This window comes from Nerophis lumbriciformis, linkage group LG17 (genome assembly GCF_033978685.3).
Source record: "Nerophis lumbriciformis linkage group LG17, RoL_Nlum_v2.1, whole genome shotgun sequence".
NCBI classification, from domain to species: domain Eukaryota; kingdom Metazoa; phylum Chordata; class Actinopteri; order Syngnathiformes; family Syngnathidae; genus Nerophis; species Nerophis lumbriciformis.
This window is the reverse complement of record NC_084564.2, coordinates 818,340-890,428: the sequence shown is the minus strand read 5'-3', so window position 1 is coordinate 890,428 and position 72,089 is coordinate 818,340. Positions and strand designations below refer to the sequence as shown.

Genomic DNA, 72,089 nt, shown 5'->3' with positions numbered 1-72,089 from the left:
CCGGTACACATTTACTACACAGACACATACATATACACACATATTACTACACAGACACATACATATACACACATATTACTACACAGACACATACATATACACACATATTACTACACAAACACATACATATACACACATATTACTACACAGACACATACATATATACAGTATGTACATATATACACACATATTACTACACCCACACATACATACAGTATGTACATATATACACACATTACTACACAGACACATACATATATACACATTTTACTACACAGACATACACATACATACAGTATGTACATATATACACACATATTACTACACAGACACATACATATATACACATTTTAATACACAGACACACACATTCATACAGTATGTACGTATATATATATATACATATACACAACACACATATTACTACACAGACACATACATATACACGCATATTACTACACTGACACACACGTACATACAGTATATACATATATACACACATATTACTACACAAAAACACACATACATACAGTATGTACATATATACACATTTACTACACAAACACATACATATTACTACACAGACACATACATATACACACATATTACTACACAAACACATACATATACACACATATTACTACACAGACACATACATATATACAGTATGTACATATATACACACATATTACTACACCCACACATACATACAGTATGTACATATATACACACATTACTACACAGACACATACATATATACACATTTTACTACACAGACATACACATACATACAGTATGTACATATATACACACATATTACTACACAGACACATACATATATACACATTTTAATACACAGACACACACATTCATACAGTATGTACGTATATATATATATACATATACACAACACACATATTACTACACAGACACATACATATACACGCATATTACTACACTGACACACACGTACATACAGTATATACATATATACACACATATTACTACACAAAAACACACATACATACAGTATGTACATATATACACATTTACTACACAAACACATACATATTACTACACAGACACATACATATACACACATATTACTACACAAACACATACATATACACACATATTACTACACAGACACATACATATACACACTTATTACTACACAGACACATACATATACACACTTATTACTACACAGACACATACATATACACACATATTACGACACAGACACATACATATTACTACACAAACACATACATATTACTACACAGACACATACATATTACTACACAGACACATACATATTACTACACAGACACATACATATTACTACACAGACACATACATATTACTACACAGACACATACATATTACTACACAGACACATACATATTATTACACAGACACATACATATTACTACACAGACACATACATATTATTACACAAACACATACATATTACTACACAGACACATACATATTATTACACAAACACATACATATTACTACACAGACACACACATATTACTACACAGACACAAACATATACACACATATTACGACACAGACACATACATATACACACTTATTACTACACAGACACATACATATACACACATATTACTACACAGACACATACATATACACACATATTACGACACAGACACATACATATTACTACACAGACACATACATATTACTACACAGACACATACATATTACTACACAGACACATACATATTACTACACAGACACATACATATTACTACACAGACACATACATATTACTACACAGACACATACATATTACTACACAGACACAATTATTACTACACTTACACATTACTACACAGACACATACATATACACACATAAACAGATTATGAGTATGTTCTAAATAACCAACGTTGTGAATGATCCACACTGCTCTTTTCTGTAATATGATCAGAGGATGAATTGTGTTGTGGTAAGTATTCCCCCATACTTCAACACAGTATGTCAGGTATGGCAGTACCAAGGTGCAGTTTAGAGTATATAAGGTATGGCAGTACCAAGGTGCAGTAAAGAGTACGCAGTGCATTTTCATTGAGGTATAGTTTTGCTTTCTTTATAATTGAGAGGCTTTTGGAGGTTTTTGTTTGAATGTGTCTGACATGAGCTTTCCATGATAGTTTACTATCAATTATTACTCCCAAAAATGTATTCTCATTTACCATTTCAATTTGGGTACCATCAATACTTATTTTCTGTTCAGACGTTATGTTGCCATTTCCAAACATCACTATCTTAGATTTATTTATATTCAAAGATCATTTATTTGTGTCCATCTATTTTTTTTACTATGTTTAGTTCTGTGTTTACTGTATTTATGAGCTCATTATAGTCATCACTACTGTAGAATATATATATGTGTCGTCTGCAAATAGTATACATTTCAGTACTTTGGATGTACATTAAACAGTTTTGGCCCCAACACGGACCCTTGGGGGACACCACAAGCAATGCCAAGAGTATCAGATAAAAATGGACCCATTTTAAGAAACTGTACACATATCATTTATGCTCCATATACACACATATAATAAAGTAATGGCGTATTATAGGATGTATGAAAATGTGTGTCCTAAAAAGAAGAGGTGTGTGTAAAGCAGATGTTATTATTAGAATGTTCTAGCACACATGTTGAAAGATGAGTCAGCACAGGAAGGATGACTTTGATCAACCTTCACTGCCATGAAGTCTGGTGACTCACAGGCGGTCATGTGATGTGTTGCTAGCGCTGGTGTGTCACAGAGTGTGTGGGCGCTGAGAGTTCAGGAGTTCAGTGAAGGCACCACCATCACATTTATCATGAATGAAGGACTTTGTGTCACTTTGTTTGGACTTCATGGGAAGTGATATGTTACTATGTGTTACTATGTAACACCTGATTGTAACTTCATGTCATGTTTACTACATTGTTTGTATCAATGTACAAACATTATTTATTATTATTACTACTAGTATTATTACTATTATTATTGTTACTGTTATTATTATTATTACTATTACTATTATTACTATTATTATTATTACTATTATTGTTAATGTTATTATTATTACTATTACTATTATCATTATTATTGTTATTATTATTATTACTACTATTACTATTATTATTATTATTAATTTTACTATAATTATTATTATTATTATTATTATTATTATTATTCCGGCACACAACTTTGGTGCTCTCCACAGCCCAGTTTTCCTTTGATCAGAACTGTTTGAGTATTAAAACGTTCAGCTCGACCGGGAAATGTAAGTTCCCCAATTTTTTAATTTTTTTAAAATAAATATCCCGGATTACCCAGAATTCCTGGTTTTCCAGGAAATTTTCACCATCCAAAATGAATGAGCCATTTTTTAAAATCTTGCACAACTCTACATTTCTCACCTGATTTGAACCATTCTACCACCCACACACTCCACTCACCTTGGACAATCAAACTACCATTTTCCAAGTTCCAAAAAATTCCAGGAATTCTCAGAATTCCCGGTTTTCCAAAGACCTATTTTCACCTCTTCCTGGAAAGTTTTCATAGTCCACATTTTTCAATCGTTTTTGACCATTCCACCTTCAAAACATTCCTTTTTTTTTTTTGTACAAATACCCAGTTTTCTCAAAATTCCAGGAATTACCCAATTGCCAATTCAAACTGTTACTACGTCAACATTTTTCAACCGTTTTCAAAAATTCTGACACCAACCCAGGACAATTGTGCTAAAGTCAATATTTAAAAAAATTCCCAGTTTGCCCCAAATTCCCAAATTTCCAGGAAATTTGCATTCAAATGAATGGTTCTACAATGCCCTCAATTCTCCAAAAAAATGTTTTAAACCAGATTCCGACCTTTCAACCATCCACACACACTACTCTTCCAATATATATATATATAACACAAAACATGTTTTCCCATTCCCCGAAGTCCAGATTTTCCTGGAATTTCCTGAAACTTTTTCCCCATTGATAATGAATGGGCAATGTACAATATACTGTATATCCCACATTTCTCATCCGAATCCAACATCCACACACTCCACTCACCTTGGACAATCAAACTACCATTTTCCAAGTTCCAAAAAATTCCAGGAATTCTCAGAATTCCCAGTTTTCCAAAGACCTATTTTCACCTCTTCCTGGAAAGTTTTCATAGTCCACATTTTTCAATCGTTTTTGACCATTCCACCTTCAAAACATTCCTTTTAGTTTCCTTTTTTTTTCTGTACGAATACCCAGTTTTCTCAAAATTCCAGGAATTACCCAATTGCCAATTCAAACTGTTACTACGTCAACATTTTTCAACCGTTTTCAAAAATTCTGACACCAACCCAGGACAATTGTGCTAAAGTCAATATTTTCAAAAATTCCCGGTTTGCCCCAAATTCCCAGGAAATTTGCATTCAAATGAATGGTTCTACAATGCCCACAATTCTCCCAAAAAATGTTTTAAACCAGATTCCGACCTTTCAACCATCCACACATGTTTTCCCTTTCCCCAAAGTCCAGATTTTCCTGGAATTTCCTGAAACTTTTTCCCCATTGATAATGAATGGGCAATGTACAATATACTGTATATCCCACATTTCTCATCCGATTCCAACATCCACACACTCCACTCACCTTGGACAATCAAACTACCATTTTCCAAGTTCCAAAAAATTCCAGGAATTCTCAGAATTCCCGGTTTTCCAAAGACCTATTTTCACCTCTTCCTGGAAAGTTTTCATAGTCCACATTTTTCAATCGTTTTTGACCATTCTACCTTCAAAACATTCCTTTTAGTTTCCTTTTTTTTCTGTACGAATACCCAGTTTTCTCAAAATTCCAGGAATTACCCAATTGCCAATTCAAACTGTTACTACGTCAACATTTTTCAAGCGTTTTCAAAAATTCTGACACCAACCCAGGACAATTGTGCTAAAGTCAATATTTTCAAAAATTCCCAGTTTGCCCCAAATTTCCAGGAAATTTGCATTCAAATGAATGGTTCTACAATGCCCTAAATTCTCCAAAAAAATGTTTTAAACCAGATTCCGACCTTTCAACCATCCACACACACTACTCTTCCAATATATATATATAACACAAAACATGTTTTCCCTTTGCCCAAAGTCCAGATTTTCCTGGAATTTCCTGAAACTTTTTCCCCATTGAAAATGAATGGGCAATGTACAATATACTGTATATCCCACATTTCTCATCCCATTCCAACATCCACACACTCCACTCACCTTGGACAATCAAACTACCATTTTCCAAGTTCCAAAAAATTCCAGGAATTCTCAGAATTCCCGGTTTTCCAAAGACCTATTTTCACCTCTTCCTGGGAAGTTTTCATAGTCCACATTTTTCAATCGTTTTTGACCATTCCACCTTCAAAACATTCCTTTTAGTTTCTTTTTTTTTCTGTACGAATACCCAGTTTTCTCAAAATTCCAGGAATTACCCAATTGCCAATTCAAACTGTTACTACGTCAACATTTTTCAACCGTTTTCAAAAATTCTGACACCAACCCAGGACAATTGTGCTAAAGTCAATATTTTCAAAAATTCCCGGTTTGCCCCAAATTCCCAAGTTTCCAGGAAATTTGCATTCAAATTAATCGACGTACTCATGGTTCTACAATGCCCTAAATCCTCCAAAAAATGTTTTAAACCCGATTCTGACCTTTCAACCATCCACACACACTACTCTTCCAATATATATAACACAAAACATGTTTTCCCTTTCTCCAAAGTCCAGATTTTCCTGGAATTTCCTGAAACTTTTTCCCCATTGAAAATGAATGGGCAATGTACAATATACTGTATATCCCACATTTCTCATCCCATTCCAACATCCACACACTCCACTCACCTTGGACAATCAAACTACCATTTTCCAAGTTCAAAAAAAATTCCAGGAATTCAGAACATTCCCCTTAGTTGGGACAACAAACGGTCCTATTTTTTCCCCGTACAAATTCCCAGTGTTGTCAAAATTCCAGGAATTAGCCATTGTCAATTAAAATTTATATATATATATATATATCATATATATTTTTAAAAATTCCCGGTTTCCACAAGTTACCAGGAAATCTCCTTTCAAATGAATGGATGTATTCATAGTTCTACAATGCCCTAAATTCTCAAAATTTTACACCACTTTTAAACCCGATTCCAACCTTTCAACCATCCACACACTAATCTTCATATATATCCCTTTCCCAAAATTCCCGGTTTTCCTGGAATTCCCCGGAATGTTCTCCCCATTGAAAATGAATGGTCAATATAAAATCTACTGTATATCCCACATTTCTCATCCGATTCCAACCATTCCAACATCCCCACACTCCACTCCCCTCGGACAATCAAACTACTAATTTCCAAGTTCCAAAAAATTCCAGGAATTTCCAAATATCCCGGTTTTCCAAAGCCCTATTTTGACCTCTTCCTGGAAAGTTTTCACAGTCCACATTTTTCAATCCTTTTTTGACCATTCCACCGTCAAAACATTGCTCTTAGTTTTCTATTTTTCTCCCGTACAATTTCCCAGTTTTCTCAAAATTCCAGGAATTACAAACTGTTACTTAGTCAACATTTTTCAACCGTTTTCAAAAATTCTGACACCGAACCCAGGACAATTGTGCTAGTATCAATATTTTAATTCCCGGTTTCCCCAAAATTCCCAAATTTCCAGGAAATGTACACTGAAATGAATGGACATATTCATAGTTGTACAATGTACAATTCTCAAAAAACATTTTTTAAACCCGATTCCGACCTTTCAACCATCCACACACTACTCTTCACATATATCCCTTTCCTAAAATTCCCGGTTTTCCTGGAATGTTCTCCCCATTGAAAATGAATGGTCAATATAAAATCTACTGTATATCCCACATTTCTCATCCGATTCCAACCATTCCAACATCCCCACACTCCACTCCCCTCAGACAATCAAACTACTAATTTCCAAGTTCCAAAAAATTCCAGGAATTTCCAGATATCCCGGTTTTCCAAAGCCCTATTTTGACCTCTTCCTGGAAAGTTTTCACAGTCCACATTTTTCAATCCTTTTTGACCATTCCACCGTCAAAACATTGCTCTTAGTTTTCTATTTTTCTCCCGTACAATTTCCCAGTTTTCTCAAAATTCCAGGAATTACAAACTGTTACTTAGTCAACATTTTTCAACCGCTTTCAAAAATTCTGACACCGAACCCAGGGCAACTGTGCTAGTATCAATATTTTCATTCCCGGTTTCCCCCAAATTCCCAAATTTCCAGGAAATTTACACTGAAATGAATGGACATATTCATAGTTGTACAATGTACAATTCTCAAAAAACATTTTTTAACCCGATTCCAACCTTTCAACCATCCACACACTAATCTTCATATATATCTCTTTCCCAAAATTCCCGGTTTTCCTGGAATTTCCCGGAATTTTCTCCCCATTGAAAATGAATGGTCAATATACAATCTACTGTATATCCCACATTTCCCATCCGATTACAACCATTCCAACATCCCCACACTCCACTCCCCTCGGACAATCAAACTACTAATTTCCAAGTTCAAAAAAATTCCAGGAATTTCCAGATATCCCGGTTTTCCAAAGCCTTATTTTGACCTCTTCCTGGAAAGTTTTCACAGTCCACATTTTTCAATTCTATTTGACCATTCCACCGTCAAAACATTGCTCTTAGTTTTCTATTTTTGTCCCGTACAAATTCCCAGTTTTCTCAAAATTCCAGGAATTACCCATTGTCAATTCAAACTGTTACTTAGTCAACATTTTTCAACCGTTTTCAAAAATTCTGACACCGAACCCAGGACAATTGTGCCAGTATCAATATTTTCATTCCCGGTTTCCCCCAAATTCCCAAATTTCCAGGAAATTTACACTGAAATGAATGGACATATTCATAGTTGTACAATGTACAATTCTCAAAAAACATTTTTTAAACCCGATTCCGACCTTTCAACCATCCACACACTACTCTTCACATAGATCCCTTTCCTAAAATTCCCGGTTTTCCTGGAATGTTCTCCCCAATGAAAATGAATGGGCAATATACAGTCGACACATTTGTCACCCGATTCGAAGCGTTCCACCATCCACACACTCCACTCACCTTGGACAATCAAACATTTGGTGTGTGGGTGGTTTACGCCCATCGGGCACTCACAAACTGCCAATTGTGGTTTCTGCATGTCGTACTACCAATACGGAATAAATGACGTAGCATGCTAACATCGGCCTCTCCCGTCCCCAGGAGCTAGTTCTCAGGAACCAGCTGCCCACCAGTATGGATCAAGATGGCGGCACCAACCCTGTGTCCTCCCCCATGGCCCAGGACGCCCGCACCATGACCGCTAACAGCTCGGACCCATTCCTCAACAGGTTGGTCGTCAGAAAGGATGTTTTTGACAAAACCAGAGAGAGAGAGAGAGAGAGAGAGAGAGAGAGAGCGGTCCAGTCAGTAGACAGGCGTCCTAATTCCCCCCCCCCCCCCGCCCCCACGCTCACAATGGCCTCATTCATGGCGTTTGTGCTGAACTCTGCCTACATGCGCTAATTCCAGTCGTGATACCAACTTCCTGTTTGTGTCCCTCAGCGGGACGTACCACTCCAGGGACGAGAGCACGGACAGCGGCTTGAGCATGAGCAGCTACAGCGTGCCCCGCACCCCCGATGACTTCCTCAACAGCGTGGACGAGATGGACACAGGTATGGCTGACGCTCCTTCTGGCCGATACTGCTGTGATGTCACAAGTTTGATAAGGAAAGTGGCCTGCGAGGGGCCTCCAACGTTATTATAGACATCTAATAGCTGCAACTTTGTCACCATCTGGTGGACAACGTGAGTAATGCAGGTTAATGATCATGAATTGCAATTATTATAGACATCTAATAGCTGCAACTTTGTCACCATCTGGTGGACAACGTGAGTAATGCAGGTTAATGATCATGAATTGCAATCCAATCAAAACAAACTTCCCTAGTCATGACGCAAAAGAACCAACACAGAAAGTCAACACACACAACACAACCTGCTCAATGAGTTTTGTGGATATTATAAAAAAAAATGTCCAAACACCGCACATAATTTAACATAACACCTATTTAAATCCCATGCAATGCATGATGGGAAAAATGCCAAACTCTCTCCCCACTTTTAGCTGATTGACCACAAAACTTTAAAGTAAACAAAATAGGAGTCAAACTTTCACATGCTCTTAATATCTCATTCATCTTGCCGTGCCAGCAACTTGAGGGTTCCAGGTTCAACCCCCGCTCCCCCCGCTGTGTCCTTAGGGCAAGACACTGGCCCCCCAGTGCCACCCACACTGCTTTAACTGGAACTTAAAGATGTAGATCATGGCTGTCACCATGTAAAGTGCTTTGAGTCTCCAGAGGAAAGTGCTATATAAATATAATTCACTTCACTAATTCCCATATATACACACACACATATTTATATAAAACATATATATAACGCATATACACACACACATATATATATATATATATATATATATATATATATATATATATATATATATATATATAAATAAATATATATACAGTATAACGTATATACACACACACGTTAGCCGCTAGCTTGTTAGCTAAGACGCTACATTGCGTTAAGAATACAGTTGCTGGCTTCAAACTGTTCAGCCTATACGGGAATCGCAAGCTTTCCATCAACAAATTCCAAAAATTTCCAGATTTCCCACAATTCCAGGTTTTCCGGGACATTTTTCCCATTCAAAATGAATTGGCCATTTTTCAAACTTCCACCATTTCCACATTTTTCAACCTATTCAAACCATTCTACCTTCAACACATTCCACGTATCCTTATCATTTTTTCAAGTTTCAAAAAAATTCCAGGAATTCCCATTTTTTTCAAACCCTATTTCCACCCTTTTTTCTGTCGACTACTCCTTCCACATTATTCAACCCACTTCAACCGTCCACCGTCAAAAAATTCCTCTTAATCAGGACAAAAAACAAAGTTGTTTTTTGAACTGGAAAATTTCCCGGTTTCCCAGGAGTTCCGTAATACCATTTTTCAATTACAAATGTTACTACTTCAGCATTTCTCCACTGTTTTGGAAAACTCCAACACCAACCATTTCAACTCATTCAGAACATTCAAAAAAATTTTGCATTTAAAAAAAAAAATTCCCTCTTTTCCCGAAATTCCCAAATTTCCATGAAATGGGACATTTTTCAAAGTTCCACAGTTCCCACATTTCCTATGTTCCAACTTCAACATATTCAGCCTGTTCAGCAATTGTGTGCTCCCTTTAAACAATTATTTTAAAAATTCCCGGATTTCCAAGAATTCACGGTTTTCCGGGACATTTTCCCCATTCAAAATCAATTATCCATCTTTCAAACGTCCACAATCCCCACATTTTTCAACCGATTCAAACCATTCCACCTTCAACACATTCCACTCATCCTGGAAATTCAATTGATAATTTTTCAAGTTGAAAGAAATTCCAGGAATTCCGAGAATTCCCATTTTTTTCAAACCCTATTTTCACCCTTTTTTCTGGCGACTACTCCTTCCACATTTTTCAACCCACTTCAACCGTTCCACCGTCAGAACATTCCTCTTAATCAGTAACAAATACCAGTTTTCCCGAAATCCCAGGAATTCCGTAATACCATTTCATCAAATTTCCAAATTTTTCGACCGATTCAAACCATTCCACCTTCAACACATTCCACTCATCCTGGAAATTCAAATGATAATTTTTCAAGTTGAAAAAAATTCCAGGAATTCTGAGAATTCCTGTTTTTTTCAAACCCTATTTCCACCCTTTTTTCTGGCGACTACTCCTTCCACATTTTTTCAACCCACTTCAACCGTCCACCGTCAAAAAATTCCTCTTAATCAGGACAAAAAACAAAGTTGTTTTTTGAACTGGAAAAATTCCCGGTTTCCCAGGAATTCCGTAATACCATTTTTCAATTACAAATGTTACTACTTCAGCATTTCTCCACTGTTTTGGAAAATTCCAACACCAACCATTTCAACTCATTCAGAACTTTAACATTTTTTTTTAGCATTTTCAAAAAAATTCCCTCTTTTCCCGAAATTCCCAAATTTCCATGAAATGGGACATTTTTCAAAGTTCCACAGTTCCTACATTTCCTATGTTCCAACTTCAACATATTCAGCCTGTTCAGCAATTGTGTGCTCCCTTTAAACAATTATTTAAAAAATTCCCGGATTTCCAAGAATTCACGGTTTTCCGGGACATTTTCCCCATTCAAAATGAATTATCCATCTTTCAAACGTCCACAATTCCCACATTTTTCAACCGATTCAAACCATTCCACCTTCAACACATTCCACTCATCCTGGAAATTCAAATGATAATTTTTCAAATTGAAAGAAATTCCAGGAATTCCAAGAATTCCCATTTTTTTCAGACCCTATTTTCACCCTTTTTTTTGGCGACTACTCCTTCCACATTTTTCAACCCACTTCAACCGTTCCACCGTCAGAACATTCCTCTTAATCAGGAACAATTACCGGTTTTCCCGAAATCCCAGGAATTCCGTAATACCATTTCATAAAATTTCCAAATTTTTCGACCGATTCAAACCATTCCACCTTCAACACATTCCACTCATCCTGGAAATTCAAATGATAATTTTTCAAGTTGAAAAAAATTCCAGGAATTCAGAGAATTCCCGTTTTTTTCAAACCCTATTTTCACAATTTTTTCTGGTGACTACTCCTTCCACATTTTTTCAACCCACTTCAACCGTCCACCGTCAAAACATTCCTCTTAATCAGGAAAAAAAATAAGTTGGAAAAATTCCCGGTTTCCCAGGAATTCTGTAATACCATTTTTCAATTACAAATGTTACTACTTCAGCATTTCTCCACTGTTTTGGAAAATTCCAACACCAACCATTTCAACTCATTCAGAACTTTAACATTTTTTTTTAGCATTTTCAAAAAAATTCCCTCTTTTCCCGAAATTCCCCAATTTCCATGAAATGGGACATTTTTCAAAGTTCCACATTTCCCACATTTCCTATGTTCCAACTTCAACATATTCAGCCTGTTCAGGAATTGTGTGCTCCCTTTCAACAATTATTTTTTTAAAAATTCCCGGATTTCCAAGAATTCACGGTTTTCCGGGACATTTTCCCCATTCAAAATGAATTATCCATCTTTCAAACGTCCACAATTCCCACATTTTTCAACCGATTCAAACCATTCTACCTTCAACACATTCCACTCATCCTGGAAATTCAATTGATAATTTTTCAAGTTGAAAGAAATTCCAGGAATTCCGAGAATTACCATTTTTTTCAAACCCTATTTTCACCCTTTTTTTTCCTGGCGACTACTCCTTCCACATTTTTCAACCGATTCAAACCATTCCACCTTCAACACATTCCACTCATCCTGGAAATTCAAATGATAATTTTTCAAGTTAAAAAAAATTCCAGGAATTCCGAGAATTACCGTTTTTTTCAAACCCTATTTTCACCCTTTTTTTCCTGGCGACTACTCCTTCCACATTTTTTCAACCCACTTCAACCGTCCACCTTCAAAACATTCCTCTTAATCAGGAAAAACTCCCGGTTTTCCCATTTTTCGACCGATTCAAACCATTCCACCTTCAACATCTTCCACTCACTCTGTACATTTTTTCAAACCCTATTTTCACCCTTTCTTCTGTCGACTACTCCTACCACATTTTTTAATTCCAGCGTCAAAACATTCCTCTTAATCAGGAAAAATTCCCGGTTTTCCAGAAATTCCGTAACACCATTTCATAAAATTTCCACATTTTTCGACCGATTCAAACCATTCCACCTTCAACACATTCCACTCATCTTAGAAATTCAAATGATAATTTTTCAAGTTGAAAAAAATTCCAGGGATTCCGAGAATTCCTGTTTTTTTCAAACCCTATTTTCACCCTTTTTTTCTGTTGACTACTCCTTCCACATTAGTCAACCCACTTCAACCGTTCCACCGTCAAAACATTCCTCTTAATCAGGACAAAAAACAAAGTTGTTTTTTGAACTGGAAAAATTCCCGGTTTTCTCCAAATTCCAGGAATTCCTTAATACCATTTCATCAAATTTCCAAATTTTTCGACCAATTCAAACCATTCCACCTTCAACACATTCCACTCATCCTGGAAAATCAAATGATAATTTTTCAAGTTGAAAAAAATTCCAGGAATTCCCGTTTTTTTCCAAACCCTATTTTCACCTTTTCTTCTGTCGACTATTCCTTCCACATGTTTTAATTCCAGCGTCAAAACATTCCTCTTAATCAGGAAAAATTCCCGGTTTTCCAGAAATTCCATAATACCATTTCATAAAATTTCCACATTTTTATACCGATTCAAACCATTCCACCTTCAACACATTCCACTCATCTTGGAAATTCAAATGATAATTTTTCAAATTGAAAAAAATTCCAGGGATTCCGAGAATTCCCGTTTTTTTCAAACCCTATTTTCACCCTTTTTTTCTGTTGACTACTCCTTCCACATTAGTCAACCCACTTCAACCGTTCCACCGTCAAAACATTCCTCTTCATCAGGACAAAAAACTAAGTTGTTTTTGAACTGGAAAAATTCCCGGTTTTCCCCAAATTCCAGGAATTCCTTAATACCATTTCATCAAATTTCCACATTTTTCGACCGATTCAAACCATTCCACCTTCAACACATTCCACTCATCCTGGAAATTCAAATGATAATTTTTCAAGTTGAAAAAAATTCCAAGAATTCCCGTTTTTTTCCAAACCCTATTTTCACCCTTTCTTCTGTCGACTACTCCTTCCACATGTTTTAATTCCAGCGTCAAAACATTCCTCTTAATCAGGAAAAATTCCCGGTTTTCCAGAAATTCCATAATACCATTTCATAAAATTTCCACATTTTTATACCGATTCAAACCATTCCACCTTCAACACATTCCACTCATCTTAGAAATTCAAATGATAATTTTTCAAGTTGAAAAAAATTCCAGGGATTCCGAGAATTCCCGTTTTTTTCAAACCCTATTTTCACCCTTTTTTTCTGTTGACTACTCCTTCCACATTAGTCAACCCACTTCAACCGTTCCACCGTCAAAACATTCCTCTTCATCAGGACAAAAAACAAAGTTGTTTTTTTAACTGGAAAAATTCCCGGTTTTCCCCAAATTCCAGGAATTCCTTAATACCATTTCATCAAATTTCCAAATTTTTGGACCGATTCAAACCATTCCACCTTCAACACATTCCACTCATCTTGGAAATTCAAATGATAATTTTTCAAGTTGAAAAAAATTCCAGGGATTCCGAGAATTCCCGTTTTTTTCAAACCCTATTTTCACCCTTTTTTTCTGTTGACTACTCCTTCCACATTAGTCAACCCACTTCAACCGTTCCACCGTCAAAACGTTTCTCTTCATCAGGACAAAAAACAAAGTTGTTTTTTGAACTGGAAAAATTCCCGGTTTTCCCCAAATTCCAGGAATTCCTTAATACCATTTCATCAAATTTCCACATTTTTCGACCGATTCAAACCATTCCACCTTCAACACATTCCACTCATCCTGGAAAATCAAATGATAATTTTTCAAGTTGAAAAAAATTCCAGGAATTCCCGTTTTTTTCCAAACCCTATTTTCACCCTTTTTTCTGTCGACTACTCCTTCCACATTTTTTAATTCCAGCGTCAAAACATTCCTCTTAATCAGGAAAAATTCCCGGTTTTCCAGAAATTCCATAATACCATTTCATAAAATGTCCACATTTTTATACCGATTCAAACCATTCCACCTTCAACACATTCCACTCATCTTGGAAATTCAAATGATAATTTTTCAAGTTGAAAAAAATTCCAGGGATTCCGAGAATTCCCGTTTTTTTCAAACCCTATTTTCACCCTTTTTTCTGTTGACTACTCCTTCCACATTAGTCAACCCACTTCAACCGTTCCACCGTCAAAACATTCCTCTTCATCAGGACAAAAAACTAAGTTGTTTTTGAACTGGAAAAATTCCCGGTTTTCCCCAAATTCCAGGAATTCCTTAATACCATTTCATCAAATTTCCACATTTTTCGACCGATTCAAACCATTCCACCTTCAACACATTCCACTCATCCTGGAAATTCAAATGATAATTTTTCAAGTTGAAAAAAATTCCAAGAATTCCCGTTTTTTTCCAAACCCTATTTTCACCCTTTCTTCTGTCGACTACTCCTTCCACATGTTTTAATTCCAGCGTCAAAACATTCCTCTTAATCAGGAAAAATTCCCGGTTTTCCAGAAATTCCATAATACCATTTCATAAAATGTCCACATTTTTATACCGATTCAAACCATTCCACCTTCAACACATTCCACTCATCTTAGAAATTCAAATGATAATTTTTCAAGTTGAAAAAAATTCCAGGGATTCCGAGAATTCCCATTTTTTTCAAACCCTATTTTCACTCTTTTTTTCCTGTTGACTACTCCAACCCACTTCAACCGTTCCACCGTCAAAACATTCCTCTTAATCAGGACAAAAAACAAAGTTGTTTTTTGAACTGGAAAAATTCCCGGTTTTCTCCAAATTCCAGGAATTCCTTAATACCATTTCATCAAATTTCCACATTTTTCGACCGATTTAAACCATTCCACCTTCAACACATTCCACTCATTCTGGAAATTCAAATGATAATTTTTCAAGTTGAAAAAAATTCCAGGAATTCCCGTTTTTTTCCAAACCCTATTTTCACCCTTTCTTCTGTCGACTACTCCTTCCACATGTTTTAATTCCAGCGTCAAAACATTCCTCTTAATCAGGAAAAATTCCCGATGTTCCAGAAATTCCGTAACACCATTTCATAAAATTTCCACATTTTTCGACCGATTCAAACCATTCCACCTTCAACACATTCCACTCATCCTGGAAAGTCAAATGATAATTTTTCAAGTTAAAAAAAATTCCAGGAATTCCGAGAATTACCGTTTTTTTCAAACCCTATTTTCACCCTTTTTTTCCTGGCGACTACTCCTTCCACATTTTTCAACCCACTTCAACCGTCCACCTTCAAAACATTCCTCTTAATCAGGAAAAATTACCGGTTTTCCCATTTTTCGACCGATTCAAACCATTCCACCTTCAACATATTCCACTCGGTACATTTTTTCAAGTTAAAAAAAATTCCCAAGAATTCCCAGAGCTCCCGTTTTTTTCAAACCCTATTTTCACCCTTTCTTCTGTCGACTACTCCTACCACATTTTTTAATTCCAGCGTCAAAACATTCCTCTTAATCAGGAAAAATTCCCGGTTTTCCAGAAATTCCGTAACACCATTTCATAAAATTTCCACATTTTTCGACCGATTCAAACCATTCCACCTTCAACGCATTCCACTCATCCTGGAAAGTCAAATGATAATTTTTCAAGTTAAAAAAAATTCCAGGAATTCCGAGAATTACCGTTTTTTTCAAACCCTATTTTCACCCTTTTTTTCCTGGCGACTACTCCTTCCACATTTTTCAACCCACTTCAACCGTCCACCTTCAAAACATTCCTCTTAATCAGGAAAAATTCCCGGTTTTCCCATTTTTCGACCGATTCAAACCATTCCACCTTCAACATATTCCACTCGGTACATTTTTTCAAGTTAAAAAAAATTCCCAAGAATTCCCAGAGCTCCCGTTTTTTTCAAACCCTATTTTCACCCTTTCTTCTGTCGACTACTCCTACCACATTTTTTAATTCCAGCGTCAAAACATTCCTCTTAATCAGGAAAAATTCCCGGTTTTCCAGAAATTCCGTAACACCATTTCATAAAATTTCCACATTTTTCGACCGATTCAAACCATTCCACCTTCAACGCATTCCACTCAACCTGGAAAGTCAAATGATAATTTTTCAAGTTAAAAAAAATTCCAGGAATTCCGAGAATTACCGTTTTTTTCAAACCCTATTTTCACCCTTTTTTTCCTGGCGACTACTCCTTCCACATTTTTCAACCCACTTCAACCGTCCACCTTCAAAACATTCCTCTTAATCAGGAAAAATTCCCGGTTTTCCCATTTTTCGACCGATTCAAACCATTCCACCTTCAACATATTCCACTCGGTACATTTTTTCAAGTTAAAAAAAATTCCCAAGAATTCCCAGAGCTCCCGTTTTTTTCAAACCCTATTTTCACCCTTTCTTCTGTCGACTACTCCTACCACATTTTTTAATTCCAGCGTCAAAACATTCCTCTTAATCAGGAAAAATTCCCGGTTTTCCAGAAATTCCGTAACACCATTTCATAAAATTTCCACATTTTTCGACCGATTCAAACCATTCCACCTTCAACGCATTCCACTCAACCTGGAAAGTCAAATGATAATTTTTCAAGTTAAAAAAAATTCCAGGAATTCCGAGAATTACCGTTTTTTTCAAACCCTATTTTCACCCTTTTTTTCCTGGCGACTACTCCTTCCACATTTTTCAACCCACTTCAACCGTCCACCTTCAAAACATTCCTCTTAATCAGGAAAAATTCCCGGTTTTCCCATTTTTCGACCGATTCAAACCATTCCACCTTCAACATATTCCACTCGGTACATTTTTTCAAGTTAAAAAAATTTCCCAAGAATTCCCAGAGCTCCCGTTTTTTTCAAATTTTATTTTCACCCTTTCTTCTGTCGACTACTCCTACCACATTTTTTAATTCCAGCGTCAAAACATTCCTCTTAATCAGGAAAAATTCCCGGTTTTCCAGAAATTCCGTAACACCATTTCATCAAATTTCCACATTTTTCAGGGATTCCGAGAATCCCTGTTTTTTTCAAACCCTATTTTCACCCTTTTTTTCTGTTGACTACTCCTTCCACATTAGTCAACCCACTTCAACCGTTCCACCGTCAAAACATTCCTCTTAATCAGGACAAAAAACAAAGTTATTTTTTGAACTGGAAAAATTCCCGGATTTCCCCAAATTCCAGGAATTCCTTAATACCATTTTGTCAAATTTCCACATTTTTCGACCGATTCAAACCATTCCACCTTCAACACATTCCACTCATCCTGGAAAATCAAATGATAATTTTTCAAGTTGAAAAAAATTCCAGGAATTCCCGTTTTTTTCCAAACCCTATTTTCACCCTTTCTTCTGTCGACTATTCCTTCCACATGTTTTAATTCCAGCGTCAAAACATTCCTCTTAATCAGGAAAAATTCCCGGTTTTCCAGAAATTCCATAATACCATTTCATAAAATGTCCACATTTTTATACCGATTCAAACCATTCCACCTTCAACACATTCCACTCACCTTGGAAATTCAAATGATGATTTTTCAAGTTGAAAAATATTCCAGGGATTCCGAGAATTCCCGTTTTTTTAAAACCCTATTTTCACCCTTTTTTTCTGTTGACTACTCCTTCCACATTAGTCAACCCACTTCAACCGTTCCACCGTCAAAACATTCCTCTTAATCAGGACAAAAAACAAAGTTGTTTTTTGAACTGGAAAAATTCCCGGTTTTCCCCAAATTCCAGGAATTCCTTAATACCATTTCATCAAATTTCCACATTTTTCGACCGATTCAAACCATTCCACCTTCAACACATTCCACTCATCCTGGAAATTCAAATGATAATTTTTCAAGTTGAAAAAAATTCCAGGAATTCCCGTTTTTTTCCAAACCCTATTTTCACCCTTTCTTCTGTCGACTACTCCTTCCACATGTTTTAATTCCAGCGTCAAAACATTCCTCTTAATCAGGAAAAATTCCCGGTTTTCCAGAAATTCCATAATACCATTTCTCCATTCCAAATGTTACTACTTCAAAAATTCCAACATCGACCATTCATTCAGAACATTCCAGTTTTGTAAGCAACTTGCTTCACTGGAGACGAGGGCCAGTGATTTAGACGCGGCTTCGCACTGTGGAGGGACGTTAGCGAGGATGCTACATTGCGTTAAGGGGACAGTTGCTGGCTTGTCAAACTAGCGGGACACAATTGTATTGTCGTAAGGCAGAGATAAAAAGATGGCGTCCGACACATTAGACATGCTAAATAGCTGTGATGATGTCTAATTAGCTGATGAATATTCATGACTTTGCCAATAAGGGGAGGGGCAGTCAGACAGGAAGTGGATTTGTTTCCTTAACGCCACCTTGTCGCCAGGTGACCCCCTGCCCACCTCCATGGCGTCGCAGCCCAGCCGCTTCCCCGACTACCTGGACGCCATCCCGGGCACGGACGTGGACCTGGGCACCCTGGAGGGCGAGAGCATGGCGGTGGAGGGGGAGGAGCTTATGCCCAGCCTGCAGGAGGCGCTCAGCTCGGACATCCTCAACGACATGGAGTCCGTGCTGGCGGCCACCAAGATCGACAAGGAGAGCTTCCTGACGTGGTTATAGAGGCCCCGCCTCCTCCCCTCCCCCCCCGCCCCTCCCCCGCCAGCGTGTGAAGGATTCGTGCTCGCTTTGAGCGGACGCTTCAGCTCCGTGGTTCTCCTTCCTTCCTTCCTGTCGTCTGCGTCTCCAAGGCTGGCCCGTGAGCAGACAATAACCAAGCAAAGCGTTCTCGGAGGTTTTCACACGCCGCCGCCGCCGCCCCTCCCCCCTCCCCCGCCATGGCGTGTGCGTGCCGTGTCGCCGCCGTCTTCTTCTCTTGCAGGACAGCTTTACTCGCCAGACATGATGTATTGGAGGACCGTACGGATTTGGAGCGGCAGTATAAGGAAGGCCCCGGCGAGGACGCGTGTGATTGGTCGAGAGGGTCCTGGGGTTTGGAGGGGGCGGGGCCACCACGCCGCTGCTTGGCTGTGCCAGCAAGTCTAAGTTAAACTTTTTTTGTCAGGCCTTTTTTTGAAGAACATGCGAGCGACGCGAACAAGCCACGCCTTCTCTTGCTCATCTCCTCCAATCAAAATGTCTTTTTCATTTATGAACACATTTTAATGGGTTTTTTTTTTAGGGATTTGTTAGCTTCTTGTATTATTCTTTTAGATGTATGATCTTTTCCTTCTGGCATCAACAGACCAACAACACAAACTCTCCCGACTATAGAGTGCGCCGCGATATAAGCCACACCCACTACATTTTTGAAGAAAAAACATAGGAACCGCACCGGACTATAAGCCGCAGGTATAAACGTTACGGAATTACTTATTTACACAGAAATATTCCTTTACATACCTTAATTGTTTGCAAACAGGGCAGTAAAATGGCCGATCAAACAAAACACAAATCAAGGTCATGGACCCACTAGCTGCGCGAGCTAGCTCTCCAATCAGCTAAACAGACTCAGTAACTCCACGCTGACGTTTTGGTGAATTTACTGAGGAATTTGTGAAAGTGAAACTATGCAAAAAGTTAATAATACTAACACAGACACTCGTAAACCTGTTAGCATACTAGCTAATGCTAACGATGCTAGCTCGGTTACATTACGATAGCATGCATGAAAACACTCCTACAGACATCACACATGGGACGCTTTAGTAAGTAAGAATAGTTTTAGTTATATTGTAAAACTTATAAAGCTTGCTTTGGAGTAACGAATGAAGAATTTACACGAGTAGAAACGTTATAGACCAAGCAAAAATTTAAAATCAATAATAGTAAGTAAATAATTTGATCGCTGCGCAAGCTAGCTCTCCAATCAGCTAAACAGACTCAATAACTCCACGCTGACGTTTTGCTGAATTTACTGAGGAATTTGTGAAAGTGAAACAATACAAAAACAATGTAAGTTAAGAATACTAACACAGACTCTTGTAAACCTGTTAGCATTTTAGCTAATGCTAACGACGCTAGCTTGGTTACATTACGATAGCAGGTACAAATATGCATGAAAACACTCCTACAGAAATCACACATAGGGCGCTTTAGTAAGTAAAAATAGTTGTAGTTATATTGTAAAACTTACACACGTTGCTTGGAGTGATGAATGAAGAATCATTACAAGTAGAAACGTTATGGATGACTAGAAAACCAAACAAAAAAATGAAATCAAGAATAGTAAGCAAATATAAAATACCTTAATTGTTTCCAAACAGTGTCTGTAAAACGGCTGATCAAACAAAACACAAGTCGAGGTCATGGACCCACTAGCTGCGCAAGCTAGCTCTCCAGTCAGCTAAACAGACTCAATAACTTTAGTTGACGTTTTGGTGAATTTACTGAGGAATTTGAGAAAGTGAAACAATACAAAAAGAATGTAAGTTAATACTAACACAGACACTTGTAAACCTGTTAGCTAATGCTAACGACGCTAGCTTGGTTACATTACGATAGCATGCATGAAAACACTCCTACAGACATCACACATGGGACGCTTTAGTAAGTTAGAATAGTTTTAGTTATATTGTAACACTTATAAAGCTTGCTTGGAGTAACGAATGAAGAATTTACACGAGTAGAAACGTTATGGACGACTAGAAGACCAAACAAAAATTTAAAATCAATAATAGTAAGTAAATAATTTGATCGCTGCGCAAGCTAGCTCTCCAATCAGCTAAACAGACTCAATAACTCCACGTTGACGTTTTGGTGAATTTACTAAGGAATTTGTGAAAGTGAAACTATACAAAAAGTTAATAATACTAACACAGACACTTGTAAACCTGTTAGCATTTTAGCTAATGCTAACGACGCTAGCTTGGTTACATTACGATAGCAGGTACAAATATGCATGAAAACACTCCTACAGACATCACACATGGGACGCTTTATAGTAAGTAAAAATTGTTTTAGTTATATTGTAAAACTTACACATGTTACTTGGAGTGATGAATGAAGAATCATTACAAGTAGAAACGTTATGGATGACTAGAAGACCACACAGAAAAATGAAATCAAGAATAGTAAGCAAATATAAAATACCTTAATTGTTTCCAAACAGTGTCTGTAACACGGCAGTAAAACGGCTGATCAAACAAAACACAAGTCGAGGTCATGGACCCACTAGCTGCGCGAGCTAGCTCTCCAATCAGCTAAACAGACTCAATAACTTTAGTTGACGTTTTGGTGAATTTACTGAGGAATTTGTGAAAGTGAAACAATACAAAAAGAATGTAAGTTAATAATACTAACACAGACACTTGTAAACCTATTACCTAATGCTAACGACGCTAGCTTGGTTACATTACGATAGCATGAAAACACTCCTACAGACATCACACATGGGACGCTTTATAGTGAGTAAGAATTGTTTTAGTTATATTGTAAAACTTACAAACGTTGCTTGGAGTGATGAATGAAGAATCTCGACGTGTAGAAACGTAGACGACTAAAAAACCAAACAAAAATATAAAATCAATAATAGTAAGCAAATAATTCGATCGCTGCGCAAGCTAGCTCTCATCAGCTAAACAGACTCAATAACTTTAGTTGACGTTTTGGTGAATTTACTGAGGAATTTGTGAAAGTGAAACAATACTAAAAGAATGTAAGTTAATAATACTAACACAGACACTTGTAAACATGTTAGCATGTTAGCTAACCATTACATTACTATAGCAAGTACAAATATGCATGAAAACACTCCTACAGACATCACACATGGGACACTTTACTAAGTAAGAATTGTTTTAGTTATATTGTAAAACTTACACATGTTGCTTGAAGTGATGAATGAAGAATCATTACCAGTAGAAACGTTAAAGATCAAACAAAAATATGAAATCAAGAATAGTAAGCAAATACAACATACCTCAATTGTTCCCAAACGCAGTAGTAAAACGGCTGATCAAACAAAACACAAGTCAAGGTAATGGACCCACACGTGGGACGGTTTAGTCAGTAAGAATAGTTTTAGTTATATTGTAAAACTTACACACGTTGCTTGGAGTGATGAATGAAGAATCATTTACGAGTAGGAACGCTATGGACGGCTAGAAGACTGAACGGCACTTCTACTTCTGGCTCGGCGCTTTAAAAAGCAGGAACCACTGGTTGGCATTAGCTAACAACGTAGAAATGTAAAATTTACAAATGTTGCTTGGAGTCAGGAATGGAGAATCTTTAAGAGTGGAACGTTATGGACGACTCGAAGACCAAACAAAAATATGAAATCAAGAATAGTAAGCAAATATTACATACCTTAATTGTTCCCAAACAGTGTCTGTAACACGGCAGTAAAACGGCTGATCAAACAAAACACAAGTCATGGTCATGGGCCCACAAGCTGCACATGCTAGCTCTCCAATCAACTAAACAGAATAGTTGTAGTTATATTGTAAAACTTACAAACGTTGCTCGGAGTAATGGATGAAGAATCATTAAAAGTAAAAACGCTATGGACGGCTGGAAGACCGAACGGCACCCGCAGTGAGCGAACTCGTCCAGGAGATGGCGCCGTAGCACAAACAATAACACCTTTTCTTTGATTGTGTTTATAAAAATAACTATTTGCCATATGGCTGCCAGAACTCATAAAAAGTAGCGGCTTACAGTCCGGAATCTACGGCATTAATATACAAACCCCGTTTCCATATGAGTTGGGAAATTGTGTTAGATGTAAATATCATTTTCAAGCCATATTCAGTTGAATATGCTACAAAGACAACATATTTGATGTTCAAACTCATAAACTTTATTTATTTTTTTTGCAAATAATCATTAACTTAGAATTTCATGGCTGCAACACGTGACAAAGTAGTTGGGAAAGGGCATGTTCACCACTGTGTTACATGGCCTTTCCTTTTAACAACACTCAGTAAAGGTTTGGGAACTGAGGAGACACATTTTTGAAGCTTCTCAGGTGGAATTCTTTCCCATTCTTGCTTGATGTACAGCTTAAGTTGTTCAACAGTCCGGGGGTCTCCCTTCTGCTATTTTAGGCTTCATAATGCGCCACACATTTTCAATGTCTGGACTACAGGCAGGCCAGTCTAGTACCCGCACTCTTTTACTATGAAGCCACGTTGATGTAACACGTGGCTTGGCATTGTCTTGCTGAAATAAGCAGGGGCGTCCATGGTAACGTTGCTTGGGTTGCTCCAAAAGCTGTATGTACCTTTCAGCATTAATGGTGCCTTCACAGATGTGTAAGTTACCCATGTCTTGGCCACTAATACACCCCCATACCATCACACATGCTGCCTTTTACACTTTCACACTAGAACAATCCGGATGGTTCTTTTCCTCTTTGGTCACGACGTCCACAGTTTCCAAAAACAATTTGAAATGTGGACTCGTCAGACCACAGAACACTTTTCCACTTTGCATCAGTCCATCTTAGATGAGCTCAGACGGCGTTTCTGGGTGTTGTTGATAAACGGTCTTCGCCTTGCATAGGAGAGTTTTAACTTGCACTTACAGATGTAGCGACCAACTGTAGTTACTGGCAGTGGGTTTCTGAAGTGTTCCTGAGCCCATGTGGTGATATCCTTTACACACTGATGTGGCTTGTTGATGCAGTACAGCCTGAGGGATGGAAGGTCACGGGCTTAGCTGCTTACGTGCAGTGATTTCTCCACATTCTCTCAACCCTTTGATGATATTACGGAGCGTAGATGGTGAAATCCCTAAACTCCTTGCTATAGCTGGTTGAGAAAGGTTTTTCTTAAACTGTTCAAAAATTTGCTCAGGCATTTGTTGACAAAGTGGTGACCCTCGCCCCATCCTTGTTTGTGAATGACTGAGTATTTCATGGAAGCTGCTTTTATACCCAATCATGGCACCCACCTGTTCCCAATTTGCCTGCTCACCTGTGGGATGTTCCAAATAAGTGTTTGATGAGCATTCCTCAACTTTATCAGTATTTATTGCCACCTTTCCCAACTTCTTTGTCACGTGTTGCTGCCATCAAATTCTAAAGTTAATGATTATTTGTAAAAAAAAAACATCAAATATGTTGTTTTTGTAGCATATTCAACTGAATATGGCTTGAAAATGATTTGCAAATCATTGTATTCTGTTTATATTTACGTCTAACACAATTTCCCAACTCATATGGAAACGGGGTTTGTAAGACCCGACTAATAATTAATATAAGACCTGACTAATAATTATGATAAGACCTGACTAATATTCCTGAGCTGGAACCAAAAAGGATGTGTTTGAGAGGTTTGTGGCGAGCACAGAAGCAGAGCCAACAAAGCTCGGAATTTTACTTCCTTTTTTGTGACGACGACTGAAGAAACCGTGGCTTGTTGTCTCATCACCACTTCCTGTGGCGGACTCCAAAGATCTCCCTGGACTCGTGGTCCACTCGGACGGTCCGGGAGGGAAGGTTAGCCAACAAAGTATAAGCTAGCCAGGAACAAAATGGCTACGGGAGCTTCTTTCTTTTTTTTAGGCCTTGGAACTTTTTTTTCTCATCTTTTTTTTTTGGACCATGTTTACACCACAGCGCCCCCTGGTGGTGGGAGGAGGCTTTGGTCAGGCGAGTAACATTTGAGGTATGTGGTGTGGTCTTTGAGGAGCGTGCTGGGAGAAGAAGGCGACTAGAAGAAGGTACGCCATTAAAAGGCTGATTTGAGGCTTATTTAGCTGTTATGGTAGCCCTAGAACTAATCACAGCCCTTTTGTATTTAGTTGTTTTCCTAAATGCACGTGAGATGAATTCATACCCAGTGATTCATTTTGGGTTTTTTTTTTATAGATATGTGCATGTGTTGTAGAAGATCTGTTACATGATATAAATATATATATATCCCTTCATATCAAACACTTTGAAATTGGCTTGAAATAAAGTATATACTTTGTGGTAAAACCTCCACTCTTTGGTCACGCGCTCGTCTTTATTTCTATTCATTGTGGATTTTTAACCCTTTGGCGGCACATTCCACATATTTTTGCCTTCAATTAAAGTAGGCTGACCATATTGTGAAACCCCCAAAAAGAGGACACATATACAGGTAAAAGCCAGTAAATTAGAATATTTTGAAAAACTTGATTTATTTCAGTAATTGCATTCAAAAGGTGTAACTTGTACATTATATTTATTCATTGCACACAGACTGATGCATTCAAATGTTTATTTCATTTAATTTTGATGATTTGAAGTGGCAACAAATGAAAATCCAAAATTCCGTGTGTCACAAAATTAGAATATTACTTAAGGCTAATACAAAAAAGGGATTTTTAGAAATGTTGGCCAACTGAAAAGTATGAAAATGAAAAATATGAGCATGTACAATACTCAATACTTGGTTGGAGCTCCTTTTGCCTCAATTACTGCGTTAATGCGGCGTGGCATGGAGTCCATGAGTTTCTGGCACTGCTCAGGTGTTATGAGAGCCCAGGTTGCTCTGATAGTGGCCTTCAACTCTTCTGCGTTTTTGGGTCTGGCATTCTGCATCTTCCTTTTCACAATACCCCACAGATTTTCTATGGGGCTAAGGTCAGGGGAGTTGGCGGGCCAATTTAGAACAGAAATACCATGGTCCGTAAACCAGGCACGGGTAGATTTTGCGCTGTGTGCAGGCGCCAAGTCCTGTTGGAACTTGAAATCTCCATCTCCATAGAGCAGGTCAGCAGCAGGAAGCATGAAGTGCTCTAAAACTTGCTGGTAGACGGCTGCGTTGACCCTGGATCTCAGGAAACAGAGTGGACCGACACCAGCAGATGACATGGCACCCCAAACCATCACTGATGGTGGAAACTTTACACTAGACTTCAGGCAACGTGGATCCTGTGCCTCTCCTGTCTTCCTCCAGACTCTGGGACCTCGATTTCCAAAGGAAATGCAAAATTTGCATGGTTGGGTGATGGTTTGGGGTGCCATGTCATCTGCTGGTGTCGGTCCACTCTGTTTCCTGAGATCCAGGGTCAACGCAGCCGTCTACCAGCAAGTTTTAGAGCACTTCATGCTTCCTGCTGCTGACCTGCTCTATGGAGATGGAGATTTCAAGTTCCAACAGGACTTGGCGCCTGCACACAGCGCAAAATCTACCCGTGCCTGGTTTACGGACCATGGTATTTCTGTTCTAAATTGGCCCGCCAACTCCCCTGACCTTAGCCCCATAGAAAATCTGTGGGGTATTGTGAAAAGGAAGATGCAGAATGCCAGACCCAAAAACGCAGAAGAGTTGAAGGCCACTATCAGAGCAACCTGGGCTCTCACAACACCTGAGCAGTGCCAGAAACTCATCGACTCCATGCCACGCCGCATTAACGCAGTAATTGAGGCAAAAGGAGCGCCAACCAAGTATTGAGTATTGTACATGCTCATATTTTTCATTTTCATACTTTTCAGTTGGCCAACATTTCTAAAAATCCCTTTTTTGTATTAGCCTTAAGTAATATTCTAATTTTGTGACACACGGAATTTTGGATTTTCATTTGTTGCCACTTCAAATCATCAAAATTAAATGAAATAAACATTTGAATGCATCAGTCTGTGTGCAATGAATAAATATCATGTACAAGTTACACCTTTTGAATGCAATTACTGAAATAAATCAAGTTTTTCAAAATATTCTAATTTACTGGCTTTTACCTGTATATATATATATATATATATATATATATATATATATATATATATATATATATATATATATATATATATATATATAAGAAATACTTGACTTTCAGTGAATTCTAGCTATATATATATATATATATATATATATATATATATATATATATATAAAATAAATACTTGAATTTCAGTGTTCATTTACAAACTACAATTCACAAACACTTTAGAGTTAGGCTCCACCATCAGAATGTGTACTTAAACTTATAAAGATCACATGGATATTATTCAGTGAGTTGATTCACCAAAACTAACCTGTTATACAGGAGGAAAAAGCACACAGGACGTTTTAAATTGTTCACAGACTGGTCGCGCTCATCAGAATGACAAGACACTTCCGGTCTGCAGGTGATAGCATTCAATTGGGAAGAAACGCCCTACTGCCCCCTACTGACCAATGTGAATACTGATAAATGTGTAATGACAGCTCCGAAAACGAATTCAAACCACAAAATAAAATAAATAAATCAACACAAAAATGTGACACATTATGGGTGGGTCACATATGCATGTACAGTAGATGGCAGTATTGTCCTGTTTAAAAGTGTCACAACATTGCTGTTTACGGCAGACCAACTGCTTTACGGTAGACACTGTTGTTGTGTGTTGTCAACACGTCACTCAGGTCCGCCTGAATTTCGGGAGGTTTTCGGGAGAAAATTTGTCCCGGGAGGTTTTCGGGAGAGGCGCTGAATTTCAGGAGTCTCCCGGAAAATCCGGGAGGGTTGTCAAGTATGATTTAAATACAGCATTTTTTCTCCTCTGTTGACAGCAGTGTTGGCGCTAGGAATTTTCAAAACGGGGTCCCAGGGACCCCATCAAGTCATAAAAATGGGGTCCCACAGTAAATGTTTGGGGGCCCACTTTTTTGTAAGTGTTTTGAAAAAAAAAAAAGATAAACATATGCATGATCTTGTTGTATGTCACATTCTATATTGTGTTTTGGAAAAAGGTTGTCATAAACGTTACTTTATTCATTAAAAAAATAAAAAGGTATACATATGTAAATAAATTCAGTTATAAACATTCATTCACTTTCTTCTTTCCTTCATGGATCTAAACCAGGGGTGCTCATTACGTTTGCCGACAATGTATTTCTTGTAAAGTGTATACAAAGGAGTACGGAAGCTGGACAAATAAGATGCCAAAAACCAACCACTTTCATGTGGTATTGGACAGAAAGGAGGACTTTTTTTCTCCTCCATTCGAAAATGCGGACGTTATCAGCGCCACTGTCTGATTACAATCAATGCAAGTCATCACAATTAGGTAATACACCAACTTATATTCTTGTCTTCATGAAAGAAAGGAATCTATATGTGTTAAACATGCTTGTATTATCTTTAAACACCTTTAAGTTGTTAACAATATTAACTATATGTGTTAAACATGCTTGCATTATCATTAAACACCTTTAACGTGTTAACAATATGAACTATATGTGTTAAACATGCTTGCATTATCTTTAAACACCTTTAACTTGTTAACAATATTAACTATATGTATTAAACATACTTGTATTATCATTAAACAGCTTTAATGTATTAACAATATTAACTATATGTGTTAAACATGCTTGCATTATCATTAAACACCTTTAACTTGTTAACAATATTAACTATATGTGTTAAACATGCTTGCATTATCTTTAAACACCTTTAACTTGTTAACAATATTAACTATATGTATTAAACATGCTTGCATTATCTTTAAACACCTTTAACTTGTTAACAATATTAACTATATGTATTAAACATTCTTGTATTATCATTAAACACCTTTAATGTATTAACAATATTAACTATATGTGTTAAACATGCTTGCATTATCATTAAACACCTTTAACTTGTTAACAATATGAACTATATGTGTTAAACATGCTTGCATTATCTTTAAACACCTTTAACTTGTTAACAATATTAACTATATGTATTAAACATACTTGTATTATCATTAAACACCTTTAATGTATTAACAATATTAATTATATGTGTTAAACATGCTTGCATTATCATTAAACACCTTTAACTTGTTAACAATATTAACTATATGTGTTAAACATGCTTGTATTATCTTTAAACACCTTTAACTTGTTAACAATATTAACTATATGTGTTAAACATGCTTGCATTATCTTTAAACACCTTTAACTTGTTAACAATATTAACTATATGTATTAAACATACTTGTATTATCATTAAACACCTTTAATGTATTAACAATATTAATTATATGTGTTAAACATGCTTGCATTATCATTAAACACCTTTAACTTGTTAACAAAAACATATATTTCATAAATAAGTAAATATAAATGATATATATGAATGAGGTAGATCCCCACGACTTGATCAATTGAAAAGTAGCTCGCCTGCAGAAAAAGTGTGAGCACCCCTGATCTAAACTTTACCACTGCTGGTAGTTTTTTCCATGTTTTTATTGAATAAGTTGTAGGTGTATTTATTTCAGTATAAAAGTGTAAAAAGTGTTTTGCTTGGGTCATGAAATGATGATAATAATGGTGTGCCAGGGCATACATACATTTTATATTTAAATGTCTGGAGTCTACATCAACTTCACATCCATCCCTCATTTCAAAATGTTTTAGTTTTTTTTATGTTATTTATTTTGTTTGTTTGTTTTCCGCCCTTTTTTGTCAAACAAAACTATGTTTTTGTTATGCAAAATCTTCCACCAAAAATGTTTTTCAAAGTGTAATATTTGATGTGAAGTAATGGGAACCTTTGATAGGTCAATAATTCATAATAACATTGATTTTGATTCAATATTATGTTTTGAGCAATGACAGTTTGAAAAAACAACAACCCAGCTTTGTTTTATTAGTCAACATTGCAACTGTTTCTAAATTACATTTAACCTTTAATCTTTTTTATTTCACTTTTGTTATGTTTTTGTTTATTTGAATAGTATTTTTAGAATTTGCCGTGGGCCTTTAAAACATTAGCTGTGGGCCGCAAATTGACACCCCTGCTATAGATAATAAAAAATTAAAAGTGATAAATCTATGGATAAAAAGCAGAGCCTGGCGACGCATGCGCGTTTATCATAACTCTCTCTCTCTCTCTCTGTCTCTGCCCCTCCCTCACCAATGCTGCTGTTTGTTTTGTTTTTAACCCCTTCTTAACCCTGAACATACATTGAAAATACACGCAACCCTAACTCAAAATGCCGGACATTTGAGGCATTTAAGAAACTCCGCCCTGACATGTCTGGTGAGAAGAGGACGTATGGTCAGTCTAATTAAAGGGTAACTGCACTTTTTTGGGGCATTTTTGTCGATCATCCACAATCCTTCTGTAAGACCAAATCTCTTTTTTCATGCATTCTAACTCGTAAACCGTCAACAGTACTCCATTTACATATCCTGACCTGATTATTAACAAGTATTAGTGATATTGTTATTATAAGTGCTAACACAGGCGGACTATTTTAGCCAAGCTAACGAGCTTATGCTGCCATATTGAGCTGCTGCATGGCCTCTGAGTTGGTGAAAGTTAATTCTAGACCAGTGTTTTTCAACCACTGTGCTGCGGCACACTAGTGTGCCGTGAGATACAGTCTGGTGTGCCGTGGAAGATTATCTCATTTCACATATTTGGGTTAAAAACATTTTTTGCAAAGCAGTAATTATAGTCTGCAAATGATGTGTTATTGATGAGTGTCTAGAGCTCAGCAGAGTAACCGTGTAATACTCTTCCATATCAGTAGGTGGCAGCCGGTAGCTAATTGCTTTGTAAATGCAGGTAAAAAGGTGTCTAATGCTTAAACCAAAAATAAACAAAAGCTTAGTGCCCCTTAAGAAAAGGCATTGAAGTTTAGGGAAGGCTATGCAGAACGAAAGTAAAACTGAACTGGCTACAAAGTAAACAAAAACAGAATGCTGGACGACAGCAAAGACTTACTGTGGAGCAAAGACGGCGTCCACAAAGTACATCCGAACATGACATGACAATCAACAATGTCCCCACAAAGAAGGATACAAACAACTGAAATATTCTTGATTGCTAAAACAAAGTAGATGGACATATATATGTGTATAAATACACATACAGTATATATATATATATATATATATATATATATATATATATATATATATATAAAATAGGGAATAAGCGGTAGAAAATGGATGGATGGGATATATATAAATATATATATATATATATATACATATTTACACACACATATATATATATATATATATATATATATATATATATATATATATATATATATATATATATATACACACATAGTGAATGTTGTCTGTCTTTCTGTGTTGGCCCTGCGATGAGGTGGCGACTTGTCCAGGGTGTACCCCGCCTTCCGCCCGAATGCAGCTGAGAAAGGCTCCAGCACCCCCCACGACCCGAAAAGGGACAAGCAGTAGAAAATGAATGGATATATATATATATATATATATATATATATATATATATATATATATATATATATATATACATACATATCACATGTCTATCCCCTCAGATGACATATGTGATTATTTGGCGCCCTCTTGTGGTAGGAAAAAATTCCGTAATTACTTCCGGTTCCCAATCCAGAGACGCCACATTTCATACAATTTTTCAACTTAATAATATTGACTTGTAATATTTTTTTTAAAGCCAGAAGAATCGTTTAAAGTAAAACGATGGCGACTTTAGCACCCACAAAAGATTGCTGATTTTCTTTGTGAAATACAACAAATTGACGTGTGAAGTTACACAATGTTACATTGTTCATGGCAAATGTATTCCTCCTTTGGAAATAAGTCCACTTGACACTTTTTAGTACTTCGAATTATATTTAAAGTAGTTGTAAGAGAGACATTTATTTATTTATTCAATATTCGTGTTATTGTGATAAATCACGTCCAGCAATTTAAAGTGTTTCGTTATATTTTCTATGCGTTTTTCACATGAGTTCATCGAATAAATAGAGTAAGAGCAGTTGAATTGGAACATGTGATATCTTATTAAATGTTTACAACTGTTAAATGGACTTAAATGAGCTTTTCATGCCAAACTTACCTGACATGCTGCCATATTGGGGAACAGTCACGTGACCTTCACGTCACATCCCAACTCTTTCCTGCATTTGCTTCAATGGCGGGCGCTAGCGATGACGTCACTGGAGGAGTCCAACACAAAGCAGTTTAAGACACATCTCATATGCGATACCAGCTCAAATTCAGGCTGCTACTGGCGATACCGATCCGTTCTGCTTAAATGTTAATAGTTGTGTATTTTCAAATAATAACATATCTATATAAAAAAAAAAAAAAAATGTAAAAATGTAAGAAAGAGCGATAAAGTGGTTTGGTAGACTTTCATTTTGCTGCAACACCAAACAGGAAGTAGTTTTGTTGACTTTCATTTTGCTGCAAAACCAAACAGGAAGTAGTTTTGTAGACTTTCATTTTGCTGCAACACCAAACAGGAAATAGTTTTGTAGACTTTTGTCGACTTTCATTTTATTTGAACACCAAACAGGAAGTAGTTTTATTGACTTTCATTTTGCTGCAGAACCAAACAGGAAGTCGTTTTTTTGACTTTCATTTTGCTGCAAAACCAAACAGGAAGCAGTTTTGTTGACTTTCATTTTGCTGCAACACCAAACAGGAAGTAGTTTTGTCGACTTTCATTTTGCTGCAAAACCAAACAGGAAGTAGTTTTGTAGAATTATATTTTGCTGCACAACCAAACAGGAAGTAGTTTTGTAGACTTTCATTTTGCTGCAACACCAAACAGGAAATAGTTTTGTAGACTTTTGTCGACTTTTATTTTATTGCAACACCAAACAGGAAGCAGTTTTGTTGACTTTCATTTTGCTGCAAAACCAAACAGGAAGTAGTTTTGTAGACTTTCATTTTGCTGCAACACCAAACAGGAAATAGTTTTGTAGACTTTTGTCGACTTTCATTTTATTTGAACACCAAACAGGAAGTAGTTTTGTTGACTTTCATTTTGCTGCAAAACCAAACAGGAAGTAGATTTGTTGACTTTCATTTTGCTGCAAAACCAAACAGGAAGCAGTTTTGTTGACTTTCATTTTGCTGCAACACCAAACAGGAAGTCATTTTGTCGACTTTCATTTTGCTGCAAAACCAAACAGGAAGTAGTTTTGTAGACTTTAATTTTGCTACAACACCAAACAGGAAATAGTTTTGTAGACTTTTGTCGACTTTCATTTTATTGCAATACCAAACAGGAAGCAGTTTTGTTGACTTTCATTTTGCTGCAAAACCAAACAGGAAGTAGTTTTGTTGACTTTCATTTTGCCGCAAAACCAAACAGGAAGTAGTTTTGTCGACTTTCATTTTGCTGCAAAACCAAACAGGAAGTAGTTTTGTTGACTTTCGTTTTGCCGCAAAACCAAACAGGACGTAGTTTTGTAGACTTACATTTTGCTGCAAAACCAAACAGGAAGTAGTTTTGTAGACTTTCATTTTGCTGCAACACCAAACAGGAAATAGTTTTGTAGGCTTTTGGCGACTTTCATTTTATTTGAACACCAAACAGAAGTAGTTTTGTTGGCTTTCATTTTGCTGCAAAACCAAACAGGAAGTAGATTTGTTGACTTTCATTTTGCTGCAAAACCAAACAGGAAGCAGTTTTGTTGACTTTCATTTTGCTGCAACACCAAACAAGAAGTCGTTTTGTCGACTTTCATTTTGCTGCAAAACCAAACAGGAAGTAGTTTTGTAGAATTATATTTTTCTGCAAAACCAAACAGGAAGTAGTTTTGTAGACTTTAATTTTGCTACAACACCAAACAGGAAATAGTTTTGTAGGCTTTTGGCAACTTTCATTTTATTGCAACACCAAACAGGAAGCAGTTTTGTTGACTTTCATTTTGCTGCAAAACCAAACAGGAAGCAGATTTGTTGACTTTCATTTTGCTGCAAAACCAAACAGAAAGTCGTTTTGTTGACTTTCATTTTGCCGCAAAACCAAACAAGAAGCAGTTTTGTTGACTTTCATTTTGTTGCAACACCAAACAGGAAGTAGTTTTGTAGAATTATATTTTGCTGCAAAACCAAACAGGAAGTAGTTTTGTAGACTTTCATTTTGCTGCAAAACCAAACAGGAAGTAGTTTTGTAGACTTTCATTTTGCTGCAACACCAAACAGGAAATAGTTTTGAAGACTTTTGTCGACTTTCATTTTATTACAACACCAAACAGGAAGTAGTTTTGTCGACTTTCATTTTGCTGCAAAACCAAACAGGAAGCAGTTTTGTATACTTTCATTTTGCAAAATTTGGTATATAATGAAAAAAAATCTGAAATGTTCCAACTAGTCATTAATAAAAAATATACTTTAATACAAAGATGACACATTATATGTTTTTAGCATTTAAAACAAATAAAAATATCAATATAGCCCCGCCCCCCTGCATATTTGAACTAGAGTATCAAAAGTATTGATACTGTGATTGGAGGATGAGTATTAGAGCATGAAGATGTGGTATCGGCGGTATCGATATTCCAGTATCGATGGCCACATCGCTGATTTCAAGAGAAAACAAAACAACTGAATGGTTTTATTATTAATATTGTCTTTTTAATGTTTATTAAATAGAAGTTACATTTTTGAAATTGCATCCGAAAAGAGCAGAGATGGTAAAAAGTGAAACCCTAACAATAAAAATAATAATATTAATAATGATGATAATTAATGAAGTTGACAAGAAGGAGCACAGCAGCGTTCACATAAACTCTTATCTATTATATACATTCATCACATGAACATTTATCAACTTACAGTTAAAGTCCATTACGTTTATCAAATGAACGTTTATGAAATGAACAATTATGAAATGAACGTTTGCAAAATGAACGTTTATCAAATGAACGTTTATGATATGAACGTTTATAAAATGAACGTTTATGAAATGAACGTTTATCAAATGAACAATTATGAAATTAACGTTTATCAAATGAACGTTTATGATATGAACGTTTATAAAATGAACGTTTATGAAATGAACGTTTATGATACGAACGTTTATAAAATGAACGTTTATGAAATGAACGTTTATCAAATGAACAATTATGAAATTAACGTTTATCAAATGAACTTTTATGAAATTAATGTTTATCAAATGAACGTTTATCAAATGAACATTTATCAAATGAAAGTTTATAAAATGAACGTTTATGAAATGAACGTTTATCAAATGAACAATTATGAAATGAACATTTATCAAATGAAATATTATAAAATGAACGTTTATGAAATGAACGGTTATCAAATGAAAAATTATGAAATTAACGTTTATCAAATGAACGTTTATAAAATGAACGTTTATGAAATGAACATTTATCAAATGAACGTTTATAAAATGAACGTTTATCAAATGAACAATTAGGAAATGAACATTTATTAAATGAACATTTATAAAATGAACGTTTATGAAATGAACATTTATGAAATGAACGTTTATAAAATGAACGTTTATCAAATGAACAATTATGAAATGAACGTTTATCAAATGAACGTTTATAAAATGAACGTTTATGAAATGAACATTTATGAAATGAACGTTTATAAAATGAACGTTTATCAAATGAACGTTTATGATATGAACGTTTATAAAATGAACGTTTATGAAATGAACGTTTATAAAATGAACATTTGTCAAATGAACGTTTATCAAATGAACAATTATGAAATGAACGTTTATCAAATGAACGTTTATAAAATGAACATTTATGAAATGAACGTTTATCAAATGAACGTTTATGATATGAACGTTTATGATATGAACGTTTATCAAATGAACGTTTATAAAATGAACATTTATGAAATGAACGTTTATCAAATGAACGTTTATGATATGAACGTTTATGATATGAACGTTTATCAAATGAACGTTTATGATAGGAACGTTTATCAAATGAACGTTTATGAAATGAACGTTTATAAAATGAACATTTATCAAATGAAAGTTTATCAAATGAACGTTTATCAAATGAACGTTTATCAAATGAACAATTATGAAATGAACGTTTATCAAATGAACGTTTATGAAATGAACATTTATCAAATGAACGTTTATGAAATGAACGTTTATAAAATGAACGTTTATCAAATGAACGTTTATGATATGAACGTTTATAAATTGAACGTTTATAAAATGAACATTTATCAAATGAACGTTTATCAAATGAACGTTTATGAAATGAACGTTTATGAAATGAACATTTATCAAATGAACGTTTATCAAATGAACGTTTATCAAATGAATGTTTATCAAATGAACGTTTATGAAATGAACATTTATGAAATGAACGTTTATGAAATGAACATTTATCAAATGAACGTTTATCAAATGAACGTTTATGAAATGAACATTTATGAAATGAACGTTTTTGAAATGAACGTTTATGAAATGAACGTTTATAAAATGAACGTTTATAAAATGAACATTTATCAAATGAACAATTATGAAATGAACGTTTATCTAATGAACATTTATCAAATGAACATTTATCAAATGAACGATTATGAAATGAACGTTTATGAAATGAACGTTTATGAAATGAACGTTTATGAATTGAACATTTATCAAATGAACATTTATCAAATGAACGATTATGAAATGAACATTTATCAAATGAACAATTATGAAATGAACGTTTATCTAATGAACATTTATCAAATGAACGATTATGAAATGAAGGTTTATCAAATGAACGTTTATCAAATGAATGTTTATCTAATGAACATTTATCAAATGAACGTTTATAAAATGAACGTTTATGAAATGAACATTTATCAAATGAACAATTATGAAATGAACATTTATCTAATGAACATTTATCCAATGAACGATTATGACATGAACGTTTATCAAATGAACGTTTATAAAATGAACGTTTATCAAATGAACGTTTATGAAATGAAAGTTTATGAAATGAACATTTATCAAATGAACGTTTATCAAATGAACATTTATCAAATGAACGTTTATAAAATGAAAGTTTATGAAATGAACGTTTATCAAATGAACGTTTATAAAATGAACGTTTATCAAATGAACGTTTATGAAATGAAAGTTTATGAAATGAACGTTTATGAAATGAACGTTTATCAAATGAACGTTTATAAAATGAAAATTTATGAAATGAACATTTATGATATGAACGTTTCTGAAATCCCTGGAGAAGTCAGGTGTGATTCCCCAGAATCTCGTCCAGGTTGATGTCTTTCATCCAGTCGTCGTTTCCTGAGCCCGACTTGAGCAGCGAGTCGATGAAGTCTGAGTCGGTGTTGATTCCTGGCACCATGTTGTCTCCCTCGGGCAGGAAGTCAAAGGTCACGTGGTTGGTGCGCCCGCCATGGTAGGCACCAGGGGTCACCTCGGGGAATCCGCCCGCCGGCACCCTCTGCTCCGGAGAGGCTCTGGAACAGACGTCGCCCACAGACGGAAGCATGCCCATGTGCTTGTGCGCTGCCGCCAGGGCGCCATGTTGGTACTGACGGTTGGACTCCACTACGCCGTTTATCCCCGAGGAGTTCCCTGGCGTGTTGGCGCCCGGGAAGGCGATCTTGTGCGGGAAGTGTCCCACGAAGCTGCCGTCTGACGACATCACCTCACCTGGCAGGTGGCACGACATGGGCGACGCCTCCTTCTCCGAGTGGGAGGAGCCTGCAGACATGGAGGGCAGGTGTGTTTGATGCCTTCAGGTACCGTCACAAAGGTGCTCACCTGGGAAGATGTTCCCGCCCACCACGCTCCTTTTGTAGTCCGGGGGCGGCCTGGTGAGACGCCGGCTGAACGCTTCCTGAGGGTCGTCTTCATCCTGAAGGGTGACATTTATTTCATTATTTACACTTTTTATTATCAAATAAATGGAAGGAAGCCAATTATTTGTTATTATTATAATCTTTCTGTATGAAACATATTCTTTATTCATGTATTATTATTGAGCATTATTTAATCATTGCTTCATAATAATAATAATATATTTTTATTTAATAACATATTGTCTAATCCCTTAAAAAAAAATCCCACATTATTATTTTCCAAACATCTTTGAATACATAATAAGCGTACTATTATGTAAATATATTTGGTAAACAAAATCTCATTTATATTATTTTCCCATGTCTTTGAATAAATTATTAAAACATATTACATTATAATTTACTAAATTGTTATTTTCTTCAATGTCTGAGTAAAAAAGTAATAATTGACAATATATTAAAATATATTATTTTGTATGTTAATATTAATCCCACATTATTATTTTCCAAACATATTTGAATACCTAATAAGAGTGATATTATGTAAATATATTTTGTAAAAATATTTTTTCATTATTATTTAATAATTGCTTCATAATAATATTTAATTTTTATTTCATAATATATTTGTTTTATTATATTATATATTAAATGTATTATTTGTATTTAATAATATATCATTTAGTCCCTTGATAATAAACACACATTATGTAAATATATTTTGCAAAAGAAGATACTATTTATTCATATATTATTATTGAATATTATTTAATCATTGATTCATAATAATAATATATTTTCATTTAATAATATATTATTCGGTCTGTTAATAATAATCACACATTACTATTTTCCGAACATCTTTGAATACATAAAAAGGTAATGTTAGGTAAATATATTTAGTAAAAAAAATAATTAAAAAATCATATATTATTTAATAATTGCTTCATATTAATAATACATTTTTATTTAATAATATATTATTTAGTCTGTTAATAAAAATCCCACATTATTTTTTCCAAACATCTTTTAATACCTAATAAGAGTGATATTATGTAAATATATTTTGTAAAAATATTTTTTCATTATTATCTAATAATTGCTTCATAATAATACTTAATTTTTTTTTCATAATATATTTGTTTTACTAAATTATATATTATATTTATTATTTGTATCTAATAATAAATCATTTAGTCCCTTAATAATAAACACACATTATGTAAATAGATTTTGTAAAAAAAAAAAGATATTATTTATTCATACATTATTATTGAATATTATTTAATCATTGATTCATAATAATAATATATTTTCATTTAATAATATATTATTCGGTCTGTTAATAATAATCACACATTACTATTTTCCAAACATCTTTGAATACATAAAAAGGTAATGTTAGGTAAATATATTTTGTAAAAAAAATAATTAAAAAATCATATATTATTTAATAATTGCTTCATACTAATAATACATTTTTATTTAATAATATACTATTTAGTCTGTTAATAATAATCCTACATTATTATTTTCCAAACATATTTTAATACCTAATAAGAGTGATATTATGTAAATATATTTTGTAAAAATATTTTTTCATTATTATCTAATAATTGCTTCATAATAATACTTAATTTTTTTTTCATAATATATTTGTTTTATTAAATTATATATTATATTTATTATTTGTATCTAATAATATATCATTTAGTCCCTTAATAATAAACACACATTATGTAAATAGATTTTGTAAAAAAAAAAAGATATTATTTATTCATACATTATTATTGAATATTATTTAATCATTGATTCATAATAATAATATATTTTCATTTAATAATATATTATTCGGTCTGTTAATAATAATCACACATTACTATTTTCCAAACATCTTTGAATACATAAAAAGGTAATGTTAGGTAAATATATTTTGTAAAAAAAATAATTAAAAAATCATATATTATTTAATAATTGCTTCATATTAATAATACATTTTTATTTAATAATATATTATTTAGTCTGTTAATAAAAATCCCACATTATTTTTTCCAAACATCTTTTAATACCTAATAAGAGTGATATTATGTAAATATATTTTGTAAAAATAGTTTTTCATTATTATCTAATAATTGCTTCATAATAATACTTAATTTTTTTTTCATAATATATTTGTTTTATTAAATTATATATTATATTTATTATTTGTATCTAATAATATATCATTTAGTCCCTTAATAATAAACACACATTATGTAAATATATTTGTAAAAAAATATATTATTTATTCATATATTGTTATTGAATATTATTTAATCATTGATTCATAATAATAATACATTTTCATTTAATAATATATTATTCAGTCTGTTAATAATAATCACACATTACTATTTTCCAAACATCTTTGAATACATAAAAAAGGTAATATTAGGTAAATACATTTTGTAAAAAAAAAATAAAAAAATTCATATATTATTTAATAATTGCTTCATACTAATAATACATTTTTATTTAATAATATACTATTTAGTCTGTTAATAATAATCCTACATTATTATTTTCCAAACATCTTTTAATACCTAATAAGAGTGATATTATGTAAATATATTTTGTAAAAAAAAATCTATATATGTGACTTTGAATAAATTACTAAAAAATATTACATTATAATTTACTAAATTATTTTTTTCAGTGTCTGAGTAAAAAACTAATAATTGACAAAAACTATATAATTATTAAAATTTAAAAAATATATAAGAACATTGCTAAATAAATGCATGTATTTATATTTATATGTTCGTGTCTTTGAATAAATTATTACAAAATATTACATTACAATTGATTAATTTGTTACTTTTCTCAGTATCTGAGTAAAAAAAACCTAATAATTAACAATATAATTGTATATTTTTATATTAAGTTTATTTTGAGTACCCAGAAAAGTGCATTAATTGTGTGAAAATAATATCAAATACTTGTTTTATTGAAAAATGATTACATTCAATTAAAAAACATGTGTTTAACATATTTTAAAGCGTCTTTAAGAAATTGGAAATGTGATAAAAAAATTGCATTAATACAGTGAATTATTGTTTTATTTTTTTTAATAAGCTAAAAGTAAAAACGTAAACAATTATTCAATATATTATTCAATCTGTTAGTAATAATCATAGATCATATTTTCTAGCATTTTCGAGTGATATTTAAATGTATTTCGTACAAAAATCCCTTTTTTTATCGTGTCTTTGAATAAATTGTAAAAAAACGACATTATAATTTATTCAATAGTTATTTTTTAAGAGTCTGAGTAAAAATAACAACTAATAATTAACATTCTAATTATGTATTTATAGTGTACATTTTTAGTCAATTTCTTTTTTTTTATATAGTTTATTCTTTCAAATCGATTTTTGGAAAATTATGAATCGATTTAGAATCAGGATGAATAAAAATTGTGATTCGGATGTGAATCAATTTTTTTGAGTACCCTTAATAATTTACATGTTTATTCGTTAACTCTTCTAGTAAATATCTCAAACATTTGCATTAAAATGTGATTATACTTTCAATAACTCACTTAAAATACATTGAAATGTTACAAGTGCAACTACACATAGAGTTAAAATAATATAAATACATAATCATACAGAGTTAAAATAATATGAATACATAATCATACATAGAGTTAAAATAATATAAATACATAATCATACATAGAGTTAAAATAATATAAATACATAATCATACATAGAGTTAAAAGAAGATAAACTTACTCCTCGCTGGTGTTGCTGACTAAGTTGTCTTTGCATAACGGAAGATTTAGTCGAGCCTTTCAGCTGGTTGGCCACTAGGGGGCGTAGCTGGTTGGCCACTAGGGGGCGTGTCTGGTTGGGCACTAGGGGGCGTGTCTGGTTGGGCACAAGGGGGCGTGGCTGGCCCACACATCCATTAGCAGGAAGCCTGGGTCCAGGAATTCCTCCCTTAAAGATGAAAACATGAATTATTTCATTATGGTTTGAAACTTATTTCATGTTTAAGTTGATAACAGACGTATCATAAATGATACATTCGTGTTTGAGTCCCGACGTCATTGTTTTACTCATCAGTATCAGAGGCATGCAGTACACATGCAGTCCACACGAGGGCAGTAATTGCTGCCACAAAGAAACAAAAGATTTTTGCAAAGAAACTTTGCCAAATTTGAAAGCAGTAAGGTAAAATAAATGTATTTTTTACTCATACATCAATATGAACGGTTAGTTTGTTAATGCAAGGTGAATGCTTTTGTAGCTGTTTCAGCAGATTTGAATTGCTAGGATAGGATCTTTGATCCAAGACACGACTTACATTCAACTGAAATGTTCTTTTCTTTGTGGTCGGCAAAAGAAAAGTAGTGAGATTATCTTCATGTTAAGAAACTCGGCTTCGGGCTTCGCCATGATGTCTTGTTAGTAAACACACACACACACACACACACACACACACACACACACACACACACACACACACACACACACACACACACACACACACACACACACATACACACAGACAGAGCGCAGCACGCCTCTTCCTTGTCGCCTCTTCCGCAGCGCTGCAATAAAACACACTCAGATCTTCTCAGTTTCTAGCCGATACTACATAAAACATAACGTAAAATAACGTAGTAACGCATCATGTAGTAACGGTAATTGAGTTACTGAATATAAAAAATAACGCGTTAGATTACTATTTACCGCCGCCGTTACTTTGTAACACGTTAGTCCCAACACTGCTCATTCCTCAAGCGGGTTTCAATATAGAAAATACATAATGATGTCGACTTTTTGTACGTTTTTAAAGATGGTAAATAACTAACTTGAAAATGATGAAGAATGTGAATTGAAGTGCTGTGGAGCAGCTGGGGAAGATGAAGATGACGATGATGATGAGAAAAGTTATTTTTATGTGTGGACATAACATGATCGATATTGCGGTGTGTTGCATTATTGTTTGGTTTGTTTAAAAAACAACATAAAAATGATATTTTGTGAGCAGCTGTGTCAAATGTGATGCAAATTGAAAATCATTCTTTTTCAAATAAAATTGAATAAGCGGTAGTAAATGGATGGATGGATGTCCAGTATTTATGTTTTCAGGCTTGACAGGGTGAAGTGCAGTCATGTCAGTGGCCGCTAGAGGGAGACATTGTACAAGACATTTTACAATGAGTGCCCTCCTCATTTGACAATCGGCTGTAAAGAAAGTGTGACTAAAATCTCTGAGACAGCATCAAAAGTATGAGAATAAAGTACGTGGCACTAGTACTTGGTGAGTATTTTCAGATTGTTGACTAGTACACAATCCTTGGCACGGAGGAGCAGCAGCTGACAAAGATCCGCTCTCACACTCGCCACTTCCTGCTTCATGCAGACCAGCTCCCCGGGGACGCCTCGGCATCTGGACTTGGCCTCGGCTCGCTTTCCCAGGAAACACAGCCCCCGCTGGAGCCAGCGGACCCGGTCCCGGGCCTCCGGATCTGACGCTGACCGAGGGACCCGCTCATCCGCAAACAATCTGAGTCCAAAGACATCAATCTGGGGATGATGTCATCAACTCCTCAACAGTGTCTGCTGACAATAAACACACTTGGCTCCTCTTTTGGGAGCCGTCGCAAAACAATCCAAACAATTAAAACCATCAAAACAATCCAAACAATCCAAACCATTAAAACCATCAAAACAATCAAAACAATCCAAACCATAAAAACCATCAAAACAATCAAAAACATCAAAACAAGTAAAACCATCAAAACAATCCAAACAATCAAAACCATCAAAACAATCAAAACAATCCAAAACATTAAAACCATCGAAACAATCATAAGAATCTAAACAATCCTTACCATAAAAACCATCAAAACAATCAAAAACATCAAAACAAGCAAAACCATCAAAACAATCCAAACAATTAAAACCATCAAAACAACCCAAACAATCAAAACAATCCAAACCATTAAAACCATCAAAACAATCCAAACCATAAAAACCATCAAAACAATCCAAACCATAAAAACCATCAAAACAATCAAAAACATCAAAACAAGCAAAACCATCAAAACAATCCAAACAATTAAAACCATCAAAACAATCCAAACAATCCAAACCATTAAAACAATCAAAACAATCCAAACCATAAAAACCATCAAAACAATCAAAAACATCAAAACAAGCAAAACCATCCAAACAATCCAAACAATCAAAACCATCAAAACAATCCAAACAATCCAAACAATCCAAACCATTAAAACCATCGAAACAATCATAAGAATCTAAACAATCCTTACCATAAAAACCATCAAAACAATCAAAAACATCAAAACAAGCAAAACCATCAAAACAATCCAAACAATTAAAACCATCAAAACAATCCAAACAATCCAAACCATTAAAACCCATCAAAACAATCCAAACAATTAAAACCATCAAAACAATCCAAACAATCCAAACCATTAAAACCATCAAAACAATCCAAACCATAAAAACCATCAAAACAATCAAAAACATCAAAACAAGCAAAACCATCAAAACAATCCAAACAATCAAAACCATCAAAACAATCCAAACCATTAAAACCATCGAAACAATCATAAGAATCTAAACAATCCTTACCATAAAAACCATCAAAACAATCAAAAACATCAAAACAAGCAAAACCATCAAAACAATCCAAACAATTAAAACCATCAAAACAATTGAAACAATCAAAACCATCCAAACAATCCAAACCATTAAAACCATCGAAACAATAAAAACAATCCAAACCATAAAAAACATCAAAACAATCAAAAACATCAAAACAAGGAAAACCATAAAAACCATAAAAACCATCAAAACAATCCAAACAATCAAAACCATCAAAACAATCTAAACTATCCAAACAATCAAAACCATCAAAACAATAAAAACAGAAGAAACCATCAAAACCATCAAGACAATTAACACCAGCAACACCATCAAAACAATCAAAACCATCAAAACAATCCAAATAATCCTAACAATCCAATCAATCAATCAATCAATCAATCAATTAATCAATCAATGTTTATTTATATAGCCCTAAATCACAAGTGTCTCAAAGGGCTGCACAAGCCACAACGACATCCTCGGTACAAAGCCCACATATCAAAACAATGCAAACCATCTAAACCATCAAAACAATCCAAGCAATCCAAACAATCAAAACGGTAAGTTTTGGTATGGCTATCAAAGTATTGGTATGGGTATCAAAGTATTGGCATGGGTACCAAAGAATTGGTATAGGTACGAAAGTATCGGTATGGTATTGGTACGGGTGCCAAAGTATCGGAATGGGTACCAAAGTATCGGTATGGGTACCAGAGTATTGGTATGGGTAACAAAGTATCGGTATGGGTACCAAAGTATTGGTATGGGTACCAAAGTATCGGTATGGATACCAAAGTACTGGTATGGGTACCAAAGTACTGGTATGAGTACCAAAGTACTCATATGGGTACCCAAGTGTTGGTATGGGTACCAAAGTATCGGTATGGGTACCAAAGTACTGGTATGGGTACCAAAGTATTGGTATGGGTACCAAAGTATCGGTATGGGTACAAAAGTACTGGTACGGGTACCAGAGTACTGGTATGGGTACCAAGGTATCGGTATGGGTACCAAAGTATTGGTATGGCTACCAAAGTATCGGTATGGGTACAAAAGTACTGGTACGGGTACCAAAGTACTGGTATGGGTACCCAAGTATCGGTATGGATACCAAAGTACCGGTATGGGTACCAAAGTACTGGTATGAGTACCAAAGTACTCATATGGGTACCCAAGTGCTGGTATGGGTACCAAAGTATCGGTATGGGTACCAAAGTACTGGTACGGGTACCAAAGTACTGGTATGTGTACCCAAGTATCGGTATGGGTACCAAAGTATTGGTATGGGTAACAAAGTATCGGTATGGGTGCCAAAGTATTGGTATGGGTACCAAAGTATCGGTATGGATACCAAAGTACCGGTATAGGTACCAAAGTACTGGTATGAGTACCAAGGCATCGGTATGGGTACCAAAGTATTGGTATGGCTACCAAAGTATCGGTATGGGTACAAAAGTACTGGTACGGGTACCAAAGTACTGGTATGTGTTCCCAAGTATCGGTATGGGTACCAAAGTACTGGTAAGGGTACCAAAGTACTGGTATGAGTACCAAAGTACTCATATGGGTACCCAAGTGTTGGTATGGGTACCAAAGTATCGGTATGGGTACCAAAGTACTGGTACGGGTACCAAAGTACTGGTATGGGTACCAAAGTATTGGTATGGGTAACAAAGTATCGGTATGGGTGCCAAAGTATTGGTATGGGTACCAAAGTATCGGTATGGATACCAAAGTACCGGTATGGGTATCAAAGTACTGGTATGAGTACCAAAGTACCCATATGGGTACCCAAGTGTTGGTATGGGTACCAAAGTATCGGTATGGGTACCAAAGTACTGGTACGGGTACCAAAGTACTGGTATGGGTACCAAGGTATCGGTATGGGTACCAAAGTATTGGTATGGCTACCAAAGTATCGGTATGGGTACAAAAGTACTGGTATGGGTACCAAGGTATCGATATGGGTACCAAAGTATTGGTATGGCTACCAAAGTATCGGTATGGGTACCAAAGTACTGGTACGGGTACCAAAGTACTGGTATGTGTACCCAAGTATCGGTATGGGTACCAAAGTACTGGTACGGGTACCAAAGTACTGGTATGTGTACCCAAGTATCCGTATGGGTACCAGAGTAGTTTGGTGGTGCAGCAGATGATGAATGAGACATTTAGAAAATGGCGTCCTCACCTGGTGCTGTTGGGCAGACTTGAAGGTCAGCGTGGAAGCGTGCAGGTTCTGCAGGTTCTGCATGTTCTGCAGGTTCTGCATGTTCTGCATGTTCTGCTGGTTGTGGAAGTGACGTGTGGGTGGAGGAGGAAGCTGCTGCTGGTCGGCCATCATGTGACCTGAGGAGAGTGCAGCTTTGGAGCTGAAGTGCAGGACTGGCTTCATGTCCAGATGCTGGTTCTTGGTGGACCTGAAAGGGCACCTGGGGGCACCTCTGCTGGCCACCTTGGTGACGGTGGGCGTCCAACATGGCGGTGCAGGCGGGGCTTGATGATGATGGTGAAGAAGATGGCGGTGGTGGAGAAGCGAGCCGGGCTGCTGCTGGTTGGCCGCCATCTGCTTGAGCTGCTGGGCGTGGGAGATGTCGGGCCAGCAGGGCATGGACCTCTGGGCGCCCACCTTCTGGGACGGCCTGAGCGAGGAGCCGCCCAGGACCTGAACGTAGTCCGCGGAGTTCTCCATCTTGATGGGCTTCTCCGGGCCCGCCGAGCCGGGTCGGCCCAGGTCCAGAGCGAAGGTGTCGTCCTGCTTCAGCATCTTCTCCAAGTCCAGCTCGTCCAGGGGCGGGACCGACTTGGTGAGCTCGTCGAAAAGGTCCTGGAGGTCCGGGTCCATCTGACCTTCGTCCTTCAGGTCAAAGGTCACCTGGGCGCAGGAGCGCACCTCCACGGGTTCCCGCTTCATCTCCTTCAGGGTCACGTCCAGGGGCTTCCTGGAGGAGTGGGCGTGGCCTAAGTCCCGCTCGCACGGCGCCTGCAAGCGCGCCCGCTTGAAGTCGGGAGAGGAGAAGGTCTGGCAGGAGTGGTGGGCCTCCATCTTCCTCCTCAACGAGCCCTGCAGCTGCAACACACACAAGCAACTCTCATCAGCTTTTATTCTGAAGGTTGGAGATTTATTCTGAAGGTTGTAGACTGATGTAGTGTATATATTACACATGACATATAGTGTTCATTATAAAGAAAATATATCATGTATACACTATATATCACAAACTATATATGTATCCTATATTACACACTATATATAGTGTTTATTATAAAGAAAATATATAGTATATACAGTATAAATGACACACTATATATAGTGTTTATTATAAAGAAAATATATAGTATATACAGTATAAATGACACACTATATATAGTGTTTATTATAAAGAAAATATATAGTATATACAGTATAAATGACACACTATATGTAGTTTTATTATAAAGAAAATATATAGTATATACAGTATAAATGACACACTATATATAGTGTTTATTATAAAGAGAATATATATCACAAAGTATATACTCCACTCCAACTCTGCCAGGAAGTGAAACTGCACAACTGCATTTGTTTGTGCCGCCACCAAAAGAAGCTCCTCAAAAGGCAAGCACAAGCCCCGCCCCCTCCTGACACAGGAAACCTGACTTCCTGTTTTCAAACACGACTCCTACGGCTCGCTGAGTCCTTTCCTGCAAACCTCCTGGCCACGCGGACGTGATGCCAGTGACGTGGTGACGTGCTTCTTCTCCCATGTTGACATGCATCATGTTGCTCCTCTTCCACAGCAAACATCTTCAGGGCCACACTGGATCCACTTGGACTCCCAGGGGACGCCCCGAAGAATGCTTCATGTTGTGCTTCATGTTGCGCTTCATGTTGTGCTAATGTTGTGCTTCATGTTGTGCTAATGTTGTGCCTTATGTTGTGCTAATGTTGTGCTAATGTTGTGCTTCATGTTGTGCTTCATGTTGTGCTAATGTTGTGCTAATGTTGTGCTAATGTTGTGCTTCATGTTGTGCTTCATGTTGTGCTAATGTTGTGCTTCATGTTGTGCTTCATGTTGTGCTAATGTTGTGCTTCATGTTGTGCTAATGTGATAATGTTGTACTTCATGCTAATGTTGTGCTTCATGTTGTGCTAATGTTGTGCTTCAAGTTGTGCTAATGTTGTGCTTCATGTTGTGCTTCATATTGTGCTAATGTTGTGCTAATGTTGTGCTTCATGTTGTGCTAATGTGATAATGTTGTACTTCATGCTAATGTTGTGCTTCATGTTGTGCTAATGTTGTGCTTCATGCTAATGTTGTGATAATGTTGTGCTTCATGTTGTGCTAATGTTGTGCTAATGTTGTGATAATGTAGTGATAATGTTGTGCTAATGTTGTGATAATGTTGTGATAATGTAGTGCTTTATGTTGTGCTTCATGTTGTGCTAATGTTGTGCTTCATGTTGTGCTAGTGTTGTGATAATGTTGTGCTAATGTTGTGCTTCATGCTAATGTTGTGCTTCATGTTGTGCTAATGTTGTGCTTCATGCTAATGTTGTGATAATGTTGTGCTTCATGTTGTGCTAATGTTGTGATAATGAAGTGATAATGTAGTGCTTAATGTTGTGACAATGCTGTGCTAATGCGATAATGTTGTGCTTCATGTTGTGATAATGTGATGCTTCATGTTGTGCTAATGTGGTGCTAATGTAGTGATAATGTAGTGATAATGTAGTGCTTCATGTTGTGCTAATGTTGTGCTAATGTTGTGCTAATGTTGTGCTAATGTTGTGCTTCATGTTGTGCTAATATCGTGCTTTATGTTGTGCTTCATGTTGTGCTAATGTTGTGCTTCATGTTGTGCTAATGTTGTGCTTCATGTTGTGCTTTATGTTGTGCTAATGTTGTGCTAATGTTGTGCTTCATGTTGTGCTAATGTTGTGCTTCATGTTGTGCTAATGTTGTGTTTCATGTTGTGCTTCATGTTGTGCTAATGTGGTGATAATGTTGTACGTCATGTTGTGCTAATTTTGTGATAATGTGATGCTTCATGTTGTGCTATGTGATGAGGTGGCGACTTGTCCAGGGTGTACCCCGCCTTCCGCCCGATTGTAGCTGAGATAGGCTCCAGCGCCCCCGCGACCCCGAAGGGAATAAGCGGTAGAAAATGGATGGATGGATGGATGTTGTGCTAATGTGGTGCTTCATGTTGTGCTAATGTGGTGCTAATGCTGTGATAATGTTGTGCTTCATCTTGTGCTAATGTTGTGATAATGTAGTCCTAATGTGATAATGTTGTGCTTCATGTTGTGCTAATGTGGTGCTAATGTTGTGATAATGTAGTGATAATGTAGTGCTTAATGTTGTGCTAATGTGATAATGTTGTGCTGCATGTTGTGCTTATTGTTGTGATAATGTTGTGATAATGTTGTACTAATATTGTGCCAATGTTGTGCTTAACGTTGTGCTAATATTGTGCTAAGGTTGTGCCAATATTGTGCCATGGTTGTGCTTAACATTGTGCTACCGTTGTGGTCAATGTTGTGCTAATGTTGAGCTAATGTTGAGTTAATGTTGAGCCAATGTTGTGCTAATATTGTGCCAATGTTGTGCTTAACGTTGTGCTAATGTTAAAATAATGTTGTGCTAATCTTGTGTCAATGTTGTGCTTAACGTTTTGCTAATGTTAAAATAATGTTGTGCTAATGTTGTACATAATTATGTGCTAATGTTGTGCTAATGCTGTGCCGAATGTAGCGCTAATGTTGTGCTAATGCTATGCTAATGTTGTGCTTGATATTGTGCTAAAGGCCGTGCTAATGCTACCTCACACAGCTAGCACCTAATAGGCTTCATGACGTTACAGAAATTACACTTTCAGTTTTTGGTGCGATGGTCAGACAGCTCAGGGAATAAAAATGTTATCTGTGCTCTGCTAGTCGGGTCTGAACAGGCCACTCTTGCAGCTCGAAAGCAAGCAGAGATGAGTTCATATGTGGGAAACTTTGTTTGACTCCCACTCCCGTCGCTCCTGACATTCCAAAAAAGGTCTGCGAGGAGCGCCGCTGACGGAGAAAATCCCACAAAACACAAAGGGGAGGAGCCATCAGGGTGCAGATAATATGTCAGAAGCAAAAGGGGAGGAGCCATCAGGGTGCATATGTCAGAAACAAAAGGGGAGGAGCCATCAGGGTGCAGATAATATGTCAGAAACAAAAGGGGAGGAGCCATCAGGGTGCATACGTCAGAAACAAAAGGGGAGGAGCCATAAGGGTGCATATAATATTTCACTTCTTTAGATAACTGACATTTCCCACGGGCAAAAAGCCAACATCACATGCTGCTGGATGACGTCATCACAGCAGCAGAAACTAATAACCAACCTACTAACTAAACTAACTAGTCCACTGACAAACTTGACAACTACCTTGACCACACAGTGAGCATCGTAGAGAAATGATTGACAGCCAAGAGCTGCACGAGGCCAATGTTTTTTTCTTAAAACAAGGTGGAAAGAAAGCAAGTGGCCCAAAGAAGACGAGAGCAGCTGACAGAGGCTTTGTGATCATTTCAAGGTGAAACAGACGGATGTTAGCGCTGTCTGACGGTGCTAACATTTCACAACATGACTACGTGGATGAAGGGAACAGCTATAAAATCAACAATTTCTTTGATGAGAGAAAAGTCCAAGTCACAGCAGTCTGTTGACTTCTTGTTTTTCTGAGAATTTACAATATTTGTGATTTCACTTACATGAACGGGGGAAATAAAAAAAAACGATTCTAAGTTGCTTTGTGTCATGTCTGTGTAATCATGTTTTGTTTTAAGTCACGTTTTGTTTAGTTTCTGGCTTTTCACTCCCTTGTCTTGTTTGCATGATTACCCATTAGTTTCACCTGTTCCACGTTTGGACTCATTGTGCACTCTTGATTGTCACCATAGCAACCCATTCGTTTTCACCTGTCACGTCACGCACCTGTTTCTCGTCTTGGGTCACGCACCTGTTTTCGTTAATCATGTCTGTAGTATTTAAGTTCAGTGTTTTTCAGTTTGTCTTGCTGACGACCTCACCACATTTATGCTCTGTCCATTCTTTCCATGTCCATCGTTCACGCTGCTCCTTTTTTGTCCATGCCAAGTAAGTTTTCTTTATTCAAGCCATAGTTTGCAAGTTTTGTTTAATTGTTCATAGTTTCTGCCCTTGTGCAAGTTTTGTGTTTATAGTCAAGTTTTGTACTTCCGCCCTTGTGCGCGCTTTTCGTTTATTCCTTTTTTTTTTGATAAATATAAATAAATCATGTACCTTCATTCCCGTCTCGCCCGTGCCAACTTTCCGTTGCATCCCGGAAAAGCAAACACCCAAGATCAAGTCATGACAGCTTTGAATGTCACTCCGTTTATCATACTGTATCAGACAGTATTTCCATTCAGCTTGGTTTATTACATTTCATTGATAAAGTTCAGGGTTTCGCCTTATTTTTAATACCTTAAAAAGAAGGGCTTTTATTTTTTATTTTTTTACATAAAACAAATTAAAGTAATCACACAAAGTCTGACGCTATTTTTAACTTGTATTACCAATCTTATGAGAACAAACGTCACAATTCCAACAGGTTTTACCTCCCACGAAAACACTTTCATCTCCTTTAGTCACAACAACACTTCCTCATTCTCCACCAATCACCTTTCAGGCACTGACGGTGTTGTGTTTGCAAATATGGGAAAAACTGGCATCAAATCCAAACCACAGGAACATAAAACATTACCACCAGCAGGTAGTTACAGGATGAATGGATGAATATAGCATGTTATTTGTGCACTATTGACTAGTGACGTACCCAAAACTTGACCACTGAAAACGCACGCCATTGTCTGGAGCAGGCCCGGCCCTAACCAATCTGGCGCCCTAGGCAAGATTTTAGGTGGCGCCCCCCCCACATCGGCAGTGAAGTGTATATACTCACAAGAAACCGAATAGCTTTGTCTTTGACCTTTTTTTTTACTTACAACTATACCTAATATATAAAGGGGTGGAAAAGTGACTATTACCTGCAGGGCAAACATTAGCTAACCAGAAGGCAATAACAATGTAAACAAAAACACCTGCTTAAAAGATCTAATACAAATGTCCCTGAGGAATGTAAGGTGGGAGTACTGTAATTACCTAACATTACATTATTATTTTCCATAACAATTTAGCCCCCTCCACAATATTAACCCGACGTTAAAACAGAACTAGCTATTTATTGATTAGCAATTGCCGAATCATGTAACATTAGCTTAATGCTAAAAAGCCAGGTTACTATCACATTCTGTAACAGACAAATAATTTCATGTAGGCTAACGTTACCTACCTGCTACCTCTGTCTTTTCTCGTTTCTCCTCCTCTTCTTTTCTCTTTTTTTCTTCCCTGGGACAGTTTTGGCCGTTTTGACATCTTGTGTTGATTTTTTGATGTGGTGACGTCCAAAAAGAGTCATGATACGGGAAGGGAGGGGGCGCACCGTGCGGGGGGGGGAGAGGGGGGGGGGGCGTAATGTTGTAACAAATAATATTTCTATTAAATAGGCTTTACGTTGCATTTTAATTAACATGGGATTATTTTTTGTATTTATAAATAATAGTACCAACTTTTTTCTTTTTTTTCTTTTTCTCCAACATTTGTGGCACTGGCGTGGCGCCCCCTGATGGACGGCGCCCTTAGCATTTGCCTATACGGCCTATGCCACGGGCCGGCCCTGGTCTGGAGCGTTGTCAGCATGTCTGTGATATATTGCAGATATACCCGCGGACTGCCATCTACAAAATGCGCACATATTAAGAGGACAGTGAGAAGGGAAAGTGAAACTAGAACAGCAGTGTGACGTCATGATCCCTACAGCCTCTTTAGTCAAAACATGGGAGACAGAACACCAGTACATTCTACAATAACACCAGAAGAAAAAAAACTTTGTTATTTTTTGCAAATATTAGCTCATTTGGAATTTGATGCCTGCAACATAAGCTGGCACAAGTGGCAAAAAAAGAGTGAGAAAGTTGAGGAATGCTCATCAAAGACTTATTTGGAACATCCCACAGGTGAACAGGCTAATTGGGAACAGGTGGGTGCCATGATTGGGTATAAAAGCAGCATCCATGAAATGCTCAGTCATTCACAAACAAGGACGGGGCGAGGGTCACCACTTTGTCAACAAATGCCTGAGCAAATTGTTTAAGAACAACATTTCTCAACCAGCTATTGCAAGGAATTTAGGGATTTCACCATCTACGCTCCGTAATATCATCAAACCATTCAGAGAATGTGGAGAAATCGCTGCAGGTAAGCCATGATATTACGCACCTTAGATCCCTCAGGCGGTACTGCATCAAAAAGCCACATCAGTGTGTAAAGGATATCACCACACGAGCTCTGGAACACTTCAGAAAACCACTGTCAGTAACTACAGTTGGTCGCTACATCTGTAAGTGCAAGTTAAAACTCTCCAATGCAAAGCCAAAGCCATTTATCAACAACACCCAGAAATGCTTCGCTAAGATGGACTGATACAAAGTGGAAAAGTGTTCTGTGGTCTGATGAGTCCACATTTCAAATTGTTTTTGGAAACTGTGGACGTGGTGTCCTCCGGACCAAAGAGGAAGAGAACCACTGTTCTAGGGTCAAAGTGTAAAAGGCAGCATGTGTGATGGTATGGGGGTGTATTAGTGCCCAAGACATGGGTAACTTACACTTCTGTGAAGGCACCATTAATGCTGAAAGGTACATACAGCTTTTGGAGCAACATATGTTGCCATCCAAGCAACGTTATTATGGACGCCCCTGCTTATTTCAGCGAGACGATGCCGAGCCACGTGTTACAGCAGCGTGGCTTCATAGTAAAAAAAAAAAGTGTGGGTACTAGGTACTATATTTGGTGTGGTAGACACTGGTGTTGCCACAGAGGCCCGAGGGCTGTAGAGTCACGAGAAGAAGAGAACAAGTTCCATCAAGACGAGAAGAGCTTGCAGGTACAACGTGTGGAAACAGAAACAAACATGGAGATCATCATAAGACCTGTCTCCATGGCAACCAAGGGAAACAGAAGTACACTTGGTCTGTTGCTAGGAAGAAAGTTGTTGTCTGTATTTAGTAAGAAGACTTTCTTCTTTCAAACATGAACATGTACATGTATGAATACTACACTACTAATACTACTACTAAGTCTAAGTGAGTGACGCACAGTACACAGAGAAGTACTACTGCAATGGAAGAAAGAAGTACTGCGTATGAATACTACACGTAATGTGTGATTGATGTACGGTACACAGAGAAGTACTACTACCAATGAAGGAAGAAGTACTGGACTGAACAGTGAAAAAACTGCATCTGACTTTGAGGAAGTTCCTAAAAGTCTGCACTTCCAAGCCGAAGCTGAAGAACCTGACAGCGAAGCCAGCAAGTGTTTCCACACAGCACCCTGGTACTGTAGTACTAACAAGTACACTACTTTTGTCAAATAATGTGCAGTATTCTCCTCAAAGACTGGATTTTTTCTACAGTATCTCCTTTCAGCTTCTCCATATTTTCATGGATAAATGTTTAGATCAGGGGCCCTGAGTTATTTATTTGTGTGTGTGTATGTATATATATATATATATATATATATATATATATATATATATATATATATATATATATATATATATATATACATATATATATATATATATACTTTATATGTATATATATATATACATATATATTTTTATATATATATATATATATATATATATAGGCCTGTTTCATGAGGGGTTCCCTCAATCATCAGTCGTTTACCAATCAAAGGTAACACGCAAGGACATTAACACATCTGACACGTATGTAGGATTAACCGAGGGAGAGTTCAAAGCCAGATGGAACAATCACAAGGCTTCTTTCAGGAACCAAAGCCTGCGGAATACTACAGAACTCAGCAAGCACATTTGGAACCTCGAAGACAATAATGTTGAATATTCAATAACATGGCAAATTCTTGCATCCAGCACACCTTACAATAGTGGTAATAAAAGATGCAACCTATGCTTAAAAGAGAAACTGTTTATTATATACCGCCCAGACCTGTCATCCCTTAACAAGTGCAGCAAAATTGTATCAGCATGCCGCCACAGACGGAAACACCTCCTAGGTAACACATGAGCCAATCACCACACCCCATCGCCTGCCTGTACCTACCCGTTCTGTGCCCTATATAAACCATGGTATGTGAATGCTTCTATTAAAATCTCCTGATGATTGAGGGAACCCCTCATGAAACAGGCCTGTAAGAGATTTTTTTCCCCCACACATACATATATTGCGCTCTACTACGGTATCGAGCACTATTTGTTGGATAATCTAATTAAGACCGTATTTTTCGGATTATAAATCGCTCTGGCCGAAAATGCATAATAAAGAAGGGAAAAAACATATACAGTATAAGTCGCACTAGAGTATAAGTCACATTTTTGGGGGAAATTTATTTGACAAAATTTAGTTAATGGCCGATTAACGCGCACTTGTCCACTTTGACCCTCGGCCCGTGCCGTAGCGGGACGTTGCATAACATAACATTTAGATTACATATATATTTACATTACATATATATACATATATATATCATACAGTGACCCTAACAAGGTGGACATGTGCACCACGTCCATGTTGGGGGTGTGGCAAGACAAAGGCTGGCGTTGTTGGCGGATGTGTGACAAAAAAACAAAAAACAAAAACCATCCAATGGACGCTAAAAAAAGTCGCAGGAAGGAAAGTGGGGGTGGAGCGGCAGGGAAGTAGGAGAGTGGGAGTGGGAAAGGAATGTTCTTTCTCTTTCTGCCGCTCCTGCACATAATATCCCACATGTGAGAATGTCATGCAACATGACACATGACACATGCACACCTCCTGGGAAAGGAAGGGGGGACACGCCCACAACACAACATGGCTACTGTTACACTATGTCTACTACTGTTACACTATGTACTGTTACACTATGTACTGTTACACTATGTACTGTTACACTATGTCAACTACTGTTACACTATGTCTACTACTGTTACACTATGTCAACTGCTGTTACACTATGTACTGTTACACTATGTACTGTTACACTATGTACTGTTACACTATGTCAACTACTGTTACACTATGTCAACTGCTGTTACACTATGTACTGTTACACTATGTCAACTACTGTTACACTATGTCAACTGCTGTTACACTATGTACTGTTACACTATGTCAACTACTGTTACACTATGTCAACTGCTGTTACACTATGTACTGTTACACTATGTCAACTACTGTTACACTATGTACTGTTACACTATGTCAACTACTGTTACACTATGTCAACTGCTGTTACACTATGTACTGTTACACTATGTCAACTACTGTTACACTATGTACTGTTACACTATGTACTGTTACACTATGTACTGTTACACTATGTCAACTACTGTTACACTATGTCTACTACTGTTACACTATGTCAACTGCTGTTACACTATGTACTGTTACACTATGTACTGTTACACTATGTACTGTTACACTATGTCAACTACTGTTACACTATGTCAACTGCTGTTACACTATGTACTGTTACACTATGTCAACTACTGTTACACTATGTCAACTGCTGTTACACTATGTACTGTTACACTATGTCAACTACTGTTACACTATGTCAACTGCTGTTACACTATGTACTGTTACACTATGTCAACTACTGTTACACTATGTACTGTTACACTATGTCAACTACTGTTACACTATGTACTGTTACACTATGTCAACTACTGTTACACTATGTACTGTTACACTATGTACTGTTACACTATGTCAACTACTGTTACACTATGTCTACTACTGTTACACTATGTCAACTACTGTTACACTATGTCAACTACTGTTACACTATGTCTACTACTGTTACACTATGTCAACTACTGTTACACTATGTCAACTACTGTTACACTATGTACTGTTACACTATGTCAACTACTGTTACACTATGTCAACTACTGTTATACTATGTCAACTACTGTTACACTATGTCTACTACTACAATACTGTTACACTATGTCTACTACTACAATACTGTTACACTATGTCTACTACTAGAATACTGTTACACTATGTCTACTACTACAATACTGTTACACTATGTCAACTATTACATGATGTTAACTGTTACACTATGTCAACTACTACATGATGTTAACTGTTATACTATGTCAACTACTGTTACACTATGTCAAGTACTGTTACACTAGGTCTACTACTACAATATTGTTACACTATGTCAACTACTACATGATGTTAACTGTTACACTATGTCAACTACTTTTACACTATGTACTGTTACACTATGTACTGTTACACTATGTCAAGTACTGTTACACTATGTCAAGTACTACAATACTGCATGTATTGATGATGTCATATTAGCATGTAGCTCACGTAGCTATGCTATTGTTGCTAACCTAGCATGATATTAAATGTAATGTTAGCATGTAGCTCACATGCTAATGATAAGTGTGTGTCCTCCTGCAAACAAAGCAAAGATGTTTGTCACTTTGGACCAAAGATCTCCTGCTGGCTCGGCCTCACGTCTTGGCGAGGGCGGCCGTGGCTGCAAGGCGCTAACAAGCCAGCGCTAACCAAACATTGCCTGCTTGGCAACAACAACAACAACAACAACATTCTTGTTTGTCTCGATGAAGACGCATCATGTCATGTGTTTGATGTCCTCGGAGTCTTGGCCTTGTAACTTGGAACTCTTTCTTATTCTGTGCTTTTTACACGTCAAACAAATCCACCGCACATGTTGGACTATATGCTGCTAATTTTTTCCTACACTTTGCACCCTGCGGCTTATAAAACGGTGCCGCTAATTTATGGATTGTTCTTAGTTTTATTAAACACATGCAGACACTTAAAGTGTGTTATTTGTTGTACTATCTTTTCAACCAATTGTGAATTCTGCTGTTTAAAGCTTTGAACTGGAAGTAGAAGTGATTTTCTTTAGCGTTTCTACTGGTATGGATTCTTCATTCGTCACTCTAAGCAATGTGTGTAAGTTTTACAATATAACTAAAACTATTCTTACTTACTAAAGTGTCCCATGTGTGATGTCTGTAGGAGTGTTTTCATGCATATTTGTACTTGCTATCCTAATGTAATTGTTAGCTAATGCTAACAAATTTAAGAGTGTCTGTGTTAGTAATATTAACTTACTTTCTTTTTGTATTGTTTCACTTTCACAAATTCCTCAGTAAATTCACCAAAACATCACCGTGGAGTTATTGAGTCTGTTTAGTTAATAGGTCCATGACCATGACTTTTGTTTTGTTTGATCACCCGTTTTACTGCCCTGTTACAGACACCGTTTGGAAACAATTAAGGTATGTAAATAAACATTCTGTGTCATTTCCCAAACTATATATCTGCGGCTAATGTAAGGATCAAAATGTTTTCTAAAATGTAGTGGGTGTGGTTTTGTAGTCCAGGAAATAGGGTAAATATAGAAACAAGCTTGTGGTCATGAGAGTACAGTATAAGTTTTATCATGGGAAATAACCATCAGAAGCTAAAGTGGCTAACGTGAGTCCATAGAGCGAGAGGCGCTAAAAAAAAATCATAAATCATAAATCAAACTGCCTAGCCTATTCGGGAATTGCGGCCTTTCCAATTGACAAATTCCAAAAAATCTCAGATTTCCCAGAATTCCCAGTTTTCAGGCACAATTTCCCCATTCAAAATTAATTGTCCATTTTTCAAACTTCCACCATTGCCACATTTTTTTCAACCGTTTCAAACCATTCCACCTCCAACATGTTCCACCATCCTGGACATTCACACTATCATTTTTCCAAGTTCAAAAAAATTCCAGGAATTCCCATTTTTTTCAAACCATATTTTCACCATTTTTTCTGGCAACTACTCTTTCCACATTAGTCAACCCACTTCAACCGTCAAAACATTCCTCTTAATCACGACAAATAACAAAGTTGTTTTTTGAACTGGAAAAATTCCCGGTTTTTCCAAAATTCCAGGAATTTTGTAATACCATTTCTCATTTAGAAAATGTTACTAATTCAAAATTTCTCGACCAATTTGAAAAATTCCAACACATTCAGAACATTCACTTTTTTCTTTTTTTTTAGCATTTTCTTACAATTTCCCTCTTTTCTCCAAATTTCCATGGAATTCCAATTGAAAAGAAGGGGATATTTTTCAAAGTTCGAAATTCCCACATTTTTTATCTTATTCAAACAGTTCCAACTTCAAAATATTCAGCATGTTCAGGAATTGTGTGCTCTACTTCAACAATCATAAAAAAATATCCCGGATTTCCAAGAATTCTCAGTTTTCAGGGACATTTTCCCCATTCAAAATTAATTGTCCATTTTTCAAACTTCCACAATTGCCACATTTTTCAACCGTTTCAAACCATTCCACCTCCAACATGTTCCACCATCCTAGACATTCACACTATAATTCTTCCAAGTTCAAAAATATTCCAGGAATTCCCAGAATTCCCGTTTTTTTCAAACCCTATTTTCACCATTTTTCCTGGCAACTACTCTTTCCACATTAGTCAACCCACTTCAACCGTCAAAACATTCCTCTTAATCAGGACAAATAACAAAGTTGTTTTTGAACTGGAAAAATTCCCGGTTTTCCCGAAATTCCAGGAATTCTGTAATACCATTTCTCAATTAGAAAATGTTACTAATTCAACATTTCTCAACCAATTTGAAAAATTCCAACACCAACCATTCAGAACATTCACTTTTTTTTTCTTTTTTTTAAGTTTTCTTACAAATTCCCTCTTTTCTCCAAATTTCCATGGAATTCCCATTGAAAAGAATGGGACATTTTTCAAAGTTCGAAATTCAAACATTTTTTATCTGATTCAAACTGTTCCAACTTCAAAATATTCAGCCTTTTCAGGAATTGTGTGCTTTACTTCAACAATTATAAAAAAAAATATCCCGGATTTCCAAGAATTCCCAGTTTTTAGGGACATTTTCCCCATTCAAAATTAATTGTCCATTTTTCAAACTTCCACAATTCTGACATTTTCAACCCATTCAAACCATTTCACCTTCAAAATAATCAATTCATCCTGGAAATTCAAACAACCTTGTTTCCACCTTCAACACATTTCCAGGAATTCCTGTTTTTTCTAACCTTGTTTCCAACCTTTTTTAGTGCGATGACTCTTTTCACATTTTTCAACCCACTTCAACCGTTCCACCGTCAAAACATTCCTCTTAATCAGGACAAAAAACAAAGTTGTTTTTTGAACTGGAAAAAATCCCGGTTTTCCCAAAATCTCTTAATACAATTTTTCAATTAAAAAACTGTTCCTCCTTCAACATTTCTTGACCGATTTAAACGATTCCAACACCAACCAATTCAGGACATTCATGCTCCTAATCATTTTTTTAAAATCCCGCTTTTTTAGTGGGTTCACACAGTGTGACATGACTGTCATGTAGTGGGTTCACACAGTGTGACATGACTGTCATGTAGTGGGTTCACACAGTGTCATGTAGTGGGTTCACACAGTGTGACATGACGGTCATGTAGTGGGTTCACACAGTGTCACATGACTGTCATGTAGTGGGTTCACACAGTGTCACATGACTGTCATGTAGTGGGTTCACACAGTGCCACATGACGGTCATGTAGTGGGTTTACACAGTGTCACATGACGGTCATGTAGTGGGTTCACACAGTGCCACATGACGGTCATGTAGTGGGTTCACACAGTGTCACATGACGGTCATGTAGTGGGTTCACACAGCGTCACATGACTGTCATGTAGTGGGTTCACACGGTGTGAAATGACTGTCATGTAGTGGGTTCACACAGTGTGACATGACTGTCATGTAGTGGGTTCACACAGTGTCACATGACTGTCATGTAGTGGGTTCACACAGTGTGACATGACTGTCATGTAGTGGGTTCACACAGTGTGCCATGTGCAGCAGAAGTAGAGTACATGAAGTGTGACATGACTGTCATGTAGTGGGTTCACACAGTGTGACATGACTGTCATGTAGTGGGTTCACACAGTGTGCCATGTGCAGCAGAAGTAGAGTACATGAAGTGTGACATGACTGTCATGTAGTGGGTTCACACAGTGTGACATGACTGTCATGTAGTGGGTTCACACGGTGTGACATGACTGTCATGTAGTGGGTTCACACAGTGTGACATGACTGTCATGTAGTGGGTTCACACAGTGTGCCATGTGCAGCAGAAGTAGAGTACATGAAGTGTGACATGACTGTCATGTAGTGGGTTCACACAGTGTGACATGACTGTCATGTAGTGGGTTCACACAGTGTGACATGACTGTCATGTAGTGGGTTCACACAGTGTGACATGACTGTCATGTAGTGGGTTCACACGGTGTGACATGACTGTCATGTAGTGGGTTCACACGGTGTGACATGACTGTCATGTAGTGGGTTCACACATGTGATGCAGCTCAGAGCAAGAAGGACAAAAAGTGAGTGAGTCTTTTTTCAGCGCCTGGGAAATATTTCATGTGTGAGAACTAACTTGATGCTGAAATGTAAACATGACTGAACTCTGATCCTGGACTACCTCCCCCACACCAGACCCAGTCCCAGTCCCAGTCCCAGGACACATTCCAGGCCCTGCCAGGACACACACACACTCTCACTTCTTTACAGGGATAACTAGTGATAGTACTTCCTAACTAGTGATAGTACTTCCGTTACAGGGGCAACTAGTGATAGTATTTACTTTACAGGGGTAACTAGTGATAGTATTTATTTTCCAGGGGTAACTAGTGATAGTATTTATTTTCCAGGGGTAACTAGTGATAGTATTTCCTAACTAGTGAGAGTTGTGTGGGTGATGATCAGCGCAGCTGGGATGAGAGGGTGAGAGTGAGCAGAGGAGCGTGAGAAGACGTGAAGATAAGATGTGCTCCACTTCATGCTGACTCATGACAAGAAGACAACACACACACACACACACACACACACACACACACACACACACACACACACACACACACCCACACACACACACACACACACACACACACACACACACACACACCTGTCACCTGTTCCCACAGGGTCTGGTGTCAGGCGGGACAAGACTGTGATTAGTCCTCACACCCACTCAAGCTCAGCAGGAAAAACCTGACCAGGCTGACGAGAGCAGAAGTGCAGGAAGGAAGTGTGGCACCAAGTAAATAAACATCAACACACAACGCTGCAACAAGAGCTGCCATTAGTAGATGTGGCTGTAGGCAACCCTTCAATGACTAAGGGGTGCACAAAGTGTGCCACAGGGCCAATCCAAACCCTGGTCAAACTTCTGACAATTAATGAAAAGTGACAATGAAATCTTATCAATTAAAATGATGCAAAATACTGCACTTTAATAAACTAGCCTACATGCTAACGTGAAAACAAGAGTCATTATGGTCTTTCTACATGAAGAAAGGATGTAAACCTACATGAAGACACTACTGAGTATTTCAATGTCTTCATTGAATCAACATCAACACGCTGGGCTCTCTTTCAACACGTTTAACGGTGTGTTCAAGGACCGCTGAACAATGTAGGACACCACAATCATTTTACCAGTGAAACATTTGTGAATACATGAACGCATGAACACAACACGTGAACACATGAACACATCAACACATCAACACATGCACACATAAACACGAGAACACGTGAACACATGAATGGGTGAACACATGCACACACGAACAAATGAACACATCACCACGTGAACACGTCAACAAGTGAACAAATGAACAGGTGAACTCACCAACACGTGAACACATCAACACGTGAACACATCAACACGTGAACAGGTGAACACACCAACACGTGAACACATGAACACGTGAACACATGAACACGTGAACACATGTACATGTGAACACATGAACACGTGAACACATGAACACTTGAACACATGAACACGTGAACATATGAACATGTGAACATGTGAACACGTGAACACAACAATGCATGAACACAACACGTGAACAAATGAACACAACAACACGTGAACACAACACGTGAACACATCAACACATCAACACGTGAACACATGAACACATCAACACGTGAACACATCAACACGTGAACACATCAACGCGTGAACACAACACATGAACACATCAACACATGAACACGTGAACACATGAACACGTGAATACATCAACGCGTGAACACAACACGTGAACACATCAACACATCAACACGTGAACACAACGTGTGAACACAACACATGAACACATCAACACATCAACACATGAACACGTGAACACATGAACACATGAACACGTGAACACAACACGTGAACACAACACGTGAACACATCAACACATCAACGCGTGAACACATGAACACGTGAACACATCAACGCGTGAACACAACACGTGAACACATCAACACATCAACACGTGAACACATCAACACGTGAACACATCAACATGTGAACACATCAACACGTGAACACATCAACACGTGAACACATCAACACGTCAACACGATGAACACATGAACACGTGAACACATCAACACATGAACGCGTGAACACAACACGTGAACACATGTACACGTGAACACATCAACACATGAACGCGTGAACACAACACGTGAACACATGAACACGTGAACACATGAACACGTGAACACATGAACACGTGAACACATCAACACATGAACACATCGTGTGAACACAACACGTGAACACAACACGTGAACACATCAACACGTGAACACATCAACACGTGAACACAACGCGTGAACACAACACGGGAACACATCAAAACATCAACACGTGAACACATGAACACGTGAACACAACACGTTATCACAACACGTGAACACATCAACGTGTGAACACATGAACACATGTACACGTGAAAATGTGAACACATGTACACGTGAACATGTGAGCACATGTACACGTGAACACATGAACGTACACTATATTGACCTTCCTGCACATGTTTACTAAAGTCAAGACCTTCCTGCACATGTTTACTAAAGTCAAGACCTTCCTGCACATGTTTACTAAAGTCAAGACCTTACTGCACATGTTTACTAAAGTCAAGACCTTCCTGCACATGTTTACTAAAGTCAAGACCTTCCTGCACATGTTTACTAAAGTCAAGACCTTACTGCACATGTTTACTAAAGTCAAGACCTTCCTGCACATGTTTACTAAAGTCAAGACCTTCCTGCACATGTTTACTAAAGTCTAGACCTTCCTGCACATGTTTACTAAAGTCAACACCTTCCTGCACATGTTTACTAAAGTCAAGACCTTACTGCACATGTTTACTAAAGTCAAGACCTTCCTGCACATGTTTACTAAAGTCAAGACCTTCCTGCACATGTTTACTAAAGTCTAGACCTTCCTGCACATGTTTACTAAAGTCAACACCTTCCTGCACATGTTTACTAAAGTCAAGACCTTCCTGCACATGTTTACTAAAGTCAAGACCTTCCTGCACATGTTTACTAAAGTCAACACCTTCCTGCACATGTTTACTAAAGTCAAGACCTTCCTGCACATGTTTACTAAAGTCAAGACCTTCCTGCACATGTTTACTAAAGTCAAGACCTTCCTGCACATGTTTACTAAAGTCATACTATACCACACACCTGAACATTACTATTTACCTGAACACTACATACATTGCTACACACCTAAACAAAGTTTGCGGAAGAAGTTCTATCAAATATTATACTGCATATGTTTCTAGAAAGTATTATATGTTTCTAGCAAGTATTATATATGTTTTTAGCAAATATTACATGTTTCTAGCAAGTATTATATGTTTCTAGTAAGTATTATATGTTTCCATCAAATAATATATATGTTTCTAGCAAATATTATATGGTTTTTTTTAGCAAGTATTATATATGATTATATCAAATATATAGGTTTCTAGCAAGTGTTTTATATGTTTCTAGTATTTTATAAGTTTTTCTAGTAGGTATTTTATATGTTTCTAGCAAGTATTTTATGTTTTTCTAGCAAGTATTATATGTTTCTAGGAAGTATTGTATATGTTTCTAGTAAGTATTTTGCATGTTTCTAGTATTTTATACATTTTTCTAGTAGGTATTTTATGTTTCTACCAAGTATTTTATATATTTTGTCTAGCAAGTGTTATATGTTTCTAGAAAGTATTTTTATATGTTTCTAGTAAGTATTTTGCATGTTTCTAGCAAGTATTTTGTATGTTTTTAGTAAGTATTATATGGTGTGGACATAGACCTATAGAGGATGTGGTACCAGTCTAGTACAGGTACAGGTGTAGTACAGTAGTCCAGGTACAGGTGTAGTACAGTAGTCCAGTTACAGGTACAGATGTAGTACAGTAGTCCAGGTACGCGTGTAGTACAGTAGTACAGGTGTAGTACAGTAATCCAGGTACAGGTACAGGTGTAGTACAGTAGTCCAATACAGGTGTAGTACAGGTACTGATGTAGTACAGTAGTCCAAGTACAGGTACAGGTGTAGTACAGTCGTCCATGTACAGGTGTAGTACAGTAGTCCAGGTACTGGTACATGTATACTAGTACATGTAAGAGTACAGGTACAGGTGCATGTATATTAGTACAGGTAAGAGTACAGGTACAGGTACATGTATACTAGTACAGGTAAGAGTACAGGTCAGAATACATGTATACTAGTACAGGTAAGAGTAGAGGTACATGTATACTAGTACAGGTACAGGTACATGTATACTAGTACAGGTAAGTGTACAGGTACATGTACAGGTATACTAGTACAGGAAAGAGTACATGTATACTAGTACAGGTAAGAATACAGGTACCCAGGTACATGTACACTAGTACAGGTAAGAGAACAGGTACAGGTCCAGGTATACTGGTACAGGTACAGGTACAGGTGTAGTCCAGGTCCAGGTCCAGGTATACTAGTACAGGTAAAAGTTTAGGTACAGGTGTATCCAGGTCCAGGTCCAGGTATACTAGTACAGGTAAGAGTACAGGTCCAGGTATACTAGTATAGGTATACTAGTACAGGTCAGGTATACTAGTACAGGTATACTAGTCCAGGTCCAGGTCCAGGTATACTAGTACAGGTAAGAGTCCAGGTACAGGTAAACAGGTATACTAGTACAAGTAAGAGTACAGGTACAGGTGCATGTATACTAGTACAGGTAAGAGTACAGGTAAGAATACATGTATACTAGTACAGGTAAGAGTAGAGATACAGGTACATGTATACTAGTACAGGTAAGTGTACAGGTACATGTATACTAGTACAGGTACAGCTACATGCATACTAGTACAGGTAAGTGTACAGCTACAGGTACAGGTATACTAGTACAGGTAAGAGAACAGGTACAGGTACAGGTACAGGTACAGGTGTAGTCCAGGTCTAGGTCTAGGTCCAGGTATACTAGTACAGGTAAAAGTTTAGGTACAGGTGTATCCAGGTCCAGGTCCAGGTATACTAGTACAGGTATGAGTACAGGTCTAGGTATACTAGTATAGGTATACTAGTACAGGTCAGGTATACTAGTACAGATATACTAGTACAGGTATACTAGTCCAGGTCCAGGTATACTAGTACAGGTAAGAGTCCAGGTACAGGTAAACAGGTATACTAGTACAAGTAAGAGTACAGGTCCAGGTAAAGGTATACTAGTACAGGTAAGAGCCCAGGTACAGGTCCATGTATACTAGCACAGGTAAGAGTCCAGGTAAAGGTATACTAGTTCAGGTGTAGTCCAGGTACAGGTCCATGTATACTAGCACAGGTAAGAGTCCAGGTAAAGGTATACTAGTACAGGTGTAGTCCAGGTACAGGTAAAGGTATACTAGTACAGGTATGAGTCCAGGTACATGTATACTAGTACAGGTGTAGGCCAGGTACAGGTAAAGGTATAGTAGTACAGGTATGAGTCCAGGTACATGTATACTAGTACAGGTGTAGTCCAGGTAGAGGTAAAGGTATAGTAGTACAGGTAAGAGACAGGTATAAAAGGTATATTTACCACCATGCGTGTGGACATCTTGTTGTCCTCCAGCAGGACTCTCTGGTCCCCGAGACTCGGTCCTCTCGGTCCTCTCGACCCACTCGGCCCCGCACAGTCCGGAGTCTGCAGTCCGGACGCGCGGCTGCCTTTGCTCTTCCGGTTCCCGGGTCCCTGCTGGACGACGTTGAGCAGGTGAAGCGTGCTCTCGTGCTCCCGGTCCGAGGTCTCCACCTGGCCGCGCCGGTAGCGGTCCTCGCAGGTGGAGTGGTGGCGGCGGCACAGCTCGATGCGGGCGCGCAGACGCTCCACGATGGCGCCGTGCAGCTGCGGCACCGCGGAGCCTCTGGACGGGCCCACGGAGCCCACGGAGCTCACACCCACGCCCGGCATCGGGGCGAAGGCGCCGGCGGCGGACTCTCCCATGCCGGCCTGAGTCCCTCGGAGGAGGCGCGCACTATCGGAGCCGCGCTCGGATCACATCCACCCGGACCAGAAAGTCTTTGCCGACCCAACGACGCTCGAAGTCCGCTTGGCGAAGTACAAACAAGACCGAGCCGAGTCCGTCAAATGTTGACGTCATCAGAAACATTGAACGACAATGACAAAGTTTCTTCTTCTTCTTCTTCTTCTTCGTGGGAGCTCCGACTCGCCATTGACGCGGCGCGTGCGCGTTTCGCGTGCCCGCGCGCCAGCCAACAGAGCTCCATTGTGCGCGCAGTCACGTGACGCTCACTCGCTCAAACAGCAGTCGGTGCTCTGGCGCCCCCGCGTGGACAGAGAAGGGAAGTGATCAATGCAACACATTTCTTATCGTTTCATTTGAAAATGTTTCTTGGATTTTTTTTTTTTTAACTAACTTGTCAAATTTCAAAGTTGAACTCAGTCTCATTTGATTCAAATTAAGAGTTAAAATTGATTAGTTGCTTAAAAAAAAAAAAAAAAAAAAACCACAATCCAGGCCAATTCCTTCTGTAAATGTGGACAATCCAATTAAAACAATGACGTCAAACGTTATAAAGGGACTAGCGGTAGAAAAAGGATGGAAGCGGTATGTAATGTCAAATGATATATATTTTATATTTTTGTGTGCATAACTAGTGAGGCGTAACCATAACACCAGGGGGGAGCTCCACTAACCAAGTTAAACCCAGATTCCGATCTAACAAAGGTCTTAACTCATACTTGCCAACCCTCCCGAATTTTCCGGGAGACTCCCGAAATTCAGCGCCTCCCCCGAAAACCTCCTGGGACAAATATTCTCCCGAAAATCTCCCGATTTTCAGCCGGAGCTGGAGGCCACGCCCCCTCCAGGTCCATGCGGACCTGAGTGAGGACAGCCTTTTTTTTATGACGGGAGGACAACAGGGTGACAAGAACTAAATCATCCAGACTAGAGATACATTGTATTATTATGTTTATCTTACCTACAAATAAATATATTAATTAATTTATAAAAAAATTTTTTTACTATATTTTGCTAAAAACATCAAAATTAATTGTATTTTTATTTTGTATTTTTTCATCCAGCCATAAAATTATACATTAAAATAAACATATATGAAATAATTCATTTTAAATAATCATAATAATTCATTTAAATTGACCATATTTAATTATTAAAATAATTGCTTGTTTATCAACAACTTTAGCATTTTATTCATTACATTTTGAAGCTCTCAGAAGCCAAGTTATGTTATATTCCTTAATATTTATTTATGCAAGTTTGAAGTATCAATTATCTAAACATATTTTCAGGATGTAGATATATATATATATATATATATATATATATATATATATATATATATATACATACATACATACAGGTAAAAGCCAGTAAATTAGAATATTTTGAAAAACTTGATTTATTTCAGTAATTGCATTCAAAAGGTGTAACTTGTACATTATATTTATTCATTGCACACAGACTGATGCATTCAAATGTTTATTTCATTTAATTTTGATGATTTGAAGTGGCAACAAATGAAAATCCAAAATTCCGTGTGTCACAAAATTAGAATATTACTTAAGGCTAATACAAAAAAGGGATTTTTAGAAATGTTGGCCAACTGAAAAGTATGAAAATGAAAAATATGAGCATGTACAATACTCAATACTTGGTTGGAGCTCCTTTTGCCTCAATTACTGCGTTAATGCGGCGTGGCATGGAGTCGATGAGTTTCTGGCACTGCTCAGGTGTTATGAGAGCCCAGGTTGCTCTGATAGTGGCCTTCAACTCTTCTGCGTTTTTGGGTCTGGCATTCTGCATCTTCCTTTTCACAATACCCCACAGATTTTCTATGGGGCTAAGGTCAGGGGAGTTGGCGGGCCAATTTAGAACAGAAATACCATGGTCCGTAAACCAGGCACGGGTAGATTTTGCGCTGTGTGCAGGCGCCAAGTCCTGTTGGAACTTGAAATCTCCATCTCCATAGAGCAGGTCAGCAGCAGGAAGCATGAAGTGCTCTAAAACTTGCTGGTAGACGACTGCGTTGACCCTGGATCTCAGGAAACAGAGTGGACCGACACCAGCAGATGACATGGCACCCCAAACCATCACTGATGGTGGAAACTTTACACTAGACTTCAGGCAACGTGGATCCTGTGCCTCTCCTGTCTTCCTCCAGACTCTGGGACCTCGATTTCCAAAGGAAATGCAAAATTTGCATGGTTGGGTGATGGTTTTTCTAATTTACTGGCTTTTACCTGTATATGTGTGTCAAGACTTGGTTTTGGGTGTTTGCTTTTCCGGGATGCAACGGAAAGTTGGCACGGGCGAGACGGGAATGAAGGTACATGATTTATTTATTATTTATCAAAAAAAAGGAATAAATGAAAGCGCGCACAGTGACGGAGAATAAACTATGAAACCAAAAGACTATAGCAAAAAAGTACAAACAAAAAAACACGCACAATGGCGGAGAACAAACTATGAAACCAAAAAGACTATAAATATGGAACAAAAACTTACTTGGCTTGGACAAAAGTAGTTGCTTGAGGAATTGACATGGGCAGAAGTATCAGGCATGAACAGAGCATAAATGTGTCGAGGTCGTCAGGACGAACAACAGAAAATGAATGAACTTAAATACTATGGACATGATTAGTGAAAGCAGGTGCGTGACTCAAAACGTGAAACAGGTGCGTGACGTGACAGGTGAAAACTAATGGTTGCTATGGTGACCAGACAAGGGAGTGAAAAGACAGAAACTAAACAAAACATGACTTAAAACAAAACATGATAATACAGACATGACAATATGTATATGTATGAAATACTTGACTTGGTGAATTCTAGCTGTCAATATACTCCTCCCCTCTTAACCACGCTTCCGCCCACAACCTTAACTTAACTCATTCTCTTTCTATGCCACATCAATATGGAATGCACTCCCAACAGGTGTAAAAGAAAGTGCATCTCTATCCTCCTTCAAAACCGCAATAAAAGAACACCTCCAGGCAACTTCAACCCTAAACTAACACCCTCCCTTCCACATCCCACCCCCCCGGATTGTAAATAAACAAATGTAGATACTTGTTCTTATGCTTTCTGATCTCACTATGTCCACTACTTGCTGTACATATCCTACCAAGTCAAGTCACACCTACACTGTTTCAATGTCCATTTCTCTTGATGACTGAAGTGATGATATCAACCAAACCTAACGCCCCACCCCCCCTCCACATCCCACACCTCGGGTTGTAAATAATTCAATGTATATACTCTGATGATTAACTTGTGTGATGACTGTATTATGATGATAGTATATATTTATACCATGAATTGATTAACGTGGACTTAAACAAGTTGGGAGACTTATTGGGGTGTTACCATTTAGTGGTCAATTGTAGGGAATATGTACTGTACTGTGCAATCTACCAGAGGTGTGGACTCGAGTCACATGACTTGGACTCGAGTCAGACTCGAGTCATGAATTTGATGACTTTAGACTGGACTTGACAAAATGTAAAAAGACTTGCAACTCGACTTCGACTTTAACATCAATGACTTGTGACTTCACTTGGACTTGAGCCTTTTGAATTGACATGACTTGACATGACTTGCTACTTTCCCCAAAAC

The 72,089-nt window shown here is 37.0% G+C and overlaps 2 protein-coding genes across 3 annotated transcripts in view; one reads left to right on the top strand and one right to left on the bottom strand.

The window, feature by feature from the left end:
* Nucleotides 1–24,667, top strand: part of yap1 (Yes1 associated transcriptional regulator) — a 103,740-nt gene extending 79,073 nt beyond the window's left edge. For both annotated transcript variants that reach the window (XM_061972175.1, XM_061972174.1), the window contains 3 exons: nucleotides 8,318–8,445; nucleotides 8,660–8,772; nucleotides 19,219–24,667. In XM_061972175.1, the coding sequence (XP_061828159.1) occupies nucleotides 8,318–8,445; nucleotides 8,660–8,772; nucleotides 19,219–19,454 (477 nt within the window). In that variant the 3' untranslated portion in view covers nucleotides 19,455–24,667. The remainder of the gene's footprint in view (nucleotides 1–8,317; nucleotides 8,446–8,659; nucleotides 8,773–19,218) is intronic.
* Nucleotides 24,668–37,616: 12,949 nt separating this feature from the next.
* maml2 (mastermind like transcriptional coactivator 2) lies at nucleotides 37,617–68,634 on the bottom strand. Its single transcript, XM_061971965.1, has 5 exons — nucleotides 68,027–68,634; nucleotides 47,162–48,040; nucleotides 42,079–42,285; nucleotides 38,265–38,358; nucleotides 37,617–38,204 (listed from the first exon to the last, which is right to left on the bottom strand). The coding sequence occupies exons 1-5, from the start codon at nucleotides 68,429–68,431 to the stop codon at nucleotides 37,723–37,725; spliced, it is 2,067 nt and encodes a 688-aa protein (XP_061827949.1). The 5' UTR covers nucleotides 68,432–68,634; the 3' UTR covers nucleotides 37,617–37,722.
* Nucleotides 68,635–72,089: the final 3,455 nt, after the last annotated feature.

What these genes read in the sequence shown, in the direction of transcription:
- maml2 (XM_061971965.1), bottom strand. Translation starts at nt 68,431, where the DNA reads ATGGGAGAGTCCGCCGCCGGCGCCTTCGCCCCGATGCCGGGCGTGGGT. An exon ending in AGATGTCCACACGCATGGTG is followed by an intron (nt 48,041 to 68,026) that starts GTAAATATACCT and finishes TGTGTGTTGCAG; the next exon opens with CTGCAGGGCTCGTTGAGGAG. An exon ending in GGGCGGGAACATCTTCCCAG is followed by an intron (nt 38,205 to 38,264) that starts GTGAGCACCTTT and finishes CCATGTCTGCAG; the next exon opens with GCTCCTCCCACTCGGAGAAG.